The sequence below is a fragment of the Mixophyes fleayi genome, chromosome 7 (genome assembly GCF_038048845.1).
Source record: "Mixophyes fleayi isolate aMixFle1 chromosome 7, aMixFle1.hap1, whole genome shotgun sequence".
Taxonomy (NCBI): Eukaryota; Metazoa; Chordata; class Amphibia; order Anura; family Limnodynastidae; genus Mixophyes; species Mixophyes fleayi.
The window spans coordinates 5,770,541-5,831,488 of NC_134408.1; the positions used below are offsets into that span (position 1 = coordinate 5,770,541).

Here is a 60,948-nt window from a genome sequence, read left to right on the forward strand (position 1 = left end):
CAGTCATGAGATGCAGTAAGGAGGAAATACACTTATAAAGAAAATAAGACAAGGTTTACATCAGGTGCGCAGTGAGGGGTGGATTTTCAGTTGCCCAGAAACCCTCTCTGTGGCCCAGAACTGACCGATATGTTTGTCCTGCTCCTATGACCAATAGCAACACTGCATTCGGGGGATCTCCCAACTTCTCCACAGCATGTGCTCAGCACTGCTCTGCTGACATCATAACTCATGTGAGGAGCGAAGATGACCTGTGCACCCTCTCACTGTGCAGGGAACAAGAAAGGCAGACATAAGAGTCTGCTTCTCCAACATAGCACTGGTGAAAGAAGGTAAGTGTGGGTGGGCGGAGGGAGAGGCACTTACTGTAATACAGATGGAGGCTGGGATATTTATATGCCGGTGAGGGTGCTAATCATAGTTAGTAAGATATATTAATTTATTAGTAGGGACAATTTGTTTACTGGTGGGGGCTATTTAATAGCAATGTCTAATCATTTAAGGTGAGGTGATGGGACTATTTGTTTAATGCTGGGAGGTTTTGGGCTATTCATTGAATGCGCAGCTGAGTTTTGGGAGAAGGAGGACAATTTATTAAATCAGAATACAAATTATTTAATTCCCGTTCAGTATGGGGGGGAAATAAGTTTAATTTTTAAATGTGGATGATATTAAATTAATATTGGGCTATATGAGGGGGTTATTTATTAAATGCAAATACTAATTATTTAATGCCAGGGCTGTTTGGGAGGAAAATAGGTGTACTTAGTAAATGTTAATTTTATTAATTTAATGGTAGTGCTTGTTGGGGGAATAGATCTGCTTATTATCTCTGAATTCTATTAATTTAATGCTGGGGCTGATTGGGAGAAATAGATCTATATACTAAATGTGATTGCTCTTAATTCTGTGCTAGTTGCAGAGGGGAGGGCCTAATTCATAAATGTGGGTGGAATAGATTTAATGTTGGGGCTAGTCAGTGGGAGGGAGGCTGAGAGCGTTCACCCATTACTAGACTTTAAATATTTAATGCACCTTTCCTTTTGTCCAAATAGGGGCTCAACATTTCAAGATACAGACAAGAAGAAACTGAGCTTAAGACATGAGCAGCATCAGGTAGTAACAGCAGCAAGAACAGGTGATAAAGAGCTGCACAGTCTGTCAATTGTGCTGGTTCTGGTGGGGCAGTACCATGTACATTGACTGTAAGTGATTGTCCGCTCAGCCATGACTTTGTCCTGACTGTGAGGAAAATTGTGAGGTATGTCCCACATGACACTGCTCCGCTAGTGAAAGGGGAGCTGTGTGCACCTAACAGCAACGCGCACAGAATTGTCCGTATATTTGAAGTTTATGGAACGGGCTTGGACGTGCCCACTCTACCGCTGTCGCATGGAAACCCCACTCTAGAAATCCTGCGTTTGCCCTTGTATATAACACAGCTACTGACCCAGGTCTTAAAGGTTCTAGTTGATATTTTCAGCTATGGAGGAGTAAATACACACATTGCGCATTTTTTCATCTTTTTAGTATTATTTACTTGTGATGTAGTACTAATGAGCTGTGACATTTTCATGTTTTGAAGCATCGTATAAACTGGTCCATTGTGACCGAGGACAAGAGTAAGACTGAATAAGACTGTACATGGTATTCAAGGTGAGACACACACCCAGCACCAAGGCAGTGTGAGCGCACACCTAGAATGTGTCACCGAAATTAACTTCAATACACAGACTCACACCATACCGCACACCTCACACCTTTTTATATCTCATGCATTAAATATACTTACTGGAATGGAGGCTTTATTGGCTGTCAAAGAAAACAAAACACATTAATATACCTCATCTTTGTAAGATAAAAGACAACATTACAATCTATAATTACTATTATTATGCAAAAACACTTGCACAATTATAGGGCCCTAGCTATTAAACTGAGAAGTGGACGGCTGGCGAAAGCATGAGGAAGACTATTTAAAAAGGACCACCAAAGCCATGGTGTGTAAACACCTCAGCACAATAGCAGCCTAACATGACTTCAGTCCCCATTGCAATATTTGGTGTACCACCAGGAGAAGACGGTTAACCCTCCTGAGGCCCAGATATAGTTTTCGGAGTATGGGGCTTTACTGCACATACGCTGGCCCATGCATATGCTGAAAATAGAACAATGGGGCCTCTGGAGGGTGACCAGCATTGATGAGACCCCACAACAATTGGCCCCAAAATGGTCGCACCACGTACAATGGTTCCACCACTGGCAGTAATATATGCATCTCTTTTCCATCAGCTAGTACAAAGGGAAGAAAAGGAGAAAGGGAAAGGAGATTATGAATTGGAATAAAATGTTCATTTATGTGCTTCCTTTTTTAGAAGAAAGTAAAAAACTTCTCCACAATTGAGAGTTTCACATGTAACTGAATATCTTGGCAATATAGGCCGAAACATGAATGGGAGAAAAGTTCCATAACAATATGATCTAAACATATTATATTTCTAATTATGGTTACTTCCCAATACCACTGACTTTCATGGGATAGGCCACATTTTTGAAAACTGAAAAGGACGGGGTTACAAATGTAACTGTGGGATGGTTTGTGAAAATCGGGAGCTAGGTTTGACTTTTTTGGCCCAAGAATGTCGAGCTGTATGTAACTATAAATTATCATTGTATTCTTCTGAGAACTAAACTTTCTTCTCTGGCTTCTTCATTTAGCTGTATTTTGTAAACCTGTGTGAATGATATGTCAGGACAAACTGCTTCTACTATAGATGTTTCAATTACAAAAGTTGAGAAATGTGTCCTAGACATTGGACAACAGTCAATAAATTGACCAGAGCTTATGAAAAATGCAGTTTTTAATGCATATCCCTCAAAGTATAAAGTTTCAGAAGTAAAGCAGACCTGGTCATGCACCCTGAAATTCCTGTGTATGCCACGGACTCACCCTAAATCTGCCTCAACCGTGTCACTGAGCTACCAGGCAATGCCGCAATTTTACTGCAGTGCACTCTAAGCGAGAGACCCTGGGGCAGCCTAGGACTTCAGAAGCAGTGACATTACCCACAGAAACTGGAAAAATCCCAGCCAAGTACTTAGGGGTTTGTGATTTCTAGTGATATTCCTCATTAGACTGAGCATGGCTCCTACTCACCAATTCTCTGGATGTGTTTCTCCAAGTCTTTCTTTCTCTGCCCCTGAATTTGATTCATATTATTATAGTTATCCTGCCCCTCACTGAAGAGGAAGAGATTACCGGCCAGTCTCCCGATGCTGGGTTGCTCCTCCAGGATCCGGACCTTCTCCAGCTCACTGCTATCAGTCACATCATCAATCACCACAATCACATTATCTTTTCCTGCACAAATCACACAGATAAGACAAAAATATGACTCATCCCTGCTGCCACATACGAGTCCTGGAATCCTTTCTACCACTTTCACATTTATGAATAGATATTTTTTGCATGGCTATAGCACATCACATATAGCTTACCATATACTTTTGACAAGTGTTCCAGCTCTTTATCATACATGCTGTCTGTGACATCAGTGACATTTACTCTTCCTCTTCTCTTGCTGTGATATAAGATGGCAAACGAGCACTTGGGGACGTGACCAGTAAATTGGGACCAGGAATTGGTGATTGTAACATTCCGCACATCCTTCACTCCTCGTATAGACTTAACCAAGTTGGTCAGCCATTCATAGGAGCTATAATCTTCTCTAGAAAATATTCCAGCCACTAAAGCATTAAAACATGACATCTTACTCCCTAATCGGAGAAGATCTCCTGAAACAACAGAGACAGATAAATTAAGTATATGTATTATACTGTAAGATATACTAAAGCTCAAAAATGTAATTTTCAGATATGAACGATAGAGGTAAAATACAGTGTTACCCTAACTCTCCCAGGCATCTGTGTTAAAAAGGAAAGAGAGGTAACAAGTGGCAAACATTAAAAATATTGTGCACTTTCCTAAAAGTAATATATGGAAAACATATCTCTGCTACTGATGACATTTCTATCAAATAAAAAGAATAAACACAATAAGCAGTGAGTGCTGGTTTGAGTAACACTATATTCTAGAAATGTAACATGGTCTCCAATAATTTAAAAAATATTTATATATTGAAATACTGGCTTGATAATACATTTATGTGCATTAATAAAGCATCACACATATGGTTTGAAAATAGAATAATTATTTATTAGCTATTAGTTAGGGTCTTAATAATTTTTCTAAAATTCACAAAGTTATCATGTTCCCCAACAATAATACTTGTTCTTAAAATATGCAGCGATAATTGTTCCATGAACATGTATGATCAAACTTGTGTTCATATCATCCAGAGGCAAAAAAATTCTCAATGAGAAAATTCTATGATCCACTTTGGATATAATGAGTGTCCCAGTGTTCATTAATACAGGAAAATCATTTGGTTGCATCTTTGGTGAGATGTAACGTACTCTGATTCAAATGGGATTTGAGGGACTATCTGTTGCGAAAACCCCAACCTCACTCAAAATGCACTTAACCAGCAGCAAAAACTTAATACAGTGATATATTATATAAATGGTATAACAATGTTGCCAAAATAACAATTAAAAAGTTCCCCAAATAATCATCCCAGCCAAATATATAGAAAAAAGTCCAAATGAACAGCCTTACGCGTTTCTCCATATGAATTATGGTTTATACGTGGACAAGAAACTGCAGTCCATAGTTAGTATAGCATATTACTTATTCATCATCTGTGTTAGTAGTAGTGGAACTATTACCATTGAAGAGGGTGCAACAGCTACATTGCTGTATACCGAACAAAGGCAGTATTTCTGCCACTGCCTGCTCTGTTCTTTATCTTGGCCCAAGTGCAAAGAGGCCAAGCAGGGCTGCAGGCCCCAGCGCAGGTTCATAAGAGGAACGCGTGTGGGGACAGGAATCATAACCGCCCCCTTCCCCAAACTATTGCTATGGGGCCCGTTGTAGTGTCCTAGCCCTGTGTGTTAATTAATGTAATTAAAATGTTACTGCTGCAGATCTTAAAGCTTTTTCTGCAATTATGTAAAATGCCCAAACTGACAGAAATAATATATGTTAAATATATATAACTATTTAAATCAAAGCTAAGAACTAAAACTTCCATATAATGAAAAAACAAATCTTGGAACATTTATCTACTTGAGAGAAACATGGACATGTAAACATAACACAATTCTATACACTGAGAGAGAGAAGTGACAGTGAGGGAGGAATGTGAGAGATGGGAAGAGAGATTCATTTCTGCAATACATGAATGTTATACTGTGTTTCATCATCAGCTCCCTGTTAGCAGAAATACTTTAATATATTATGTATCTAAGATAATAGTACAGTTGTAAGCAGTGGCAGTGGAGCTGTTTGCCCCTGTATAAAGCTGTGCTCTGTTTTTTTGTTGTTTCAAGTGATTATTAGATCTATATTAATAGGATGATTTTACAGCGGCGATGTTTGGTTAAGTGTTTAAACACTTAACCTGCGGGTTTGACATTGCCACTTTAAATTAAAAGGGATAGAAGTCGCACTGATGTTAAAGCCTCCTGACGGACAACTCAGTAGTCAGAGTCTGCCCCCATCGGACATCTCCAACATTGAGATGCAGGTAAGTCTGCTTCTCGTTTTTTTACAGATTCGGCTTTTAATTGGAGGAGTACTCGGTGTCGGAAAATTCAGCACCGATAACCCGTACCCAAGTACATATATCACAACATAGGCATACTGTATATTCACAATATTTAGCAATATACACAGTGCAAGTTTAAAACACATGTAGAATGTTAAACCACTTAACAAATTTTGGATACAGTGTGTGCTAGCAGTGATAAAAGTCCTGTATTGAGATGCACTGCTTTAATCAAAGTCCAAAGGTACTGGTGGAGCAGGACTAGGGCTATATAAGGCCACAGAGTTTGGTGTTAGAGCGAGGTCTGTTCATAAAGTGACTTCATCACAAGATTGTGCCCACGGCTGTCTCTCTGTGGTCTCAATATGTATAACTGTCACTAGACTGTGTCAGCGGCTGTCTCTCTGCAGTCTCATTATATATAACTGTCACAAGACTGTGTCAGCGGCTGTCTCTCTGTGGTCTCATTATATATATTATTAGAGTGTTGAAGATACATTGTATCAGGTGTCTCTCATCCCCTCTCTCACTCTCCCCCCACACTATCTACCCCGTTCCTTCTCCCTCAGTCTCTCTTACCCCTTTTACCCCACACACCTTGATGCTGGTGCCGCTGATACAGACCGTGCTGAACTAATCTTCTCCTTTCTTGTAACCTAACAGATCAGCGAGTAAAAGAGAAAGTAAAAAGATGTTTCCGGCTGTCACAGTCTCAGCTCTGCTGTAGAATATAATACACAACAGATATAACGTCTGGTACAATGATGCAGTGAGATAGTTTATGTATCACATATCGCTATACATTAAGAATGCATATTTTATGTGAATGAGCCCTAATGGAGAGATGTAACTATTGTATGAGATGTGACAGTTATGTGTCAGTAGTTAGAGATCCCACTATTATCCAAAGACTATACCAGTGTCGTCTTACAGCAAATATAACAGTGACACGGTGTAATACATTGAATACATATATGTCAGTGTGTAACATGCAACTTTATCACCAATTTCACCTAACACCTCAGTTATCTCCATTACATGTTCTTTTACTATCTCTATTTATCATAATATGATAACATGTATCTCTATTTCCGGTCTGTAAAACTGACCGATCAAGAGATAGGAGAGCATATCACACACAATGTTACTTATCTTAGGATGATTACTTGTGTAAATCATTACATTTAGTGTTTTTAGGTAAGAATGCAGAGAAAATGATTTCCATTCACAAACTGAAAAACCCTCCACACTAAAAAGTTATAATATTGCGTTATCGACAAACAATGTGCTTCATTATATGTCGGAAACTAATATTTATTTTCATATTTATTTATTTGTCATTTCCTATAGTTCTGTAGGGGGCTCTCCCGGTAGTATATGTGATACATGAGTTACTAACAGAAAAGAAGAGATAATACTTGTGAGAGGCACTGCTGTACTGCTGAGTAATAATACTATCATAATTTAGTTGAACTTGATAAGTCCTAGCTGTTCATGAGGGAACTTTGACTATCCAGTTGTATTACCCAAAATAGTGAATTCAAAATAAAAAAAAAAAATGCGAGCACACTTATGGAATATAACTTTCATTAAATATTCAGAAAAAAACTAAAAAATTCTAAAAAGCTAATTAGTGAAGATAAAATACGTGAGAATACTATGGGCAATAGTATCGACAATTACTCTAGATCTAATAGTCTCCAAATGGACCTCAATTATCACATATACAGTATTTTCCCTAATCAACATAGGATATCAAAGAGAATGTAGGTTATCGTTTCTAAGGAACGTGTGTCCGTGCCGTCCTTGGACAATGAATGTCTATGTAAAGCTATTTATTCATACACAATGTGGAATATGTAACAATAATGTCTATGTGTACGCTTCTGTGATCACTTACAAATAACTTTTGGTATAAATTTATGTAAGGGAAATGGCGCTTATTTATATAATTTCCAATGCACTTATTTTTGATATTGGGCAGCACGGTGGCTAAGTGGTTAGCACTTCTGCCTTACAGCACTGGGGTTGTGAGTTCAATTCCGGACCATGGCCTTATCTGTGTGGAGTTTGTATGTTCTCCACTTGTTTGCGTTGGTTTGCTCCGGTTTCCTCCCACACTCCAAAAGAAAAACATACTAGTAGTTTATTTGGCTGCATTCCAAATTGACCCTAGTCTTTCTGTCTGTCTGTGTGTGTGTGTTAGGGAATTTAGACTGTAAGCTCCAATGGGGCAGGGACTGATGTGAGTGAGTTATTATTATTATTATTAATTTTTATTTATAGGGCGCCACTAGGTATCCGTAGCGCCGTACAGGTACAAACAAAGTTACAATACAAAGGTGAGACAGCACGATACAGTAAACAAAACGCACAGTAACTCCGTGAGCTCAAAGCACAGCTAGAGGGGCGGGGAAGGGGAGAGGGGAAGGTCCCGCATACGGCGGAGCCCAAGAGGGCACGGAAGGCAGGGAAACCCCCAGAGTGGAGTTGAGGGAGCAAGAGGGAACGGGGAGGAGGAGGGCAAGGTAGCTGGAGAGCAGAGTTAAAAGTGGTGAAGACAGGAGGAGAGATGACCCTGCTCAAGAGTTCTCTGTACATCGCTGAGGAATCAGTGGCGCTATATAAATAAATGGTGATGATGATGATGATGATATTGTGTATATTTTGATATAGGAAATCATTATTTCTGAGACCAGGGAAGAAACTAGTTTGTATTAACCTTGCTAGAGGTAATGCATGATTTCTTAGGTATATATCTGATACAACGAGCCTTTGTTTAGAAAGTCTTTTGTTTATTGTGATGTGGGGAAATGACTTGTTTGGGGTTTGTACCTTTCTTTGGGAATATGTATTCTGCGACTGTCTGAAGAAAGGGTTCATATCAGTTAGACCTTTTGACTTACTAGTAGATCTCCTGCCTCTAATAAAACATGCAGGAAATCACAGCAAAGTGTTTAAGATATCATAGAAAAGTGTCTTGTATTGAAAAATTGTTCTTCTGATTTCATCTGACCTGATCACTGGTACCTTATACCACTGTAAGAGCAAATTAACTTTACTTGCTTCAAAGACCTGTTTGAAAATATCTTCCATGCTGAAAATCCTGTTACCTACAGATTAGACCAAAAATCTAATCCGTCCCCGACTGTTTCTGAGGTTTGGACCCAGCTTTTTTGGTACTACCACTCTGCCTGCTACCCTGCAGCCCTGGTCAGTGTGATAGGCCAGGGGATCCATCCACAGCAACCCTAATTCATAGTAAGGGGTCAGGAGTACCAGCCCAGGTACACTAGTAACGAGGTACACTCGCAGCGTCAGTTACCCAGAAGAACCCAGGTACTGGATGTCGGTATAGGAGTCCAGCGGTCTTAGCATTTGTAAGCTCCTCCTACTGTGGAAAAAGGGCACATTTGGGATAACAAAAGGGAACGGTGGCAAAGTATGTTATTTCACCCAGATACTAATTTGTAGCTCAAATCAACAAAATAAGATCCCATTGTGTAGGACCGGGCATATAATGATATTGGCAAGGTGCTATAAGATAATGATTATAGTAAACATTAACTTCATGTCCATAATTAAAATATATTGTCTGATATTAAGACATGCTGGGCCTGATTCATTAAGGGAAGCAAAGCAAAAAAAAGGAGTAACTTTGCACCTTGGCAAAAATGTTGCATTGGAGGGGAGGTAAATTTAAAATGTGATGGCAGATTTATAGTTAGGGTAGGGCATGTCCTAGATCAATCTTAAATTTCAGCGTAAAAATAAAGCTAAGCAAAAAAACAAGCCAGGCGCTAAGTGACTTTATCAACAATATCATAAACAGTGATCTATACCGCTGCAGCTCTCTATGGACGGGTACTGGAGCCCGAGCAAGAAAATACAACTAAAAAATATACAAGAGAGAGCGCGAAGGGAAGTTTCCCTTTACAATGCAGCGCTGCTTTAAATTTAAGCGCTGAAGAGGCTGAACACGCCAGAGATGAAGAATCCGGAGATTCATACATTTACTCCCTGGTTTTCAAATACAGAGAATCCAGGAGCCAGTCGTAATTAAAAGTTCATGCCTTCAATGTTGGACATTTACACATCAAAAGATCTAATTAACATGGGGCCTGTCATCAGACCGTTGAGAATACATATTCACACAGAACAACAAAAACCAAAAACAAGCTAGTTTCCAACATCACAATACACAAAAGGGCTTTGTAAACACAGGCTCATTGTATCAGATATATACATCAGAAATAGGCATATCCTATAGCAAGGTTAAATATGAGACAAATTTCTTCCCCTGGTCTCAGAAATAACAATTCCCTATCTCACAATATACACAATATCAAAAATAAGTGCCTGTGCAATTGTATAAATAAGTGCCCTGCGCTATTTGCTTTAAATAAATTTATACCAAACGTTATTTAATAGTGATCCAGTCACAGTCACTATTTTACACTTTTTTGTCTCTTTTGTTTTTCTATTCTAGAAAATGAGAGCTAGAATTTGATTGGCTGCTATGGGCAACACCTCCACTTGTCCTCTTTAGATGGTTTGATACATTTACCCCCTTGTTTCCATAAAAATGTTTTTTCTATATTTGTTTTGTGTTGCTGTTTTTCTTTTAATGCGTCTGTTCTGAAATGATTTGGATTAATTTTTAATGAAAGAAAATAAATAATTAAAGCTTAGCGATTTCAGAACTTTTCCGTGTAATATTTGCCTCATTCTGTATTTGGCTGTGGAATTTATCGCAGCACAGGATCCTCTTTATCATTTTGGTTCCACCTTAACCTCTCCTTAATCTATCCAACAACACCACAGAGGAGAATGAGTTGACACCATCGCTGTATTTATAGATTATGCATTTTGCAAATTGTGGAATTTACAATTTACAAATACAGAGCACAATTGTATTCTGTTGAGGTATAAGCAGAATTGTGTTACAGGAACTTTGTGGAACTGTCTATTACTCTGCGAAATTTGACTCCACTCTTCACTCTAAAATGGAACTAATGTAGGTTTACTTATCCTTATAATCTCAAAATTATACCTCTCACTCCGAATATTTGGGCTGTGTTGATATAATTTCTAGAATAAATATATATTGTCCATTCCAGTTTGTAGATGGTGCAGTAAATGTTCTTACATTATCCAGTTACAACAGTTATACAGTTCACAGCACAGTTTGCATACATACTGGATCTCCATCTTTCCTTTCAGTCGCAGAGACTCAGGAGAGGGCTGGAAAATTTGAGCCTGGGGGGAAAGACTAGACTCAGCACCATTTAGGAACATTTTAGAGGTAAAAGATGCAGGTGGCCCATTGACCCAGCCCAAGGTAGCCCACTATGGTACCAGCCCAGGGAGCATATTCCCCCCCTGCCCCAACCCAAACTGCCCCTGCAGTGACTGATGAATGGATTGCAGGCTAATTTATAAACTTTCAATAATGGTGGGCGTGTCTTTACAAAGTGATGTCATCATAGCAGTCAAACAGGGAAGATACAATGAATCACCACACACTTCACGGATCTAATTTCTTGTTCAACAGATATTTTGAGTTTAAATAGTTCCTAACCTATTCATAGTATTTTATAAGCAATTCCTCAATCACTAGCAGATCAGGTAGAACAACTAAGAAAAGTCTACCCGGTGCAAACTTTTATTTAGAAGCAATTTCTTGTTTTTGTTCATCTGTTCAATCAGTGAGGTATGTATAATATAATACCCCAGATCTAATCTCTAAACTAATGAATTTATTCTAAATTTATGGATTGAACAAAGAAATGTTCTGGACTTCACTTGTTACCTTTTTAGAAACCTTGACAACATTTTCGATAATGCTTTTGTTATGATTTAGTATGGTAAAACATATAAGAAGAGAAGATGCTGCTACTTAAAGAAATCATGAGGAGAAAAACAAATACTGGGGGCCACTACCAGTATGGTGTATGTTCTCCCCCTGGGTTTTCCCCGGGTGCTCCGGTTTCCTCCCACATACCAAAAATATACTAGTAGGTTAATTGGCTGCTATAAAATTGACCCTAGTCTCTGTCGGTCTGTGTATGTTAGAGAATTTATACTGTAAGCGCCAATGGGGCAGGGACTGATGTGAGTGAGATCTCTGTACAGCGCTGCGGAATTAGTGGCGCTATATAAATAGCTGATGATGATGATGATTATACACGTCATCATAAGTACAATATGTTTCTTTCCCAGTAAGTGTCTTCCTACTGAAATATCTGATTGTGACCCTCCATTCTCTCTCATATTGTCCTATAATTCTTACCAACATAAAGAGGCCAAAATAACAACATTTAATATTATTCATGGATTGAGTATGTTGAGAGTTGTAATATTTTTGGTTTACTGTATTGTCCTATTATACCATGTACTGTCTTGTTGTTTCCCCTCTGTACAGCGCTGCGGCCCACTTGTAGCGCCCTATAAATAAAAGGTAATAATAATAATAATAACACTAATAACCTTATTTATGTGTTAAGTCCAATGGAGACTGCTTCCAAAAATTTTGAAAATATTTTGAGAGTGGATTGAGGATTAAAGCTGCTGATTGGGTTAAAGATATCTTCTTCAGATGTATGTTTAGCGTCTTCAAAAATGTCTTCAGTCGTGGTTGTCTACCCATTTTAAATGTATTTGTATTGCATTAAAACCCTCCATGTACACAACATGATGTGAGCAGGTGAACAAGATGAGAAATCTGATTGTAGCATCGGGTTATGGGCAGAGGACTTGTCCTGTTGAGGATTTACATATGTTTTACATATACTTCTATGTTTACAGGATTCATTTGCACTTTACTGTCCAAGTTAGAGCATCGGGATGTGGAGTCTATCCCGTGCCATAAAGGAGAATCACAGGCTGGTTCCTCTGTACATCCTGGCGCAGAGTGGGATGGTTTGAGTAATATATCTGGCGTGAAATTGGGGGAGGGAAGTGGCTTGAAAATACGGATGCAATGAGAATCACTACAGCACAGCAACTAACTCTCTGCGGAGTCTGTTTTCTTACTTTAGCTGTGAAAGTGAAGCGTGTGTGTGTGTGTGTGGGTGTGTGGGTGTATGTGTGTGTATGTGTGTGTGTGTATGTGTGTGTGTGTGTATGTGTGTGTGTGTGACTGTGAGTGTGTGGTTGTGCGGGTGTGTATGTGTGTGTGTGTGTATGTGTGTGTGTGTGTGTATGTGTGTGTGTGTGTGTGTGTGAAACTTGCTGAACATTTTTGTGTACTTACAGTTTTCTCTGTTCTGAGTCCATTACTGCAGCAGCCTCTTCATTCACAATAGGGAGAATTACAGATCGTGCATCACATTTCATCAGTGTTTATTCATTGACATTAGGTTGAGCATTTTATTGCAGAGCTTGATGGTTTTTATTGTATTATCAGGCTATTTTTAAGGGGTAAACTTTCAAGAGGTGTCCACTCTCTTCACGTCAGGTTGGACAACACTGAATCTAAGAGATTCATTATTTTTCTATAAATGTTAAAAAAAAAAATCACTTTTGTTGTCTTTCTTTTTAAGTGTAATTATTTCCCATTTTGCAACCAACTCTGCATCACCCAACAGTGTTTGACAGGTGGATACTTCGGGTTTTTTATGAGATACAAGTACATGAAACAAAAGCAGTACGGTGGCTCAGTGGTTAGTACTTCTGCCTCACAGCGCTGGGGTCATGAGCTCAATTCCCAACCATGCCCTTATCTGTGTGGAGTTTGTATGTTCTCCCTGTGTTTGCATGGATTTCCTCCGGGTGCTCTGGTTTCCTCCTACACTCCAAAAATATACTGGTAGGTTAAATGACTGCTATCAAAATTGACCCTAGTCTCTCTGTCTCTCTCTCTGCCTGTGTGTGTGTATGTTAGGGAATTTAGACTGTAAGCTCCAATGGGGCAGGGACTGATGTGAGTGAGTTCTCTGTACAGCGCTGCGGAATCAGTGATGTTATATAAATAAATGGTGATGATGATGCATTTGCTATTGTAAGAACCAGGAGAATAACATTCACAGATATTCAGAGGCTGCAGAAACAAACGTACCCAGACAGGAAACTTATCTCTAACCACATTGTGCTGCATCCTGTCACAACGAGCCACCTATATAATATATATATATTATATATGGGTAACTCCCGTACCCTAAGGTGTGTAAATAGGAGGTGTCTGACAATTTCGGAACTGGTAAAAACTAGAGGGGGGTCCCTACCCTCTATAGTTAGCAATATAGACTACTACAAATGAATGTCTCCCTGGAGACCCCACATATAAATATCAGAAGGATCTAGATAAGCTGCTTCTATAGGAATTCTGGATATGAGTTCGTTATCTATCTGTAAAACATCAGAGACTGCCAGTTATATAGCAGATGCCAATAATTGACAAGACCCTGATTAACCCACCCGGCAGAGCAGTCGTCTCTGGTGTTGGGCTCATTAACAACTAAAAGACAATTTTATTATTGGTTTCATAAAAGGTCACAAAACATAAAAACAGAAAGTGATACAGTGCGGTGATAAGCTTGTGTGCAGTGGTTATAATGTAGGTTCAGCTGCAATCGCTTTGTTACCTCATAAAGTCTTTAATAAATAAACACTTTGATTTGTGTCTTATTTGTGTACTATTATTATGTCACATTGATGATCTTTGTTAATCTCCTTTTAAATACTATTACAATTCTCTCATCAAAATTAGTATCAGACTTACACTGGAGATATGAAAGAGCTTCTCCCTATAGGGTAGAGATTAATATCCACTATCTCTATAGTTTTAATAATTCACTCATTGGTGATATAATAAATAGTGATAATCTATGTGGCCAATTGGATTTACAGCCAGAAAATATAATTCTAAATTATTATTTAGGCAAAATCCCTCTTAAAACTAAAATTCTGAGAAGAAATAAAGTTATTCCGATATGATAGAGGGATTTTATTCAGCCTAATCAGTGGCTGTTATTATCATATGTGCGGTAGTATATAAACTACAATGCCGCCCAGCCACTTCAGAGAGTGAATTGCTATCTGCCTATATCAGTTCTGTATAATGGCTGTAAGTAGCTTAAATAAAGAGAACAAGTGAATTACTAGCTGCCTATTATGAATCTAACTCGTGGCCATGGGATCAAATAACCAGAGAGGGAGAGAGATAAGCAAAGCAGAGGCCGACGCGCGTTTCGCTTTGTGTGCTTTCTCAATGTCTTGTACAGTCAGCGTTTGCACAGTATACATTATACAGAATTTATATAGGCAGAAAGCAATTCACATTTTGATTCATTGGTATTACCATCCCCATTTCTTGCAAACCATAAGTTGTATGTGGATAAATATATATGTATTGAATCATATGACACAGTAATAGCAATGCATCTGTATTATAAGTCCGTTCATAGAGGCTTCATTTCCCTTGTTAAGGCTTCCAAGCCTAATCACTCACTACTATATGATGAACAATAATATTAATTCAAACAAAGATAAACATAATAAACTCAGATTTATTTTTTGGATATTGAAATCCTTACTTGTTTGCTGCAAAGAAAGGCTAGTATAATAAATACAAGTTGGATATCCAATTATTTTATTGTTTGGTACAAAGGAAGGTCAGCTATTTTGTATATATAAATAGCATAGGCATTTTCAAGATAATTATATGATATACAATAATAATATAATAACAGCAACTTAGCTTGGCAGTTTTTACTGCCATATTAAATGTATACATTATCGTTCCACTTTACTTCTATTCATCAATTCTTATATATTTCGCTATAAGTTTCTATGAGATTATATATCTATTATTAGGCCCAGTAAGTTATGGGAACCAGTTTCTTAATATTCATATGAATCATTTTTAATGTATTTAAATAAAGAATAATATGGACAGCGTTATGGAAGCCTATAGATTGGAGAGTTTGTAAAAGGAGGGAGAGGACAATGGTATTGAAGGCAGCAGAGAAGTGATGAAGGTTGAGAAATGAGAAGTGTCCCTTAGATGTAGCCTAGGGAATGTCGTTAGTGATTTTAGTGTGGGTTGAATGGAGGGAGCGAAATCCAGATTGAAATGGGTCAAGGAGGAGTGAGAGGAGAGCAAGGAGTTGTGATGCTTATAAACATCCCATTAAAGAAGTTTGTATGCAAAGGGAAGAAGGGAGATATTTTGGTAATTAGAGATTGGTAAGGCTGACATGTTTGTAGGAGGGGAAGGTACCGCGTTTGGGTTTGTTATATAGGAAATAACTGATCTTTTTCCTGTTATTCAATTTCTTTTAATATTACTTTTTACATTAAAGAGTTTCATAGGAAGGATATATCTTGTGATACATCCTTGAAAAAACATGGATCTATAGGTTTTTTTTAAAATTATTTATACTTGTTTTGTTATATATACTTTGGAATGATCAGCTTTATTTTGTTTTCAATTTTCTTATTTTATTTTTTCTTTTCTTTTGCCTCTTTTTTTGGCTGTACTATAATGTTTTAATTTGGTTTTATTAATTGTAATTTGGTTTTATTTATTGGTCTACTTCTACATATGTGTACTCTAGCTATCATTTATCAAGCACATTCTAGAAATGTTAGAATCTGATTGGTTGCTAGGGGTAGCACGTTCAGTTTTTAGTTTTAGTAAATCTACCCCCAACTCTTCTTTAGTGAAAATCAAAATTACTCGTTTGTTGTGGAATCATAAACATAGACATGGGATCATCTTAGACCTATCTGTGCTGTCAGACACTTGTTTGATGAACACAGGATGTGAGTATTGATTCTTAGGAGTAAATGTAAGTATTGTTGGAAGACAATATCTTAATAAAAAAGGTAATACACTCACATGCTCATAGCACAATTACAGCTTCCAAATAGTTACATTTAATTAGAACAAAAACAACTAAGGTCAACATGGAAACAAACATTTATAACCAAAAATATATATATTTTTATTAAAGCACCTATACTACTATTTGTATTAAACCACCAATATTGTTCCTTAAGACACCCGAGGTCAACATTGCAGAATGAATACAGTTTAATCACATACCAGTATTTTTTTTAAACCATTTATTATGAGAAATAGTACTGATATACATACAGGGATCAACAATTAGTACATTGTAAAAACAGGCATACATAGATAACAATGCAAAGAGAAACATTTGAGAAGAAGAAAAAAAACATTGTCACAGGAGAGACAAAGGAAATCAATTTTGCACCAATTGTTCAAACTGTAGAACATTTTCCAAGAATATTAGGTGAGAGGGGGGGGGGGAGGACACTGGTCATTGCCGGAGGAGAATAGAGTGCAGAGGGAAGTACTACAGATTGTCTCGGGGAGGGGCACAACTCCGAGGGTCAGACAACAAAAAAGCAAATCGCCAGTGGGGTCACATTATAGGGAGGGGGCTGGTGAAGGAGTGAAGGAGTTACAAGTAGAGCCAGGGATTCCAAATCTGGTTGAATTTATCGTCCTTATCGTGTGAATGGCGTGTGATCTGTTCCATCTGGGCAATAAACCAGATATAGGAGCTTAGGGTCGACATATTGGGGCTGACATACAAGTAATTTTAATACACTGATATATAATTAACACTAACACTATGTAATAGCAATATGTAAAAATACTGTATGTAATATATGACATTGTTAGCCAATTTAAAGTAAGTACAGATGGAGTAACATAGTGACTTAGCAGTTAGCCTTCTTTGCCTCCCAGCACTGGGGTTTAATTCCCAACTAGGGTCTTATCTGTGTGGAGGTTGTATGTCCACCTCATGTTTGCGTGGGTTTCCTCCCACACTCCAAAAACATACTGGTAGGTTAATTGTTTGCTGACAAAATGAACCCTAGTCTGTGTGTGTGTGTGTTGGGGAATTTAGAGTGTAAGCTCCAATGGGGCAGGGACTGATGTGAATGCCAAATATTCTCTGTACAGCGCTGCAGAATTGTTGGCGCTATATAAATAAATGGTGATGCTGATGACACATACATTTTATTTCTATAAAAGGCCCATTCAGGTGATAATAGGACCAGTTACTAGCGTTGTGCTTCTGGAATGATCGGGAAGAATCTCCTCATTTAAGCAACATCTCACATTTCTCCTCGCACCTCACGGAGATAAAGGTGCACAGGAAAATCTGTGATGTTGGGGGTACTGTAGTACCCGGAAATGTGTGAGCCGTGCACCTTGGTGATGTCTGGACATAGTTACCACATGGGTCTTTGCCATTGTATTTACATTAAAACTGGCATCACCAGGCTGGGTCCTGATGTTTTGGGTGCTCTGAGCCTGAGCCATTCATTGAAATAATCTGCGGTCACACTGTGACTGAGGAGACCAGATCTCAGAGGCAATTATTTATTTCCTATACACCAGTCCTGCCAGCTTCCAGTCTCTGTACTGACTGCGAAATTGGACTTTTTCCCAAACCAATCCTAATGTCTGACAATGATTCCAATGTTCCCCTTTAGATTTGTACTTTACATGTGCTACAATCTATCTACATAAAATGAGCATGGAGCAACGTTACCATTTATTGCCAATTAATTTGTAAGCAGACCCTGAGAGCCTACTTCACTTTGTATATACTCTATATATAACAGACATTCTTCTTATGATGAGGGACAGAAGATGAGCACAACTTATATAGACTACTGCTGTGTACAGGGTCCAGTTTTCCTTTGGCTTTTCTCCTCCAAAGCTCTAAAGCTGCTCATCATTTCTTCTTTTTGTTTCTCCATATCTCTGTCATGTGCAAGTTGACACAGAATTCTCTTCCTATCAATCCTTTCAGCAACAGGATCTCTTTTCATTTTCATATTGAACTCAACTTCTTTAATGATCTCATGCAGACACTTTATAAGGTCCCCATGTTTCTCCCGGGTTCTCACGTGATCTTCCTCAGTGTAGTTCTCTAAAGGGAAAAGTTTCACCCCCATTACTCTGAATTTCTCTGTTATGTGATGTAGATTTACAGTGAGCTTATTGGTGAGGACAACAGTGGGGAGGATTCCTGGAAAAAATTAAAATAAAGGACTTGTTATAGTGTGTGTCCATCTGATGGAAAATGTATGGAAATATCTGGTTGTCTTTACATGATACATCTGAGCTTACTCCCAAGTCTGTGATTACTTTCACTCATATTATATGTGTATGACAAATGACCACGTGTGTTCTCTATGTCATTCTTTGTTATGTTTGTTTCTAACTTGGGGCTATATATGCTAAACTGTGGGTTTGAAAAAGTGGAGATGTTGCCTATAGCAACCAATAAGGTTCTATATATGTCACTTTGTAGGATGTACTACATAAATGACAGCTAGAATCTGATTGGTTGCTATAGGCAACATCTCCACTTTTTCAAAAACACTGTTTAGTAAATATACCCCTTGGTATTAAGTACATTGGGGATTTTATATATATTTTTCTGTGGTGTATGAGCTTGACATGTGGTTTGTAAATGAGTATTTGTCTGACAGCTCTTGCCTGAGTCGAGCTCTTGATAAAAGCAATTTGGGACTTCTTACAAAGTATTCTCCACGTGCCATTATTCTGCTATACATTGTTATGATGAAAGCGGTCCAAACCCATTTGGGTTAATAAGTACCTATTACCAAGTATATATCTTGTTCTCAGAAATTATTGCAACAGGATTACATTAGTTGCAGTCATGTGACACGGAAGCATCTGACCATGGGCAGAATCATTTTCAGAATGGATATTGATTAGAGATTGATCAGTACTTGTTTTTTTTTAATGTGATGTTATTATATATTATATAAAAATGTTTCTTGAAATGTAAAAATATTTTTACTATATCTGTGGATAGGTGTCAGTGCCTTGATTTATTATATTATAGAAATTAATACAATATGGATTTTCACGATTTGAAAGTGAAACAAGATGTTTAAAAATGTATCCTTCACATCTGATTCCACGTCATGCACACAGCTGCGATATAATTGCAATTTGTGAGTCCTTGAAAAAGACTCACAATAAGCATGAAGAGAATTGATTGTTGAACTCCCAATAGTAGGGTAACATTTACACCAAAGAAATCTCCTGGGTTCAGTAAAACGCGTTAGTATCCTGAATAATTATCTGACCAGGGCCAAATGTCATTTTTGGATGCAGTCACATTCATCTGTGCAGTGTATCTATCTTCCTGGAAAATTATTACACAGAGAAGCCATGGCTAAATGTTCCCGTATTTAATAAAGTCAGCTCCACTTGGCTGTTTAAAAGGGTCATGGCAATCATTGTAACTCATTTCTTTTTCATTAAAATCAGAAATTTGTAGCGGAACAAAGGCGTCAAAGAGTGCTACTGAGGGTTAGGATGTGAAGGGGGGGACATCGTATCCTCACCCTCAGTATAAAAAGAAATGACATTGCTTAATAATTAGGGGGACTGTCGCCATCCTTTTCACTCCTCCTCACCCATCCTCACGTGCCCACTTAAGAATGGCTCTGTGTTCAGCATTTATCATTGGAATTCATCAAGATTAATACTTTACTACATTTTTCTTCATGTTTTCTTTTTACTTTGGAGCAAAACTATTGTACTATATTTAATATGAATTTCAGTTTGTATCTCTCCCTGTCACAATTTTGCACCCCCAAAAGTCTGTTGGGTGATCAGATCAGATCAGTGCAATAAAAGTACACATCATTCACAGCGTTACTTAGTACATTTGTGCCAATTTGTAAAGCCCTACAATAAATTGTCTAATATCAGGGCAAAAACAGCAAATATACTAACATTAAAACCCCATCAAAAATACATTACACAGATTTAATATGGAGAATCTTGTTTAACACTCAGGGACTTGATTTAGTTGAATAAAAGTACATTTTTGAGTCACATAAAAATTGCACGTGCACAATTTTCCCAAATATTTTAACTTGGATGCTTCTAATGCTTGTTACCCTCAAATACTGAAGCTCATGTTTGAACACAGCTCACTCTCCTATCATTCTAAAATCGGTTTGGTAAGTAAGTTATGGAGAGTAGATCTCTATGTTCTCTAAGATCTTTACACTTGTTTCTCATGAGTTTCTCTCCACACTTCCCCTGAGCTCATCACCACCTCTCAGCTCCATCCTCCTCCCTTGGGGTTCGCTCATCGACTTCTCTCTTTCTCTATTTCCATCCCATGGGGCAGAGTCACACATAACCCACTAATGGGTATTGTCGATGTCAGCAAATTGGATAAAGTCATTTCAATTAATACTGAGCAAACTTGATTGTCTTTGTCTGAAATTATGCGTAGAGCACGCTACGGCGTGGAAGGGCGTATCCAGCCGCAACACGTGGCAATAAACAGTTTCTACACTTTTACACACATTCACACAAACATAACCATTTGTAAATAGTACACATTAATTGTAGTTGCAACACATAGTCATTTATGTCGAAATATAGTAGAATTCATGTTTAATATCATAAGTTATATGCATACTAGTGAAACCTATGGTTCAGGTTAAAGCAAATGTGTCATGTTTGATATCATATTAATCCCCTTTACATCAGCAGCTGTCCGGTGCATTCGGCGAAGAGATCGCACATTGCATACTCTAGTTATTGATGTTATGGAATAAAACTTTAATATGATTCTGACTGTAACATGCTAATGGACTGGTTGTAATTAGAGTTATGGCGGGAAGAACAGAGCTCATCCCCTGGAGAGATGGCCCCCACCTTTGGATTCCTTAGATTAAACCAGCCTATGATCTACAACCCCCTGGACCTTCCTTAAACCTGGACCAATAGAAGCAACTCACATCATCTTCATTGTTTTACTATATTTCTGTTTGCATATAAGCATGAGCCTCACATCCAGTGAACAGACTTCTTGTCCACAGACTTCAGGATTTAATGACTGTTCGCTGGATCCAGAGCGCCTGCGATAAGTAACGGCTGTACTTATTATTATTTTGCTTGAATTATTCTGCTACTTTTTGAGTATAAATATTTGAGTGTTGGAAACACAAATCGAGATTCGACAATCGTTATTGGATAGCGACAAAACGCTCTTAACAGTATGTTCCTAGTCTAAAGTGGTTTTACAATCATATAAGACCTAGAAAAGGTAAAACATAATGTTCAGTGTTCCCCTTAATATTTCACTCCCTCTCTATTACAGACATCAGAAGTTCCTTCCACATCTCTTGGTTAGATGTTCTGATGAGCATATGGAATATTTATTTCTTCAGGCATTTGAGTCACTGGTTCTGCCCCTCTATATGAAATTGCCAATCGGCAATGTCAATTTCTGCAGAGAAAGCCTGCCCAGCTGTCAGTCACTCTCTGCCTCTTCAGTTAGACAAACGCTCCCTTACTAACATAGAATCCAATGAGGGTATGGTGGTAATGTTTAGTTTTAAATCAGCTCAGTAACACACAGCTTTTCATTTATATTCATTTTCATTATTGGCTGTACTTGCTCTTGATGTTGTGATGTAAAATTAAACCCATCTTGAAACAAACAAAACACTTTTAGTTTTTTAAAAAAAATCACAAACAGCATCAGACAAAACTGTATTGTAAGACATATAGGAGGAGGAATATACTGCACCTGTTATTTTTTGGGCCAAGTTAAGTAACGCTTTCAATTCATCAGCTTCACTACCAGCTATCTGTTTTCTCGCACTAAATGATAAAACACATTTAATAACATTCGTAAATATAGTGCAATCCATCAAAATGTATTAATTTAAATAGTTTTGATTACTAATTAAATAAAGACATATAAATGATTTCTTATATATGATAATGTGTCCTATAATGTTTTATGCATAGATGTATAACGTTATAACTCAGGGCTTACCTGTACACAAAGACAGGGACTATGAAGTCAGTGAATTGATTATTTCTTTCTGATTCCAGCACTGTAGTCAAAATATCAGTATATGTGTGGAACCATTTAACTTCAGTGTCCAGTGGTGGAAAGTTCCCTAAATGAGAAGGAGAATAAAATGGTGCAGTAATGTCTTTAATATATAGGTATTGATATACCTGGAAGGATATGTTAAGGATCATTTATGAAAGAAAATCTGCAGACTCACAATGCCTCTTTATGGGCTTGAATCATGTTTGGACGAACGCACATTTGCACGCCGTATCCTGCATGAAATAGTTCAGAATAGGATATTACACAAATAAATGCAATTTTTCTCTCTAGAGCGACCTCATCATGTGATGGCGTGCACCAAATGATATGTGCGCCATCCCTCATGTGCAGAAGGGAAGAGAGGAAGACTGAAGACACAACTTCTGCAGCTCCTGATAAAAGCAGGTAACTGTGGGAAGGGAGAGGATTTTTATATGCTCATATACCATGGTACTTGCCAGTGCATTCAGCCTGAACTTTAGTTGCTGCAGCTTCAACAGAAAGTAAGCATACCAAGCACTTGGGAAAATGTCATCATATACATAGACATTGTATTCACTGTAGAATTCAATTATGTATATTTTGATAACTCTGCAAGTTTCAGTTACCATAACAGGGACTGAACATAACATGGGGCACTTAGCAAATGCCCATGTGTTTCTATCCTTCACTGCTTTTCAAAAATTAAGTGTGTAATGACAATTTATTTTACACAAAGATAGACCATGTATTTTTATTTTTATTTTTACAATGCAGGCATATTACAGTGCATCTGTAATTGATGTCTCCATATTTAAATATCTATGACAGATGCAGTCAAACCGCATTCCCCTGCAATTACTGTTCAGTGCTCCTATTTTTATAAATTCCAATTACTTACCACTCCACTTAGAGCATTTATAGCATATTGGGATAAGTCTACAGAAACATGAAAAAGGAGAAGAGACTCCGCAAACATTCAAATAGTTTGCAAAAAAATTTCTTTTAAATACTTTTATTCTGTTTCTGACTCTACTGTGGATTTGTGCGAAAAGTCCAGTTTAAAACAAGACTGCATTATAGGGAAACAATAGTCCTATAGGGAACATATATGATATGCCTTCGAATACGTGTGTGTGTGGACACCAAACACATACTCAGGTTCAAGCTGGACAACCGGGAAACCGGGCAAATCCCTGGTGGACCCCACTGCCAGATGTCAGCCGACTACACATGGCTGATTGACAGACTCAGTCCCTCCCTCTGGACCAACCGTCCTATTATTTGCGGCTGCGGGTCATTATGATCCGACCCCGGCTCCCCTTCTCTCTCTGGTGACCTCATCATGTGATGGAGCGATGAAGGTGGGGGGCAATAGTTAATAGTGGGTAGGAGATCTAAATTTATTGGTGGGGTGATGGCTGGCACTATTAATTTAAAATGGAGTAATAGGACTATTTAATCATGGAATGGTTTGGGGCTAATAATTTAATGTGGGTGTTTGTTTATTGAATTTTAATAATAATTATTTAATGTCCTGGCTGTTTATGGAGGGAAATAATAGTATTTAATAAATAAACCTAATGTAATATCAGGGCAGGAATGGGGGAAAAGGTGTATTTATTAAATGTAAATGCTATTAATTATATGTTAGGGCTTGTTGAGGGGAAATAAGTTTATTATATTTCAATGTTATTAATTTAAAGTCAGAGCTGATTGGGAGTAACTAAGTCTATATATTAAATGTGCATACTGTTGAATTTGTGGCTGCTTAGGGGTAAACCCTGTACATCTAATTATTAATTGTTTATACTAATGATTTAATGTCGGGTGGGCCTAAAGTGTTCACTCGTTGCTAGGTTTTCCATATTTCCTATACGTCAGTTGCTGCTCATAGACAAGCAGCAACTGAGCTTAAACCACCAGCAGCCGCAGGGAGTGAAAGCAGCAAGAACAGGGAGGAGAGAGCAGGACAACCTGCCAACTGCTCTGATTCTGGCGGAGTGGTTCTGATTTTGGATGACTTTTCTGCTTCTGGATGGGGTCTAGACTGTAAATACTTTATATACGTGTTTGCGTGGGTTTCCTCTGGGTGCTCTGGTTTCCTCCCACACTCCAAAAACATACTAGTAGGTTAATTGGCTGCTATTATATTGCCCTTAGTCTCTCTCGGTCTATCTGTCTGTGTGTGTGCTTGTTAGGCAATTTAGACTGTAAGCTCCAATGGAGCAGGGAATGATGTGAGTGAGTTCTCTGTACAGCGCTGCGGAATTAGTGGCGCTATATAAATAAATAGATGATGATGATGATGATGATATACATTCCATTCTTATATACTACACTATAGCGCTAGCAATGTCCTTTGTGGGCTGACCAAGACCCCTCTAGTCACATTGTCTGGCAGCAGGCCACACCCCTTCTAGTGGGCCCCTACCATTACATCCCCCTGGTGGGCCCTTCATGTCCCAGTCTAACATGCCTAGGGGTACTATTAGCTTGCTAACAATTTCCAAGAGCTGGTAGTTGGAGATTTCAGATGATTATAAAATGATCTTCATATATAAAGACTCTGTGTATCTACAAGACTACAAGACTCTTGCACAGCTGTTAGTTTCATCGAGGGACTGATACTTTTGTGCCATTTCAGAACCATTTCCTGAGCCATAAACAAAAGTATCAGCTAATTAAAACCCCATTCTCTACCCAAATTACCATACATAGTTTCATACATTTTAATAGGAGTGCCTGTAACTTGCAGCATCTATCATGCGGTGCAGTGATCCGCTGGACGCACAATTGCACCAACAAGCATGAGCTGTGTATACTAACACACAAATAATAGCTACAAAATGACCCCTATCCCCTTTTGCAGTTATCTGTGCTTAATTCTTCTCTTCAATCCAGTTATTCAGCTCAGGTAACTGCAATAGTAAAGTACATTTTAGGAACAGCGCATGTTGTGCCACGTGAAATGGTCACACTGCAGGGTCTGAAAGGATTGTTACATTATAATGGTAATTATTAAATAATCTCAATAAACACATAAATTTATCTATGCTTCTATCTTGACTACATTAGGAGTGTATTGTGTAATTCACCTTAAGAGTAAAGATAACACCTGTACTTACCTAGCTGTGCACATATCTCTCCAGTTTCATCCTTATTCATTGTCACACATCCTCGGTTATCGACCAGCGTGATGGTCTCGGTCAGCTGATACGAATTCCTGATCATTGTCTCAGGTTTATTCTCTGCACTAGCAACCCGGGCATAGACCTTGTACTGGCCATCATCCACCACATACTTACAGCTGTTAATGAAGGTGGATTTACCATGACCTGTGTAACCGAAGAGCTGCAGTAGAACCCGGTTATATCCCTGGTTGCCATGTGCACAGTTATCAAGGCTGAAATTCTGAATATATTCTCTCTTATCATCTATATCCATAGCTGGGTCTACAGTGAGGAACCTGCTCTGTCTCTGCTCCTAAACACGTATTAACTGACGGAGGAAATCAGCAGAGTGCATGAAACTGAAAGTAGAAAGAGAAATAAGTTTCTGAAAAATATCATCCACCCATTCCGTTATAGAAAGATTTCCACATTCAATGACCAAAATAACACTCACTACCTGGTATCCACTCTCTTTAATATTTATCCCATTTAGGGCCCTTAACCACTGGCATTGTATTATGTCAAATACTAGAGTCAAACAATCATAGGTAGGTGAACTGTGAGTGAGGGGGGGCGGGGTACTAATAATCACATTGCTCTGGCTCTGCCCGCACAATGCATTTACGCAATTACAACATTTCTTTGTGGAGGCTGGAGCCAAATGTAAGCGATTCACTGCAAATTGCGTGATGGAGGCTCCCATCCCTCCCACTTTACTAGGAAGTGGGAAGTGTGCAGGAAAGCACCTGTTCTCCGAGAGACCTACCCAGAATTCGAGAGTCTCCTGGACATTCTGGAGAGTGCACAAGTATGTAAAAGCTGCTAGTGAAAGTGGCTGCTGTTAGATGCATACATGGCTGCAAGTCGGCCTGAGTATTGTGCATCTCCACGTCCTCACAGGAGGCCAGCACCAGCTCTGGACACAACTATAGGTGACAATGACGATAATAGTTTACATCAATTGCTTACATGTTAATTAATGACAAAATATGGTTCCAGGTGGTCAGATGGAGGGCGACTGTTTAACCGAGGTTCAGGGCCTTGTGAGCAAGTACTATGTCCCACCTCCTTTAATATTTTCAAGATTATTATTATTATTATTATTATTACTATTATTATGTAACAATATGGAGAGCGATAGAGAAAAATAAATCTCACATAAATACAGCAATGTTAACATATTGGAAAGCGTAAAAGTTGCATCTCTTGGCAGCGGTTGCATAAGCTTTGGACATTTAGCAATCACCCCACCATGTACCAGGTTAACTAGGGTCCAAAACATTTAGAAGAACACCCGAATGTTGGACATTATATATTGTGGAAGAGGTACTCCTTATTTAAGCGACCAGTAATTAACTCGTGGGCCAAAGATCATGTGAAATTTCAGTAGCATTGTCAGTAAATTGAAAAGGCCATACAAACTTTCTTCAGAGTTCAATAGGGTTTTTATTTTATTATCATTTGTTTTAAACACTTATGTGCTACAAACATTCCTTTTGCACTATGGCAGTGCTGGAAAGTAATAACATTTTGTGTTATATATTTTTAAGACTATTGTGTCATATAAGTGCAAGCCTGAATTGACTTAGGCAATTTAGTCAGCAAGCAAAATGTCACTTTAATGCAGTTTATTTATGCAGAGATCAGTCTGCTAGAATTGTCTGCTACTGATCTATAGGGTGTCAGAGAGTTTGAATTGAGTAGTAGCTACTGGTTGTTGTTATTAATAATATTATGGTATGCTATTATATATATATATATATATATATATATATATATATATACTAATAAAGAAATCTGAAATAGTATTTAGTAGATCCCCAATTGTAAAGCGCTACGGAATATGTTGGCACTATATAAATAAATGATGATGATGATGATACAAACAGGGTGCAGAATATACCAATAACCAAATACTAAATAGCTTACTTGCTTTTCAAATACAAAGTGTTTGACGCTAAAACCAACTTTGTGAGAGGCAGTATCAGTGAGTGTGACATCTGAAGTATTTAGTGGAGAAATTATAGGGAGCTGTATGACAGTGAGTAGTATCCTCTAGAAATCACATATATATCTTAAGTTCTTTTTTTTCAAAATTTAAAGTGTTTTTGCACCAGTGAAAGCAATTTTTCTAAGGGGCAGTTGGTGACATCTTCTTTATTAGGAAAGGCAGGGTGTTTGTGGAGTGTGAAAAGCAGCCCCCCCCCCAAAAAAAATTCATATATTTCTTTGTAAGATGCAACCTGTTGTATTAGAGAGAGATAAAAAAGAGGAAAATTATGAATGTGTTGAAGTAAGGCAGAATCTTATTTTTTTTCTTTAAAATTCAATGTTTCAAAATATGGCAAACTGGGTATAGTAACAAGCAGCCAAGTACCATGTAGCAGCTCAATGGATAAACAGTTGCAATCCTCACCAGCATCAACAACTTACTCGTTATTAGTATTTAGTACATCATGTAATTTTCCAATTCCATTTGACTTTTCTAATGCAATCCATGATTCTCAAGAAACATCCTTGCACACTACAGCTGCTGCTGGGGGTGATACTTGTAATGAAATGGCTCTTTGTGAGCAAGCTATGGGCTCAAGTCACACATAACACATCTCCTGCTTCAGCTTCTCCTAAAAGTACTAGTAACAGAAAAAATGTCCCTTTTCTAAGAAACAAATAGAAAGTGGTTTTGTGTTGTATTCAATAGATGTTTCTGAGTCATGGTCTGTTCTTTGACAATTTTTATCATGTTGACTCTCATGGATAGATGCATTTCTCCAACTAAATTGCCAACACAAATGTATGTCTACACTCACATAATAAGAGATTATAACAGTAATTTCTATACCAGGAAAGATCCTCATGCCACAGGGCGCTCTCTCTCTCATCTTAATGAAGAATTTTGTAGTTCTGCCATTGATGCATTTGCTTTCTCCGTATCAGATCCAAGAACACTTGATCAGTATATACGGTTCTCTAACTTCATCACACAGCATAAATCATCAGCCATCACATCTTAATCTATACATCTAGGCTTTGCCAGTGCCAAATTCTGTCCCCTAAATTTCTTAGAATGTGGAGTTTCATTTGTATTGTATAGACAGATGTTTTGAGCAACCAAATCTGCATCAATTGCGTCTCGAGCCAGGGTGTTATCTGAACTCTGCTTCTTACTGTCTCTTTACTTTCCATGAGGCATGCTGTCTAACGTTCAAAATGTATTATGTACGTAATCTTTCAAGTTTTTTATGATAGGTAATGCCCACCTTCATTTATCTAAATCATGTCTAATGATGCTGCTGTCAGTTTAATGACATCTTACTCAGGTTTTGTCACTTCACTGTTAATGATGGAATGGATGTCCTCTACCGGTTTAAATGAATTGAGTGCGTAGTCTTTCAAAATTTTTATTATGGGTTTAGCCCACCTTGGTCTTTCTACTTGTCTAAATGTTTAATGATGCTGCTGTCAGTTTAATGACCTCTTCTTCCCGTCTTGTAGCATCAGTGTCTATGATGATGCCCTCTACCATTAAAGATTTTCCAAATCCTGATTCCCAAGAGGCAGCTGCTGCTGGCGGTGATACTTCTATACAGAAGGGGACCAAGAAGAGCAAGCAGAGACTTAAACAACAACTGTCTGTGATGAAAGCGTTTGCAAGAAGATTCAAGTAAGACAGCCAGGATCCTGTTGCACAGTGGATCACTAAAGCCATGACAGCTATGTAAGCATTGGATGTGCGTCACCATTATCAGTGTGTATTTGCACCAGCACTCAGACTTCTCCGGCTCAGTTTACAATTGCTGTATTTGGTCTACATGGTCTACATTTCCTTCTCCAAGTAAGTAGGTGCAAATGTCAGATCTGCTTACAGATATAGGTATATCCTGTTTTTTAGCATTCACAGTACAAATTTGTGTATTTTACACTAATCAAACGGTTGTACGCCTAACTAAGCATGAGACCATGTAAGTGCATTATTTCTGTGTAACATTTTTTATAAATATAATAGTTGCCCAGTTGCACCATAGAACTACATAAGAAGTGTCGTGACTGTAGGCTTACACCAAGTACTTCTGCTACTACAAGACAAGAACAGGAATCACGGTAGCACCTTCATGAATTACAGAAATGAATCTCTCTTCCCATCCCCCACGTTACTTTCTTGATGTAACTTTTCTCTCTCTCAGTCTCCTTGTTATTGGTGCTAATCGTTTTTACGATTACCACTATTCTGACATGGGGAAGTCCTACAAAGAAAATCCTAAATTATGAAAAACCGATTGGAAAATAAACAGACTTACCTTGAACCCGTCGTTGGAGATCTCTGATGGAAGCACCATGCTGACAGCAAGTGATTCTGATTGAACAAATGTGACGTCTGTCAATAGAAATTTAAATCGGCAATGTCGGCAATGTGCTACAGTGTCTTTTGTAGTTGGCAAGCAAACCTCGTTGGTCAGGTATATGTTATGCAATCCAAAGTCGCTGGCTTATCGGAGTATTACTCTCCTATATATAATGTGGTGGATTCGCCTGTCCCGTTTTTTTATATTACTTTTTGAGACTAACCTCTTTCAGGACGATTTCCCGGAGTCTCCGGTCCACTTGTCTCCATCTCTTCTAGAAGCAATTGTTGCCCCGACGATAGTTCTGTGTCTAAGGTCCTGTACGGCCGTACATAGGTCCTTACAGCTATATGTGAACCGCCGGGAAGTATTCCTCGCGTGCCCTCTATTATTCACGTCCTTTAGGGGCTTGATTAATGTTTAAAGAATGCAGTGGTTTATCAGTGATGCAGTATCTGTTGGATCATGCATGAGTAGAGTATGACCCTACGCGTTTCGCCCGCTTGGGCTTCCTCAGGGAACAGTTCATGAAAGATAGATAGATAGATAGATAGATAGATCAATATATAGATATCAGATAGATAGATAGATATACACTGCCCCTATGATACCTATAAACAAAAATATTTCTAACTGAAAATAACTATAATCTTTGGCAATAGTGTGATGTTTCATTATTGAAACATAATTACTGGAACATCTCATACTATAAGTTTAATCTTTCTATTCATCTCATAGGCATATTGTATACAACATCCAGTGTTAATCTATAACTATATGTAATAGATAAGCCGTCTTACTATATCATTGGATCAGACAGATTATATCTCTCCGGTTGTTCTTAAGCAACTGCAGGAAACATCCTCTCACTTTATCTTTTACACGCTGATTTATGACTATAAGAAGGCATTCTTATATGCTATTAAAAGCTAAAAGTCCACATATAAAATGTAAGTGACTGGACCCTGTGTATACACACTTTTTTGACAAGCCTTCTTTTTGCTAAAAGACATTTCCATGTTGCATTCCGCATGCAGAGGTGATATTACTCAGTAAAATACTTTACAGTTCTATGGCAGAGGGTGTTTAGTATGAACTGGGAACACAATTATAACGTTCTGTTAAAAGAGACAATCAGCAAATGGATTTTAAATGCATTTAACATTCATTGTTTAGTGCACATGCATACAACTCATTAAAGGCACCAGTGATATAATGTATCTCTGACATTCTAATAGTATTTACATCAAATCACAATTAAATTCAAGCAGGGAGTTTCATTTGAAGAGAAATGTTGGTATTGCAGGGTGAGATGTTTATAGAATGTTATCTTTTCTTCACCATCTATTTCCGCAGTTATCTCAGAAGTTTGGTTGTCAGCAGCCAGTGACAGTTATATTATAATAACAGCCAGAGTGTGAGAGAGATATTGACACAGTCTGAGGGTTAAATTTCTTTATGACCCACTTCTCTGTGGTAATGTTTAGCTTCCTGCTGTAAGGAACTGATACACTTAAGGCTGGGTACATGCTATAGAAAATTTCTCACGATGCAACATATTTAATGATTTTACCAACAACTGAAAAAAAAAGTCCTGATCAGCAGCTGATTCATGTGTACACAATAAACACGTCTTACATGATTTACCTTCAGATCTGTGCTCTTCATCTGTCATAACCATCGGCTGAAAGGATTGTGACTCTGCACACTCCTTAGAGATCTATGGACACTGCCAGTCGTGAGTGCGTACAAACTACAGGATTGGAACGGCATCGTTCCATCGTTGAACGTGATTTGTATTTAAGTTTAAAAATAAAATGAAACAATACAATGTGCTTTGGAATTATAATAGTTCATTGTTGGAGTGTACACACTAATGTGATGTGAATGGTCATTTATCGTGTGATTGGCCCTATAATCATCTGAAAACCCTGTAGTGTGTACCCAGCCTTATTCTTATATATTATTTGGAACAGTTTGAAATTCTTCTGTTGATTTTTCCTTCACTGAGCTTAAATGATACAATACATTTATTGCGATATAGATAATTTGGGAGTGATAACAGGGAGGCTGAGAGAGAGAAAAGTGACAACAAGAAAGTAACGTGGAGGATGGGAAGAGAGATTCATTTCTATAACTCATGAAAGTGATAACGTGTTTCCTGTTCTTGTCCTTTAGTAGCAGAAGTATTTGGTGTCAGCCTACACTACAGTCACAACACTTCTTATGTAGTCATATGGTGCAACTGGGCAAATGTTATATTTATAAAAACTGTTACACAGAAATAATGCACTTACGTAGGCTCATACTGAGTTAGACGTACAACCGTTTGATTAGTGTAAAATACACAAATTTGTACTGTGAATGCTAAAAAAATAGGATATACCTATATCTGTAAACAGATCTGACATCTGCACCTACTTACTTGGAGAAGAAAATGTAGACCATGTAGACCAAATACAGCAATTGTAAACTGAGCTGGAGGAGTCTGAGTGCTGGTGTGAATACACACTGATAACGGTGACGCACATCCAATGCTTACATAGCTGTCATGGCTTTAGTGATCCACTGTGCAACAGGATCCTGGCTGTCCTACTTGGTTCTTCTTGCAAACACTTTCATCACAGACAATTGTTGTTTAAGTCTATGCTTACTCTTCTTGGTCCCCTTCTGTATAGAAGTATCACCCCCAGCAGCAGCTGCCTCTTGGGAATCATGAATTGAAAAATCTTTAATGATAGAGGGCATCATCATAGACACTGATGCTACAAGACGTGAAGAAGAGGTCATCAAATTGACAGCAGCATCATTAAACATTTAGACAAGTAGATAGACCAAGGTGGGCTAAACCCATAATAAAAAAATTGAAAGACTAAGCACTAAATTAATTTTTACCGATAGAGGACATCAATTCCATCATTAACAGTGAAGTGACAAAACCTGAGTAAGATGTCATTAAACTGAGAGCAGCATCATTAGACATGATTTAGATAAATGAAGGTGGACATTACCCATAATAAAAAAACTTGAAAGACTACGTACACAATAAATTTTGAACGTTAGACAGCATGCCTCATGGAAAGTAAAGAGATAGTAAGAAGCAGAGTTCAGATAACAGAATGGCTCGAGACACAATTGATGCAGATTTTGTTGCCTAAAACATCTGTCTATACAATACAAATGAAACTCCACATTCTAAGAAATTTAGGGGACAGAATTTGGCACTGGCAAATCCTAGATGTATAGATGAAGATGTGATGGCTGATTTATGCCGTGTGATGAGAGAACCGTATATACTGATTAAGTGTTCTTGGAATTGATACGGAGAAAGCAAATGCATCAATGGCAGAATTACAAAATTCTTCATTAAGATGAGAGAGAGCCCTGTGGCATGAGGATCTTTCCTGGTATAGAAATTACTGTTATAATCTCTCTTTATGTGAGTGTAGACATTCATTTGTGTTGGCAATTTAGTTGGAGAAATGCATCTATCCATGAGAGTCAAAAATATAAAAATTGTCAAAGAACAGACCATGACTCAGAAACATATATTGAATATAACACAAAACCACTTTCTATTTGTTTCTTAGAAAAGGGACATTTTTTCTGTTACTAGTACTTTTAGGAGAAGCTGAAGCAGGAGATGTGTTATGTGTAACTTGAGCCCACAGCTTGCTCACAAGGAGCCATTTCTTTAGAGGTATCACCCCCAGCAGCAGCTGTAGTGTGCAAGGATGTTTCTTGAGACTCATGGATTGCATTAGAAAAGTCAAATGGAATTGGAAAAATGGATGATGGGCTATGTACTAATTATAAGGAGGTTACTGATGAAGGTGTTGATGCTGGTTCATCCATTGAGCTGCTACATGGTACTTGGCTGCTTGTTACTATACCCAGTTTTCTACTTTTGGAAACAATGAATTTTAAAGAAAAAAAATAAGATTCTGCCTTTCTTCAACACAATCATCATTATTCTCCTCTTTATCTCTCTCAAATACAACAGGAACATTCATGTAAAGAAATATATGCATTTTTTTGGGGTGCTGCTTTTCACACTCCACCAACACCCTGGTTTTTGCCTTCTTAATAAAGAAGATGTCACTGACTGCCCCTTAGAAAAATTGCTTTCAATTTTGAAAAAAAAAAGAAATTAAGATATATATGTGATTTCTAGAGGATGCTATCAGTAAGTGTGACATCTGAAGTATTTAGCGGAGAAATATAGGGAGCTGTATGACAGTGAGCTAACTACTGGTGGCTTAAATAAGTAGTACCTCTTCTACATTATATAATGTCCAACATTTGGGTGTTGTTCTAAATCAGTGTTTCCCAAACCCAGTCCTCAGGGACCCCTAACAATGCTTGTTTTTCATATCTCTTTGCAGGAGCACAGGTGTATTCATTACTGACTGACACATCTTGAAGGATCCACAGGTTGCACTAATTATTTCACTTGTGATGTTGAAAACTTGCAACGTTAGGAGTCCATGAGGGCTGGGTTTGGAAAACAGTGTTCTTCTAAATGCTTTTGGACCTTAGTTAACCTGGTACATGGTGGGGTAATTGCTAAATGTCCAAAGCTTATGCAACCACTGCCAAGAGCTGCAATATTTATGCTTTCCAAAAAATTAATATTGCTGTATTTTTGTGAGATTAATTTTTCTCTAGCGTTCTCCATATTGTTACATATTAATAATATTATTATTAATAATAATAATAATAATAATAATAATAATCATGAAAATATTAAAGGAAGTGGGACATAGTACTTGCTCACAAGGCCCTGAACCTCGGTTAAACAGTCGCCCTCCATCTGATCAACTTGAACCATATTTTGGCATTAACATGTAAATCATCCTGGGAACCAACTGATGTAAACTATTATCATCATTGTCACCTATAGTTGTGTCCAGAGCTGGTGCTGGCCTCCTGTGAGGACGTGGAGATGCACAATACTCAGGCCGACTTGCAGCCATGTATGCATCTAACAGCAGCCACTTTCACTAGCAGCTTTTACATACTTGTGCACTCTCCAGAATGTCCAGGAGACTCCCGAATTCTGGGTAGGTCTCCCGGAGAGCAGGTGCTTTCCTGCACACTTCCCACTTCCTAGTAAAGTGGGAGGGATGGGAGCCTCCATCACGCAACTTGCAGTGAATCGCTTACATTTGGCTCCAGCCTCCACAAAGAAATGTTGTAATTGCGTAAATGCATTGTGCGGGCAGGGCCAGAGCAATGTGATTATTAGTACCCCGCCCCCCCTCACTCACAGTTCACCTACCTATGATTGTTTGACTCTAGTATTTGACATAATACAATGCCAGTGGTTAAGTGCCCTAAATGGGATGAATATTAAAGAGAGTGGATACCAGGTAGTGAGTGTTATTTTGGTCATTGAATGTGGAAATCTTACTATAACGGAATGGGTGGTGGATGTTTTTCAGAAACTTATTTCTCTTTCTACTTTCAGTTTCATGCACTCTGCTGATTTCCTCCGTCAGTTAATACATGTTTAGGAGCAGAGACAGAGCAGGTTCCTCACTGTAGACCCAGCTATGGATATAGATGCTAAGAGATACTATATTCAGAATTTCAGCCTTGATAACTGTACACATGGCAGCCAGGGATATAACCGGGTTCTACTACAGCTCTTCGGTTACACAGGTCACGGTAAATCCACCTTCATTAACAGCTGTAAGTATGTGGTGGATAATGGCCCATACGAGGTCTATGCCCGGGTTGCTGAATCAGTGAATAAACCTGAGACAATGATCAGGAATTCGTATCAGCTGACCAGGACGATCACGCTGGTCGATAACCGAGGATGTGTGACAATGAATAAGGATGAAACTGGAGAGATATGTGCACAGCTAGGTAAGTACAGGTGTTATCTTTACTCTTAAGGTGAATTACACAATACACTCCTAATGTAGTCAAGATAGAAGCATAGATGAACGTATGTGTTTATTGAGAATATTTAATATTTACCATTTTAATGTAACAATCCTTTCAGACCCTGCAGTGTGACCATTTCATGTGGCACAACATGCGCTGTTCCTAAAATTTACTTTACTGTTGCAGTTACCTGAGCTGAATAACTGGATTGAAGAGAAGAATTAAGCATAAATAACTGCAAAAGGGGATAGGGGTCATTTTGTAGATATTATTTGTGTGTTAGTGTACACAGCTCATGCAGATAAATCACATTTTGTTGGTGCAATTGTGCGGCCAGCGGATCACTGCACTGCATGATAGATGCTGCAAGTTACAGGCACTCCTATTAAAATGTATAAAACTATGTATGGTAATTTGGGTAGAGAATGGGGTTTAAATTAGCTGATATTTTTGTTTATGGCTCAGGAAATGGTTCTGAAATGGCACAAAAGTATCAGTCCCTCGATGAAACTAACAGCTGTGCAAGAGTCTTGTAGTCTTGTAGATACACAGAGTCTTTATATATGAAGATCATTTTATAATCATCTGAAATCTCAGACTACCTGCTCTTGTACCCCTAGGCATGTTAGACTGGGACATGAAGGGCCCACCAGGGGGATGTAATGGTAGGGGCCCACTAGAAGGGGTGTGGCCTGCTTCCAGACAATGTGACTAGAGGGGTCTTGGTCAGCCCACAAAGGACATTGCTAGTGCTATAGTGTAGTATATAAGAATGGAGTTTATATCATCATCATCTATTTATTTATATAGCGCCACTAATTCCGCAGCGCTGTACAGAGAACTCACTCACATCAGTCCCTGCTCCATTGGAGCTTACAGTCTAAATTCCCTAACATACACACACAGACAGAGAGACCGAGAGAGACTAAAGGCAATTTAATAGCAGCCAATTAACCTACTAGTATGTTTTTGGAGTGTGGGAGGAAACCAGAGCACCCAGAGGAAACCCATGCAAACACGTATATAAAGTATGTACAGTCTAGACCCCATCCAGAAGTAGAAAAGTCATCCAAAATCAGAACTGTTCCGCCAGAATCAGAGCAGTTGGCAGGTTGTCCTGCTCTCTCCTCCCTGTTCTTGCTGCTTTCACTCCCTGCGGCTGCTGGTGGTTTAAGCTCAGTTGCTGCTTGTCTATGAGCAGCAACTGACGTATAGGAAATATGGAAAACCTAGCAACGAGCGAGCAATTTTGGTCCACCCGAAATGAAATCAACAGTATAAACAATTAATAATTAGATGTACAGGGTTTACCCCTAAGCAGCCACAAATTCAACAGTATGCACATTTAATATATAGACTTATTTACTCCCAATCAGCCCAGACTTTAAATTAATAGCATTCAAATATAATAAACTTATTTCCCCTAACCAGCCCTGACATATAATTAATAGTATTTACATTTAATAAATACCCTTTTTTTCCCCCAAAACTGCCCTGACATTAAATTAGGTTAATTTATTAAATACTATTATTTCCCTCCATTAAAAGCCTGGACAATAAATAATTATTATTAACATTCAATAAAAAACCCTCTTTCTCCCTAAACAAAGTCCTACATTTGATTATTAACCCCAAACCATTCCATGATTAAATAGTCCTATTACCCCACTTTAAATTAAAAGCCCCAGCCATCACCCCACCAATAAATTTAGATCTCTTACACAATATTACATATTGCCCCCCAACTTCATTGCTCCATAACATTATGAGATCACCAGAGAGAGAAGGGGAGTGGGTTCTGATCATAATGACCCGCGGCCGCAAACATCAGGTTGGTTGGTCCAGAGGGAGGGACCAAGTCGGTTAATCAACTTTGTTTAGTGGGCTGACATCTGGCAGTGGGGCCCACCGGGGCTTTGCACGGTTTCCGGGCGAGCAGATGCATTTCTGTGGCAACGGGTTTTTCTATACACACTTTGATCAAAGTAATTATAATTTTCAAATAAAAAAAGTGACAAGTAATAAGGACAATCACAATATCCCATCAATCTCATGATTTATTCAAATTGGGTTGTATTAGGTAATGTGACCTTTTTACAGTTTCCATCCTGTACATTTTAAAGAGCAGCCGCCAACATGGATGAATCATTGCATGCTTCTAGAAATGTGCTGTCAGAGTAGTAGACACACTTACTCCCAAAGGGCCTGATTCAAGACCGAACACAACTTGCATGCACTTGCGTTTATTACCATAATATCCGTTTCTGAACATGTGCAGAGCTATATTGTGCAGGATACGGCGTGCAAATGGTCGTACGTCCGAATATGATTCAAGCCCATAAAGAGGCATTGTGAGTCTGCAGATTTTCTTTCATAAATGATCCTTAATGTATCCTTCCAGGTATATCAATACCTATATATTAAAGACATTACGGCACCATTTTATTCTTCTTCTCATTTAGGGAACTTTCCACCACTGGACACTGAAGTTAAATGGTTCCAAACATATGCTGATAGTTTGACTACAGTGCTGGAATCAGAAAGAAATAATCAATTCACTGACTTCATAATCCCTGTCTTTGTCTACAGGTAAGCCCTGAGTCATAACGCTATACATCTATGCATAAAACATTATAGGACACATTATAATATATCACAAATCATTTATATGTCTTTATTTAATTAGTCATTTCATTTTTTAGTCATTTAATCAGTCAACTAATCAAAACTATTTAAATGAATACATTTCGATGGATTGCGCTATATTTACGAATGTTGGTAAATGTTTTTTATCATTTAGTGCGAAAAAACTGATAGCTAGAGAGGAAGCTGGTGAATTGAAAGCGTTACTTGACATGGCAAAAAAAATCACAGGTGCAGTATATTCCTCCCCCTATATGTCTTACAATACAGCTTTGTCTGATGTTGCTTGTGATTTATTTAAAAAGCTAAAAGTGTTTTGCTTGTTTAAAAGATGGGTTTCATTTTATTCACAACATCAAGAGCAAGTACAGCCAATAATGAAAATGAATATATATGAAAAGCTGTATGTTACTGAGCTGAATTAAAACTAAACATTACTACCATACTCTCAACTGGTTTCCATGTTAGTAGTGGGGGTGTTTGTCTAACTAAAGACACTGAGAGTGACTGACAGCTGGGAAGGCTTTCTCTGCAGAAATTGACATTGCCGATTGGCAATTGCATATAGAGGGGCAGAACCAGTGACTCAAATGCCTGAAGAAATAAATATTCCACATGCTCATCAGAATATCTGACCAAAAGATGCGGAAGGAGCCTCTGCTGTTTGTAATAGAGAGGGAGTCAATGAGAGACAATGCTTTAGTTTTTATCAGAGCGGCAGTGGAATGTTAGGGTGAACACTGAACATTATGTTTTACCTTTGTAGGTTATATCTGTTTGTAAAACCACTTTAGACTAGGAACAGGAGTGGGACATACACATTAGTGGGTTATGTGTTACTCTGCCCCATGGGATGGAAAGAGAGAAAGAGAGAAGTCGACAAGAAAACCCCTAGGAGGTAGGATGGAGCTGAGAGGTGGTGATGAGCTCAGGGGAAGTGTAGAGAGAAGCTAGAAGTATTCTTATGAGAAACAAGTATAAAGATCTTAGAGAACATAGAGATCTACTCTCCATAGCTTACTTACCAAAACAAATTTTAGAATGATAGGAGAGTGCACTGTGTTCAAACGTGAGCTTCAGTGTGTGAGGGTAACAAGTGTTATAAACATCCAAGTATATATTTGGACAAACTGTGCACATGCAATTTTTATGTGACCCAAAAATGTACTTTTATTCAACTAAATCAAGTCCCTGAGTGTTTAGCAAGATTCTCCATATTAAATCTGCGTAATGTATTTTAATGGGATTTTAATATTTGTATATTGTGTGTTTTTGCACTGATACACCTCCCTGATATTAGACAATTTATTGTAGGGCTTTATGAATTGGCACAAATGTACTAAGTAACGCTGTGAATGATGTGTACTTTTATTGCTTTAATCTGACCTGATCACCCAACAGACTTTTGGGGGGTGTAAAATTGTGACAGGGAGAGATACAAACTGAAATTCATATTAAATATAGTACAATAGTTTTGCTCCAAAGTAAAAAGAAAACATGAAAAAAAATGTAGCAAAGTATTAATCTTGATGTACTCCAATGATAAATGCTGAACACAGAGCCATTCTTGGGTGGGCACAAGAGGATGGGTGACGAGGAGTGACAAGGTTGGCGACAGGTGATGGTGCGACGTCCCCCCAATTAATAAGCAATGTCATTTCTCTTTATACTGAGGGTGAGGATATGATGTCCCCCCCTTCACATCCTCACCCTCACTAGCACTCATTCACGCCATTGTTTTCCGCTGCATAGTTCTGATTTTAATGAAAAAGAAATGAGTTACAATCATTGCCATGACCCTTTTAAACTGAAAAGTGGAGCTGACTTTAGTAAATACGGGAACATTCAGCCATGGCTTCTCTGTGTAATAATTTTCCAGGGAGACAGATACACTGCACAGATGAATGTAACTGAATCCAAAAATGACATTTGACCCTGGTCAGATAATTATTCAATTATAACGCGTTTCACCGCACCCAGGAGATTTGTTTGGTGGAAGTGTTACCCTACTATTGGGGGTTCAACAAATAATTCTCTTCCTGCTTAGTGGGTCTTTTTCAAGGACTCACAAATTGAAATTATATCGCAGCTGTGTGCATGACATGGAATCAGATGTGAAGGATACATTTGTAAACATCTTGTTTCACTTTCAAATTGCTATAAAATAAAACTCAAGGCACTGCCACCCATCGACAGATATAATAAAAATATTTTTACATTTCAAGAAACATTTTTAAATAATATATAATAACATCCCAATAAAAAAAAAATACTCACAGATCAATCTCTAATCAATATCCATTCTGAAAATGATTCTGCCCATGGTCAGATGCTTCCGGGTCACATGACTGCAACTAATGTAATCCTGTTGCAATTATATCCTGAGAACAAGATATATACTTAACAGTTATTAGATACTAATTGGTTTGGACCGCTTTCATCATAACAATGTATAGCAGAATAATCCCCAATAAAATCCCCAATGTACTTAGAAACCAAGTTGGAAACAAACATAACAAAGAATGACATAGAGAACACACGCGGTCATTTGTCACCTACAAACACATATAATATGAGTGAAGTTGGGAGTAAACTCAGATGTATCATATAAAGACAATCAGTGATTTCCATACTTTTTCCATCAGATGGACACACACTATAACAAGTTCTTTATTTCAATTTTATTCCAGGAATCCTCCCCACTGTTGTCCTCACCAATAAGCTCAGTGTAAATCTACATGATATAACAGAGAAATTCAGAGTAATGGGGGTGCAACTTTTCCCTTTAGAGAACTATACTGAGAAAGATCACGTGAGAACCCGGGAGAAACATGGGGACCTTATAAAGTGTCTGCATGAGATCATTAAAGAAGTTGAGTTCAATATGAAAATGAAAAGAGATCCTGTTGCTGAAAGGATTGATAGGAAGAGAATTCTGTGTCAACTTGCACATGACAGAGATATGGAGAAACTAAAAGAAGAAATGATGAGCCAAAATTTGAAGGGGAAAAGTAAAAGGAAAACTAAACGTTGTACACAGCAGTAGTCTATATAAGTTGTGCTCATCTTCTGTCCCTCATCATAAGAAGAATGTCTGTTATATATAGAGTATATACAAAGTGAAGTAGGCTCTTAGAGTCTGCTTACAAATTAATTGGCAATAAATGGTAACGTTGCTCCAAGCTTATTTTATGTAGATAGATTGTAGCACATGTAAAGTACAAACCTAAAGGGGAATATTGGAATCATTGTCAGACATTGGGATCGTTTTTTGGAAAAAGTCCAATTTCATAGTCAGTACAGAGGCTGGAAGCTGGCAGGACTGGTGTATAGGAAATAAATAATTGTCTCTGTGATCTGGTTTCCTCAGTCACAGTGTGACCGCAGATTATTTCAATGAATGGCTCAGGCTCAGAGCACCCGGAACATCAGGACCCAGCCTGGTGATGCCAGTTTTAATGTAAATACAATGGCAAAGACCCATGTGGTAACTATGTCCAGACATCACCAAGGTGCACGGCTCACACATTTCCGGGTACTACAGTACCCCCAACATTACAGATTTTCCTGTGCACCTTTATCTCCGTGAGGTGCGAGGAGAAATGTGCGATGTTGCTTAACTGAGGAGATTCTTCCCGATCATTCCAGAAGCACAACGCTAGTAACTGGTCCCATTATCACCTGGATGGGCCTTTTATAGAAATAAAATGTATGTGTCATCAGCATCACCATTTATTTATATAGCGCCAACAATTCTGCAGTGCTGTACAGTAATATTTGGCATTCACATCAGTCCCTGCCCCTTTGGAGCTTACAGTCTAAATTCCCCAACACACACACACATACACACAGACTAGGGTTCATTTTGTCAGCAAACAATTAACCTACCAGTATGTTTTTGGAGTGTGGGAGGAAACCCACGCAAACATGAGGTGGACATACAAACTCCACACAGATAAGACCCTAGTTGGGAATTAAACCCCAGTGCTGGGAGGCAAAAGAAGGCTAACTGCTAAGTCACCATGTTACTCCATCTTACTTTAAATTGGCTAATTAACAATTTCACATGTTACATACAGTATTTTTTACATATTGCTATTACATAGTATTAGTGTTAATTATATGTCAGTGTATTAAAATTACTGGTATGTCAGCGCGGTGCTTGGTGGCCAAGACGTGGAAACAGGTTGAGCCCCCCAATATGTCCACCCTAAGCTCCTATATCTGGTTTATTGCCCAGATGGAACAGATCCTACGCCATTCACACGATAAGGACGATAAACCCACCAGATTTGGAATCCTGGCTTTACTTGTAACCCCTTCACTCCTTCACCAGCCCCCTCCCTATAATGTGACCCCACTGGCGATTTGCTGTTTTGTTGTCTGACCCTCGGAGTTGTGCCCCTCCCCGAGACAATCTGTAGTACTTCCCTCTGCACTCTATTCTCCTCCGGCGATGACCAGTGTCCTTTCCTCCCTCACCCCTTCACCTAATATTCTTGGAAAATGTTCTACAGTTTGAACAATTGGTGCAAAAATTGATTTCCTTTGTCTCTCCTGTGACAATGTTTTTTCTTCTGCTCAAATGTTTCTCTTTGCATTGTTATCTATGTATGCCTGTTTTTGCAATGTACTATTTGTTGATCCCTGTATGTATATCAGTACTATTTCTCAAAATAAATAGTTAAAAAAAATAGTGGTATGTGATTAAACTATATTCATTCTGCAATGTTGACCTTCAGTGTCTTAAAGAACAATATTGGTGGTTTAATGCCAATACTAGTTAAGGTGCTTTAAAAAAATATATTTTTTTTGGGTTAAAAAATTTTGTTTCCATGTTGACCTGTGTTGTTTTTGTTCTAATTAAATGTAACTATTTGCAAGCTGTAATTGCTCCTATGAGTATGTGAGTGTATTACCTTTTTTATTTAGATATTGTCTTCCAACAATACTTACATTTACTCCGGAGCTTCAATACTCACATCCTGTCAAACAATTGCCTGACAGCACAGACAGGTCTAAGATGATCCCATGTCTATGTTTATGATTCCACAACAAACGAGTGAGTGGAATTTTGATTTTCACTAAACAAGAGTTGGGGTAGATTTACTAAAACTAATAACGGAACGTGCTACCCCTAGCAACCAATCAGATTCTAACTATCATTTCTAGAATGTACTTGATAAATGATAGCTAGAGTGCTCATATCTAGAAGCAGACCAATAAATAAAACCAAATTAAAACATAATAGTACAGCCAAAAAAATAAGAAAATAGAAAACAAAATAAAGCTGATCATTTCAGAGAATATAAAACAAAACAAGTATAAATATTTTCTTTTAAAACTATAGATCCATGTTTTTTCAAGGGTGTATCACAAGATATATCTTTCCTATGAAACTATTTAATGTGAAAAGTCATATTAGAAGAAATTGAATAACAGGAAAGAGATCAGTTATGTCCTATATAACAAACCCAAACGCGGTACCTTCCCCTCCTACAAACATGTCAGCCTTACCAATCTCTAATTACCAAAATATCTCCCTCCTTCCCTTTGCATACAAACTTCTTTAATGGGATGTTTATAAGCATCACAACTCCTTGCTCTCCTCTCACTCCTCCTTGACCCATTTCAATCTGGATTTCGCTCCCTCCATTCAACCCACACTAAAGTCATTAACGACATTCCCTAGGCTACATCTAAGGGACACTTCTCATTTCTCAACCTTCATCACCTCTCTGCTGCCTTCAATACCATTGTCCTCTCCCTCCTTTTACAAATTCTCCAATCTATAGGCCTCCATAACACTGTCCATATTATTCTTTATTTAAATACATTAAAAATGATTCATATGAATATTAAGATACTGGTTCCAATAACTTACTGGGCCTAATAATAGATATATAATCTCATAAAGACTTATAGCAAAATTTTTAATAATTGATGAATAGAAGTAAGCTGGAACGATAATGTATACATTGTAGTTTATACACTGCCGCACTCTATGATAATAACAACCACTGAATAAAATCCCTCTATCATATCAGGATAACTTTATTCCTTCTCAGAGTCCTAGTTTTAAGAGGGATCTTGCCTAAAAAATAGTTCAGAATTATATTTTCTGGCTGTATATCCAATTGGCCACATAGATTATCGCTATTTATTATATCACCAATGGGTGAATGATTAAAACTATATAGATAGTGGATATTAATCTCTACCCTATAGGGAGAAGCTATGTCATATCTCTAGTGAATGTCTGATACTAAGCTGCAAATAATAGCATCATAGGATCATTTTTATATTACTTTTGATGAGAGAATTGTAATAGTATTTAAAAGGAGATTAACAAAGATCATCAATGTGATATAATAATAGTACACAAATAAGACACAAATCAAAGTGTTTATTTATTGAGGACTTTATGAGGTAACAAAGCGATTGCAGCTGAACCTACATTATAACCACTGCACACAAGCTTATCACCGCACTGTATCACTTTCTGTTTTTATGTTTTGTGACCTTTTATGAAACCAATAATAAAATTGTCTTTTAGTTGTTAATGAGCCCAACACCAGAGACGACTTCTCTGCCGGGTGGGTTAATCAGGGTCTTGTGAATTTTTGGCATCTGCTATATAACTGGCAGTCTCTGATGTTTTACAGATAGATAACGAGCTCAGTCATATCCAGAATTCCTATAGAAGCAGCTTATCTAGATCCTTCTGATATTTATATGTGGGGCCTCCAGGGAGACATTAATTTGTAGTATTCCATATTGCTTACTATAGAGGGTAGGGACACCCCTCTAGTTTTATCATTTCCAAAATTGTCAGAAGCCTCCTATTTACACACCTTAGAGGACGGGAGTTACCCACATATAACCTATATATTATATAGGTGGCTCGTTGTGACAGGATGCAGCACAATGTGGTTAGAGATAAGGTTCCTGTCTGGGTACGTTTGTTTCTGCAGCCTCTGAATATCTGTGAATGTTATTCTCCTGGGTTCTTAGAATAGCAAATGCTGATGTTTCATGTACTTGATAGCTTATTTGTACACTGAAATTTAAAGTTGATATTTGTGTGCTACTTGGAAAAACAGTCAGTATTTAACTTATGTGCAAAACAGAACACTCATTTGCACCCCTTGCATTGTAACATGGTTTTGTCCAGGAGACTGAAATAAGACACTTCTTCATTTAAGATCCCTAATGAATCAGGCCCCTAAATACTAAAGAAAGGGTTATTGAAAATGCTGTAAAGTATTCTAAAAAGGTAACAAGTGAAGTCCAGCACATTTTCTTTGTTCAATACATAACAATGGGGTAATATATTATACATACCTCACTAATTGAACAGATGAACAAAAACAAGAAATTGCTTGTAAATAAATGTTTGCACTGGATAGACTTTTCTTAGTGGTTGTACCTGATCTGTTTATACACATATATATATATATATTATCATTTGAATAAGTATTAAAATATTGTATACAATAATTAAATAAAAAATACATTTGTTATTATTACTATTATTATTATTATTATTATTATTATTATTATTAATGTTTGTTAATATTTTTAATACACTATTGATAAAAAATATTGGTAGTTTTAATAGACAAAGTTCCTGTGACACAATTCTGCTTTTGCTTCAACAGAATACAATTGTGCACTGTATTTGTAAATTCTGAATTACACATTTTGCAAAATGCATAATCTAGAAATACAGTGATGGTGTCAATTCATTCTCCTCTGTGGTGTTGTTGATTAGATTAAGGAGAGGTTAAGGTGGAACTAAAATGATAGAAGGGATTCTGTGCTGCAATAAATTCTGCAGCCAAATACAGAATGAGGCAAATATTACACAGAAAAGTTCTGAAATAGCTAAGCTTTAATTTTTTTTTTTCTTACATTAAAAATTAATCCAAATAATTTCAGAACAGACACATTAAAAGAAAAACAGCAACACAAAACAGATATAGAAGAAATAGTTTTATGGAAACAAGGGGGTAAATGTGCAAAACCATCCAAAGAGGACAAGTGGAGGTGTTGCCCATAGCAACCAATCAAATTCTAGCTATCATACTGTAGAATAGAAAAAAAAGAAACAAAAAAGTGTAAAATAGTGACATATAATAAAATTTATTTTAATAAAAAATAACAATAAATTAAAAATCATTATAACATAAATAAATAAAGAATAAATAAAACATAATTTGTAGGTATTCACCTATAATGCACATATAGGGAAAAATATATCTAATGAACAGTGCTTTATGCCATAATTCTGGATTGTTGATTATATAAGATCAAGGGACCATTCCACACTTTCCAAAACACGATCATGTTAGATTTAATCCATACATCAATATCACAGTCTTATGTGGATCACAATAACTTTTAAAAATACGATCATTCATGTATTACAACAGTCCATATATCATTCGGGAAGTATAGATCGTAATTGGAAAGTCTGACTGATAAAGTCCTGCCAGCGGCTTGGAGCTCCGCCTTCTAGAGCTGTATAACGAGTCTGTCTTCGGCAGTTAAACATTTTTTGCTCACTGCAATGATCTTATCCCACTCAGGACTTTATGAAGAGGATTTGAAAATAATGATGGTGGAATCCAAAAGATCCAAATGATAACTTAGGTCTCTCATTCAGGTAATCAATCCAACAAGCACGATCAAGCTCAGGTCCTTTGATCACAGGTAAAAGGAATGTAATCGGACGTATTTCTCCACTGGTAAAATGTAGTTTCCTCAGACATCTCATTAATAAATAATAACCAGGAAAAATAAATTCTAACGATGACTAGGGAAACAAGAGAACAGCGGAACACACAGAGAGCCTGTGTCATTAAGGAAAGTAAGGCAAAAAAGGAGTAAATATTCTCCTGGACAAACCATGTTACAATGCAAGGGGTGCAAATTAGTTTAGTATTTTCACATAAGGAAAATACTAGTTGTTTTTTCATGTAGCACACAAATACTTGATAGTTTTATTTTTACACTGAAACGAGATTAAGATTGATCTAGGACACGCCCTTCTCCAACTATAAATCTGTCCCCACATTTTAAATTTACTTCCCCCCTCCAATGCAACATGGTTTTGCCAAGGTGCAAACTTACTCCTTGTTTTTTGCTTTAATTTTCTTAATGAATCAGGCCCAGCATGTCTTAATATCAGACAATATATTTTAATTATAGACATTAAGTTAGGGTTCACTATAATCATTATCTTATAGCACCTTGACAATTTCATTATATGTATCGCCCTACACAATGGGATCCTATTTTGTTGATTTGAACTAGAAATTGGTATCTGGGTGAAATAACATTCTATATTTACTGATTAGTATTTACATTGGCAATATAGACTGTATAGGTTTAAAAACATATTATTCACACACATATGCTGCTAAATAAAACAGGGCATATGGGACTCCAGCATGTCTTTCACAGACATAAAGAAGTCATTTGGAGTGAAGTGAGGATATAACAAAATATACCTGATATGTTTTATCCAATATCAATTGAAATATCCTAGAATCGCACACATAGAAATGTACCTTATTGTTACATATCCCAGATTGTGTATGAAAAAATAGCTTTACATAGACAATCTTTGTCCGAGGACAACACTGACACACGATCCTTAGTAACGATAACCTACAGTTTCTTTGATATCCTGTGTTGATTATGGAACATATATGAGATAACTGAGGTCCATTTGGAGACTATTAGATCTAGAGTAATTGATGATAATCTTGCCCATAGTATTCTCACATATTTTATCTTCAATATTTTGCTTTTTAGTATTTTTTTCTTCTAAATTTTGATGGTATTATTACTCAGCAGTACAGCAGTGCCTCTAACAAGTAGTATCTCTTCTTTTCTGTTAGAGATGCTCGGGCTCGGTTTTCTGAAAACCGAACCCACCCGAACTTAAGGGATCCGAGTAGGCTCATAAGCCGGCTCGGTACTTTCACGCTTCTCAGATCTGAATCAAGGCAAAACGTGATCGCTGAGTTGTCGGATCTCGTGGGTTTTGGATTCCATAAGTACCTCCATCCCCAGGAAAACCAGCACCATTGGTCACACAGAAACATGGGTAGCAGTGTTCTTGTCACTCTCAAGTTTCCAGTGACATTGCTCAGTGTCATTGCTCACACAGAAACAGGAGGGGTAGCAGTGTTCTTGTCACTCTCCAGTCTCCAGTGCCATTGCTCAGTGCCATTGCTCATACAGAAACAGGGGTAGCAGTGTATTTGTCACTCTCCAGTCTCCAGTGCCATTGCTCAGTGCCATTGCTCACACAGAAACAGGAGAGCTAGCAGTGTTCTTGTCACTCTCCAGTCTCCAGTGACATTGCTCAGTGCCATTGCTCACACAGAAACAGGAGAGGTAGCAGTGTTATTCTCACTTGAAAAAAATAGACTGGAAATGGCTGGAAATTAATGTTATTGAGGTTAATAATAGGGATTTTAGAAAACAAATAGGGATTCAAAACAAAAACAAAAACAAAAACACGTCAGGGCGGTTTTGCCAAAACCAAAACCAAAATCAAACCACGAAGATAATCCAGATTCAAAACTAAAACCAAAACCAAAACATGGGGGTCAGTGAACATCTCTATTTTCTGTTAGTAACTCATGTATCACATATACTACCGGGAGAGCACCCTACAGAAAACTACAGAAAATGACAAATAAATAAATATGAAAATAAATATTAGATTCCGATATATAATGAAGCACATTGTTTGTGGATAACACAATATTATAACTTTTTAGCGAAGAGGGTTTTTCAGTTTGAGAATGGAAGTCACTTCCTCTACATTCTTACCTAATAACACTAAATGTAATGATTTACACAAGTAATCAGCCTATGATAATCAACATTGTGTGTGATATGCTCTCCTATCCCTTGATTGGTCAGTTTTACAGACCGGAAATAGAGATATATATTATCATATTATGATAAATAGAGATAGTAAAGGAACATGTAAAGGAGATAACTGAGGTGTTAGGTGAAATTGGTGATAAAGTTGCATGTTACACACTGACATATATGTATTCAATGTGTCACACTGTGTCACTGTTATATTTGCTGTAAGACGACACTGGTATAATCTTTGGATAATAGTGGGATCTCTAACTACTGACACATAACTGTCACATCTCATACAATAGTTACATCTCTCCATTAGGGCTCATTCACATAAAATATGCATTGTTAATGTATAGCGATATGTGATACATAAACTATCTCACTGCATCATTGTACCAGACGTTATATCTGTTGTGTATTATATTCTACAGCAGAGCTGAGACTGTGACAGCCGGAAACATCTTTTTACTTTCTCTTTTACTCGCTGATCTGTTAGGTTACAAGAAAGGAGAAGATTAGTTCAGCACGGTCTGTATCAGCGGCACCAGCATCAAGGTGTGTGGGGTAAAAGGGGTAAGAGAGACTGAGGGAGAAGGAACGGGGTAGATAGTGTGGGGGGAGAGTGAGAGAGGGGATGAGAGACACCTGATACAATGTATCTTCAACACTCTAATAATATATATAATGAGACCACAGAGAGACAGCCGCTGACACAGTCTTGTGACAGTTATATATAATGAGACTGCAGAGAGACAGCCACTGACACAGTCTAGTGACAGTTATATATAATGAGACTGCAGAGAGACAGCCACTGACACAGTCTAGTGACAGTTATATATAATGAGACCACAGAGAGACAGCCACTGACACAGTCTAGTGACAGTTATATATAATGAGACCACAGAGAGACAGCCACTGACACAGTCTAGTGACAGTTATATATAATGAGACCACAGAGAGACAGCCGCTGACACAGTCTAGTGACAGTTATATATAATGAGACCACAGAGAGACAGCCGCTGACACAGTCTAGTGACAGTTATATCTAATGAGAGCACAGAGAGACAGCCACTGACACAGTCTAGTGACAGTTATATATAATGAGACCACAGAGAGACAGTCACTGATACAGTCTAGTGACAGTTATATATAATGAGACCACAGAGAGACAGCCACTGACACAGTCTAGTGACAGTTATATATAATGAGACCACAGAGAGACAGTCACTGATACAGTCTAGTGACAGTTATATATAATGAGACCACAGAGAGACAGCCACTGACACAGTCTAGTGACAGTTATATATAATGAGACCACAGAGAGACAGCCACTGACACAGTCTAGTGACAGTTATATATAATGAGACTGCAGAGAGACAGCCACTGACACAGTCTAGTGACAGTTATATATAATGAGACCACAGAGAGACAGCCACTGACACAGTCTAGTGACAGTTATATATAATGAGACCACAGAGAGACAGCCACTGACACAGTCTAGTGACAGTTATATATAATGAGACCACAGAGAGACAGCCGCTGACACAGTCTAGTGACAGTTATATATAATGAGACCACAGAGAGACAGCCGCTGACACAGTCTAGTGACAGTTATATCTAATGAGAGCACAGAGAGACAGCCACTGACACAGTCTAGTGACAGTTATATATAATGAGACCACAGAGAGACAGTCACTGATACAGTCTAGTGACAGTTATATATAATGAGACCACAGAGAGACAGCCACTGACACAGTCTAGTGACAGTTATATATAATGAGACCACAGAGAGACAGTCACTGATACAGTCTAGTGACAGTTATATATAATGAGACAACAGAGAGACAGTCACTGATACAGTCTAGTGACAGTTATATATAATGAGACCACAGAGAGACAGTCACTGATACAGTCCAGTGACAGTTATATCTAATGAGACCACAGAGAGACAGCCACTGACACAGTCCAGTGACAGTTATATCTAATGAGACCACAGAGAGACAGCCACTGACACAGTCCAGTGACAGTTATATATAATGCACACTTGCCAACTCTTCCGGAATGTCCGGGAGACTCACAAATTCCGGTTAGGTCTCCTGGACTCCCGGGAGAACAGGCAATTCTCCCAAATTCTACCTGCTGGGAGCTTCAATGGCGCGATTTGCCCCCCTGCAACAAAATGTTGTTTTATTCACAATGGGCAGGGCTAAAAGCACGTGTTTCACAGCACTCACCTCCTTCTGCATCCCACCGTACCCCCCTCTCCCGGAGGGCAACAGCACAATGTCGGCAAGTATGATATAATGGGACCACAGAGAGACAGCCGCTGACACAGATTAGTGACAGTTATATATAATGGGACCACAGAGAGACAGCCACTGACACAATCTCGTGGTGAAATCACTTTATGAACAGACCTCACTCTAACACCAAACTCTGTGGTCTTTTATAGCCCTGGTTCTGCTCCACCAGTACCATTGGACTTTGGTTAAAGCACTGCATCTAAATACAGGACGCTATTGTTGCAAGTATAGTAAAAGGTAGAGGAAGAGAGCCTGAGTGATGCACATCTGATGCAAGTGGGGGAGACGCTTGTTATATTGAGGGACTTGTGTGTTAGCTGGAATCTAATTTCCATTAGTACAGAGCGCTTTTGGTGCGTGAGTGCGCTGATATCCCAGGTCAGGGGGCTGCTATTGACATTAAATCGCAGAAAGTGTATAGAGGTGCTGCCAAGGAGCCTGCCATCAAATACCCAGCGACACTGACCTGCCAACACATACCCAGCGACACTGACCTGCCATCACATACCCAGCCACACTGACCTGCCAACACATACCCAGCGACACTGACCTATCATCAGATACCCAGTGACACTGACCTGCCAACACATACCCAGCGACACTGACCTGCCATCAAATACCCAGCGACACTGACCTGCCAACACATACCCAGTGACACTGACCTATCATCAGATACCCAGTGACACTGACCTGCCATCACATACCCAGTGACACTGACCTGCCATCACATACCCAGTGACACTGACCTGCCATCACATACCCAGTGACACTGACCTGCCATCACATAACCAGCGACACTGACCTGCCAACACATACCCAGCGACACTGACCTGCCATCACATACCCAGCGACACTGACCTGCCAACACATACCCAGCGACACTGACCTGCCATCACATACCCAGCGACACTGACCTGCCATCACATACCCAGCGACACTGACCTGCCATCACATACCCAGTGACCCTGACCTATCATCAGATACCCAGTGACACTGACCTGCCATCACATACCCAGTGACACTGACCTGCCATCACATACCCAGCGACACTGACCTGCCATCACATACCCAGCGACACTGACCTGCCAACACATACCCAGCGACACTGACCTGCCATCACATACCCAGCGACACTGACCTGCCATCACATACCCAGCGACACTGACCTGCCATCACATACCCAGCGACACTGACCTGCCATCACATACCCAGCCACACTGACCTGCCATCACATACCCAGCGACACTGACCTGCCATCACATACCCAGTGACACTGACCTGCCATCACATACCCAGTGACACTGACCTGTCATCACATACCCAGCGACACTGACCTATCATCACATACCCAGCGACACTGACCTGCCATCACATACCCAGTGACACTGACCTGCCATCACATACCCAGCGACACTGACCTGCCATCACATACCCAGCGACACTGACCTGCCATCACATACCCAGTGACACTGACCTGCCATCACATACCCAGCGACACTGACCTGCCATCACATACCCAGTGACACTGACCTGCCATCACATACCCAGCGACACTGACCTGCCATCACATACCCAGTGACACTGACAACTGGCCACATAGCAATAATTTAAAAAGGGGGCGGTCCTGATTCCTGTTCCTCCACGCGGTACTCTTCTGAATCTGCACTGGGGCCTGCAGCCCTGTTTGGCCTCTTTGTACTTGGGCCGAGATGAAGAACAGAGCAGGCAGTGGCAGAAATACTGCCTTTGTCTGATGTACAGCAATGTAGCTGTTGTACACTCTTCAATGGTAATAGTTCCACCACTATTAACACTGATGATGACTAATTAATATGCTATACTAACTATGGACTGCAGTTTCATGATCATGTAGAAACCATAATTCATAAGGAGAAACGCGTAAGGGTGTTCATTTGGACTTTTTTCTATAAATTTGGCTAGGATGACTTAATTGGGGCACTTTTTAATTGTTATTTTGGAAACATTGTTATACCATTTATATAATATATCACCGTATTATGTTTTTGCTGCTGGTTAATTGTATTTTGAGTGAGATTGAGGTTTTCGCAACAGATAGTCTCTCAAATCCCATTTAAATCAGAGTACGTTACATCTCACCAAAGATGGAACCAAATGATTTTCCAGCATTAATCAACACTGGGACACTCATTATATCCAAATTCATAGTAGTTCCTAATATAGAATTTTTTTGCCTCTGGATGTTATGAACACAAGTTTGATCATACATGTTCATGGGACAATTATCTCTCCATACTTTAAGAACTAGTATTATTGTTGGGAACAAGATAACTTTGTGAATTTTAGAAAATTATTAAGTCCTTAACTAATAGCTAATAATTAATTATTCTATTTTAAACCATATGTGTGATGTTTTATTAATGCACATAAATGTATTATCAAGCCAGTAATTCAAAATATAACTATCTTTTAAATTGTTGGATATCATGTTACATGTCTAGAATATAGTGTTACTCAATCCAGCACTCACTGCTTATTGTGTTTATTATTTTTATTTGATAGAAATGTCATCAGTAGCAGATTTATGTTTTGCATATACTACTTTTAGGAAAGTACACAGTATTTTTAATGTTTGCCACTTGTTACCTTCCTTTATTTTTTAACACAGATGCCTGGGAGAGTTAGGGTAACACTGTATTTTACCTTTATAGTTCAAATCTGAAAATCAAATTTTTCAGCTTTAGTATATCTTCCAATATAATACATACAACTAATCTATCTATCTCTGTTGTTTCAGGAGATCTTCTCCGAATAAGGAATACGATGTCATGTTTTAATGCTTTAGTTGCTGGAATATTTTCTAGAGATGATTATAGCTCCTATGAATGGCTGACAAACTGGATTCAGTCTATTCGAGGAGTCAACGATGTGCGGAATGTTACGATCACCAATTCCTGGTCCGAATTCACTAGTAAGGTCCCCAAGTGCTCTTTTGTCATCTTATATCACAGCATGAACAGAGGTAGAATAAATTTCTCTGACGTCACAGACAGCCTGTATGGTAAGGAGCTGGAACACTTGTCAAAAGTATATGGTAAGTTGCATGTGATATGTTATGGCGAAAAGATATCTATTCATAAATGTGAAAGTGGCAGAAAGTATGCGGCAGCAGAGAGGAGTCATATTTCTTATCTGTGTTATTTGTGCAGGAAAAGATAATGTGATTGTGGTGATTGATGATGTGACTGATAGCAGTGAGCTGGAGAAGATCAGGATCCTGGAGGAGCAGCCCAGCATCGGGAGACTGGCCGGTAAACTGATCCTCTTCAGTGAGGGGCAGGATAACTATAATAATATGACTCAAATTCAGTGGCAGAGAACAAAAGAGTTGGAGAAACACATCCAGAGAATTGGTGAGTAGGAGCCATGCTCAGGCTAATGAGGAATATCACTAGAAATCACAAAGCCCTATGTACTTGGCTGGGATTTTTCCAGTTTATGTGGGTAATGTCACTGCTTCTGAAGTCCCACGATTTAGGGTGAGTCTGTGGCATATCCAGGAATTTCAGGGTGCATGACTAGGTCTGCTTTGCTTCTGGAACTTTACACTTTGGGGGATATGCACTGCATTTTTCATAAGTTCTGGTCAATTTATTGATTGTTGTCTAATGTCTAGGACACATTTCTCAACATTTGTAATTGAAACATCTATAGTAGAAGCAGGTTGTCCTGACATATCATTCACACAGGACTTCAAAATACAGCTAAATGTTGAAGCCAGAGAAGAAAGTTTAGTTCTCAGAAGAATACAATGATGATTTATAGTTACATACAGCTCAACATTCTTGGGCCCAAAAAAGTCAGAACCAGCTCCTGATTTTCACAAACCATCCCACAGTTACATATCTAACCCCGTTCTTTTCAGTTTTCAATAATGTGGATTGTCTCATGAAAGTGCTTTTGCATAATAATAGTAATTATAGATCGTACTGTTGTCTTTTATCTTACAAAGATGAGGTATAATAATGTCTTTTCTTTTCTTTGACAGCCCATAAAGCCTCCATTCCCGTAAGTATATTTAATTGCATGAGATAAAAACAAGGTGTGTGGTGTGAGGTATGGTGTGAGTCTGTAAATTGAAGTTCAGTCCGGTGACACATTCTAGGTGTGCGCTCACACTGCCTTGGTGCTGGGTGTGTGTCTCACCTTGAATACCATGTACAGTCTTATTCAGTCTTACTCTTGTCCTCGCTCACAATGGCCCAGCTTGTACGATGCGCAAAGCATGAAAATGTCACATTTCATTAGTACTACATCACAAGTAAATAAAACTAAAAGGTGAAAAACTGCACAATGTGTGTATTTACTCCTCCACGGCTGAAAATATAAATTAGAACCTTTAAGACCTGGGTCAGTAGCTGTGTTATATATAAGGGCAAACACAGGATTTCTAGAGTGGGGTTTCCATGCAACAGTACTAGAGTGGGCATGACCAACCCCGTCGCATCCACTTCAAATATACGGGCAATTCTGTGCGTATTACTGTTAGGTGCATACAGCTCCCCTTTCACTAGCGGAGCAGAGTGATGTGGGACATACCTCCCAATTATCCTCACAGTCAGGACAATGTCATGGCTGAGCAGACAATCACTTACAGTCACTGTACATGGTACTGCCCCACCAGAACCAGCACAATTGGCAGAATGTGCAGCTCACTATTACCTGTTCTTGCTTCTCTTACTACCTGAGGCTGCTCATGTCTTGAGTTCAGTTTCTGCTTGTCTGGATCTTGAAATGTTGGGCCCCTGTTTGGAGAAAAGGAAAGGTGCATGAAATATTTAGCTAACTAGCTCCGACATTAAATCTATAGCACCCAAATTTAATAATTAGGCCCTCCCCTCTGCAACTAACACAGAATTAATAGCATTCACATTCAGTATATAGATCTATTTCTCCCAATCAGGACCAGCATTAAATTAATAGAATTCAGAGTTAATAATAGACCTATTCACCTAACATGCACTACCATTAAATTAATAAAATTAACATTTGCTAAATACACCTTATTTCCTCCAAAATAGCCCCGACATTAAATAATTAGTATTTAAATTTAATAAGTAACCTCCCGTATATTCCAATATTAATTTAATAGCATTTACATTTAATAATTAAACCTATTTCACCCCATACTGCCCAGGAATTAAGAAATTAGTATTCAGATTTAATAAATAGCCCTCCTCCTCCCCAAACTCAGCCGCACATTCAATGAATAGTCCAAAAACTCCCAGCATTAAACAAATAGTCCCATCACCTCACCTTAAATGATTAGGCATTACCATGACCCCAATATTAAATAGCCCCACCATAAAATAAATTGTCCCTACTACTAAATTAATATCTTACTCACTATGATTAGCAGCCTCACCATTATCTAAACATCCCACCCTCCACCTTTATTACAGTAAAAGCCTCTCCCTCTGCCAATTCACACTTTCACACCTTCTTTCACCAGTGCTATGTTGGAGAGGCAGACTCTTCTGTCTGCCTTTCCTGTTCCCTGTACAGTGGGAGGTCATCTGAATTTCTTCTTTTTATGTACCTTACATACCCTGTATAGTGCAGCACACATTGCTGCTAGTAGGGCAATGTCTTTCATGGCCTTGATGTTGGTGGATGTAGGAGCAAGTTTCAAATAAACATGGCATCGTTCAATGAGCTATGGTTAATGGTCCACTGTTGTGTTGGATATAATGAGATATTGTGTGTGTGCGCTGCCAACATGGGTTCCTCCAGCTAGTGAGCCTAGAAATAAAGTTATACTTACCCATCAGTAGCCATGGAGCGCTGCTTGTGGAAGGGTGATATTGTGGAGTTGTACAGGAGGTGAGGTCTGTAGTTGGTGAATCAGGAGATGTGATTGTGGTCAGTAGTAATCCTAAGCAGCTAAAGTAACTATATTAAAATGTTGACGGAATAGACATGTGAATGACAGATAATAATACCAATAATTGATAGTCAATAAATAAATAAATGGATGAATATAGTGAATATTGGTGATAGGGAGTGCGATATGTTGTGTAATAATATTGCATGGTGGAACAAATGTGTTAGGGCACAGTGGTTAGATGGTAAGATAGCGTAGAAAGCATTACAGAGTGGAGATAATAACAAAGTCTATATGGAAGAAACAAGTGGAGTAAAATGAATATGGGATATAGCAAGTTTTGACTCAATATATATATTGAAAATTCTCAAAATGTTTGTAGTCCAGATGTTGGCCCAAATGTGTTTCGTCATGAGACGTGACTTCCTCAGTGGTCTGTTTCTCAAAAATGCACGTCCATCGAGCTACTTCTGAATGCTATATCTGAATGCATCAAATTATTATGGGAAGAGTTTACTTTGAAATGTTTTGTTGAATACTTTATTTGCCTGGGTGCTATGCATATTCTTCTCAGGAAGGCACTTTGCTTATTAATATCATCACCTAGTGAGGGATATTGTTAATTAAGTAAAAGTGATAAATATCTTGTAACTAAAACTCTATTTACTTTTGGTTTTTTTTTTTAGAATCTCGCCCTCTGCCTGCTCCTCTTCACTGCAGCTTTAGTTATTATACTTCTTGTCATATTCCAAATAAATGGAGACTATGGCCAAGAACATGGCAACCCCCCTACAGAACAATGGTACAACTTCTCGACAGAACCAAATGCCATCTCTCCAACAGAACAAAAGGGCACCTCCTCAAATGAACCAAAGGTCACCTCCCCAACAGAATCAAAGGACACCTCCACGACAGAACATAAGGGCTCCTCCACGACAGAACAAAAGGGCACCTTCCTGACAGAACCAAAGGTCCCCTTCCAGACAGAACAAAAGGGCTCCTCCCCGACCGAACCAAAGGGCTTCTCCCTGACAGAAAAAAAGGGCACCTTCTCGACAGAACCAAATGCCATCTATTCAACAGATCATAGGGACACCTCCCCAACAGAACCAAAGGCTACATCCACATCAGAAAAAAAGGCCACCTCCCCAACAGAACCAAAGGCCACCTCCCCAACAGAACCAAAGGGCACCTCCCTGATAGAACAAAAGGGACCCTCCATAACAGAACACTAGGACACTTCCCTAACAGAACTGAACACCACACCTCCAACAGAACCAAAGGATTCCTCCCTAATAGAACAAAATGACACCTCCAAAACAGGACCAAATGCCAAATCCCCAACAGAACCAAAGGACACCTCCACAACAGAACAAAAATGCACCTCTCCATCATATTAAAAAATGTCAGACACTGATGTTGACTACTTTTACACACCATTTGCTTAGCAGTCGTTGTCCCCGCTCTGTGATTTTACGTGGTCTTCCGCTTTGTCGCTGAGTAGCTGTTGTTCTTAAACGCTTCCACTTTCTAATAATATCACTTACAGTTAACCGTGGAATATCCAGCAGGGATAAAATTTCACAAACTGTATATTATTGTAAAGGTGGCATCCTATCACAGTACCACGCTTGAGTCACTGAGCTCTTCAGAACGACCCAATTTGTATCACAAATGTTTGCAAATGGCGACTTCATGGCTAGGTGCTTGATTTTATACACCTCTGGCAACGGGACTGATTGAACCATCTCAATTCAATAATTAGCAGGTGTGACCAACTATTTTTGTCCATATATATATATATATATATATATAATAATAATAATAATACACCATAAGGTTTTCATTTCCTCTTGTTGGAGGCATTTAGCAATACCCTGATGCACAGCGTCAGGCAGGAATAGTACAGATAAGCTCAGATATTACTTCCATTTGGCTTAAACACTGATGTTGGAAGTGGTTGTGTGTTAATAATCACTTTTCATGATAGTATTACACTGTTTCTGGTTTCCATATTTCTTTATGGTATGACACGGAGCCCTTCAAGATATATGAATGGAGAGATGGGATCTTAATATTTTCACGCTTTGTTGATTCACACATCTGGTAAACATACAAATTACCACTACTTTTTAGGCATTGTTCGATAAAATACTACACTCTCAGGTGCCCTATTCTTTCTTCCCTTTTCTAGATAATTTTCCAGTATTATCACTCGGTGTATTGAAGTTCGGCAGCCACCTGTGTACAAGGAAGTGTATTGTGGTGTCTTAATATATGAACTCTTTCGGACTTAAATTCTGAGTTGAGCGCTGTAACATCCCTACATTTTTGCTAAAACTCATTCTTCATTGCCTTTCCAGCTTTTATAAAAGAAGGGAGAAGAAATAAAATGAAAAAAAATTGTCTTTTATTTATTTTATTTTAATTTAATAACGTGCTCTCCCCACACCCGCATACACATGCTTTCATTGGTTTCCTTCAAGTCTCCTCCCTACATCTGTTAGGGAACTACTTTATAAAATCTTTTCTTTTACACTCATAAATTATATCTCACCCTATAAGAAATGCTAGATGTATATTTGCGGGTTTAGAGCATTCTCTGGTGGTCACCTTTCCATCAATCACTAGTCCCAGAAAGAAGAAAAGTATCTTACCTAATACTTTTAGACAAATCAGTTCATTCAAATGTTCACAAGACTGTAACCCTCCTGCAGCCAATCAGATCATTAGAACACTAACAGAACTGGAACTAACCTATAACTAATCAGACCATTAGAACATTGACAGAACTGGAACTAACCTGTAACTAATCACATCATTAGAACACTAACAGAACTGGAACTAACCTATAACTAATCCCATCATTAGAACACTAACATAACTAGAACTAGCCTATAACCAATCAGATCATTAGAACACTAACAGAACTAGAACTAGCCTGTAACTAATCACATCATTAGAACACTAACAGAACTGGAACTAACCTGTAACTAATCCCATCATTAGAACACTAACAGAACTGGAACTAACCTGTAACTAATCCCATCATTAGAACACTAACAGAACTGGAACTAACCTGTAACTAATCCCATCATTAGAACACTAACAGAACTGGAACTAACCTGTAACTAATCCCATCATTAGAACACTAACAGAACTGGAACTAACCTGTAACTAATCACATCATTAGAACACTAACAGAACTAGAACTAGCCTATAACTAATCACATCATTAGAACACTAACAGAACTGGAACTAACCTATAACTAATCAGACCATTAGA

General features: G+C 38.3%; 2 protein-coding genes across 7 annotated transcripts; one reads left to right on the forward strand and one right to left on the reverse strand.

Annotated features, from left to right (window-relative positions):
- Positions 1-15,294: 15,294 nt before the first annotated feature.
- LOC142097169 (uncharacterized) lies at positions 15,295-26,212 on the reverse strand. Its single transcript, XM_075178788.1, has 4 exons — positions 25,675-26,212; positions 22,505-22,631; positions 22,253-22,326; positions 15,295-18,688 (listed from the first exon to the last, which is right to left on the reverse strand). The coding sequence occupies exons 1-4, from the start codon at positions 25,991-25,993 to the stop codon at positions 18,327-18,329; spliced, it is 882 nt and encodes a 293-aa protein (XP_075034889.1). The 5' UTR covers positions 25,994-26,212; the 3' UTR covers positions 15,295-18,326.
- A 9,121-nt stretch (positions 26,213-35,333) lies between these two features.
- Positions 35,334-59,490, forward strand: LOC142097170 (uncharacterized). Of its 6 annotated transcripts, none has more exons than XM_075178792.1 (8): positions 35,346-35,936; positions 38,420-38,546; positions 38,758-38,831; positions 49,928-50,069; positions 54,576-54,872; positions 54,988-55,191; positions 55,827-55,846; positions 58,349-59,490. In XM_075178792.1, the coding sequence occupies exons 5-8, from the start codon at positions 54,602-54,604 to the stop codon at positions 58,895-58,897; spliced, it is 1,044 nt and encodes a 347-aa protein (XP_075034893.1). In that variant the 5' UTR covers positions 35,346-35,936; positions 38,420-38,546; positions 38,758-38,831; positions 49,928-50,069; positions 54,576-54,601; the 3' UTR covers positions 58,898-59,490. The 6 variants fall into 6 exon arrangements, with proteins under 6 accessions (XP_075034896.1, XP_075034895.1, XP_075034893.1 ...); XM_075178789.1 differs by having other exon boundaries at positions 35,347-35,936; positions 49,928-50,051; XM_075178791.1 differs by having other exon boundaries at positions 35,347-35,936; positions 49,931-50,051.
- The last annotated feature ends 1,458 nt before the right edge of the window (positions 59,491-60,948 follow it).

What these genes read in the sequence shown, in the direction of transcription:
- LOC142097170 (XM_075178792.1), top strand. Translation starts at nt 54,602, where the DNA reads ATGTCATGTTTTAATGCTTTAGTTGCTGGAATATTTTCTAGAGATGAT. An exon ending in ACACTTGTCAAAAGTATATG is followed by an intron (nt 54,873 to 54,987) that starts GTAAGTTGCATG and finishes TTATTTGTGCAG; the next exon opens with GAAAAGATAATGTGATTGTG. An exon ending in CCCATAAAGCCTCCATTCCC is followed by an intron (nt 55,847 to 58,348) that starts GTAAGTATATTT and finishes TTTTTTTTTTAG; the next exon opens with AATCTCGCCCTCTGCCTGCT.
- LOC142097169 (XM_075178788.1), bottom strand. Translation starts at nt 25,993, where the DNA reads ATGGATATAGATGATAAGAGAGAATATATTCAGAATTTCAGCCTTGAT. An exon ending in AGAGATATGTGCACAGCTAG is followed by an intron (nt 22,632 to 25,674) that starts GTAAGTACAGGT and finishes CTTCTCATTTAG; the next exon opens with GGAACTTTCCACCACTGGAC. An exon ending in GTCCCTGTCTTTGTGTACAG is followed by an intron (nt 22,327 to 22,504) that starts GTAAGCCCTGAG and finishes TTTATCATTTAG; the next exon opens with TGCGAGAAAACAGATAGCTG.